The 67863-nt window shown below is 38.2% G+C and overlaps 9 protein-coding genes across 10 annotated transcripts; 6 read left to right on the top strand and 3 right to left on the bottom strand.

Moving 5' to 3' along the window:
• Positions 1–10702: 10702 nt before the first annotated feature.
• Positions 10703–14821, top strand: LOC130420729 (uncharacterized). Its single transcript, XM_056748242.1, has 9 exons — positions 10703–11036; positions 11159–11473; positions 11623–11703; positions 11789–11854; positions 12038–12133; positions 12526–12551; positions 12666–12737; positions 13613–13681; positions 14040–14821. Exons 1-9 carry the CDS (start codon positions 10703–10705, stop codon positions 14106–14108), a joined length of 1128 nt encoding a protein of 375 aa, XP_056604220.1. The 3' UTR covers positions 14109–14821.
• A 13660-nt stretch (positions 14822–28481) lies between these two features.
• On the bottom strand, positions 28482–29898 carry LOC130420788 (histone H2B-like). Its single transcript, XM_056748302.1, has one exon. It carries the CDS (start codon positions 29775–29777, stop codon positions 29403–29405), a length of 375 nt encoding a protein of 124 aa, XP_056604280.1. The 5' UTR covers positions 29778–29898; the 3' UTR covers positions 28482–29402.
• Positions 29899–30440: 542 nt separating this feature from the next.
• LOC130420816 (histone H4) lies at positions 30441–30758 on the bottom strand. Its single transcript, XM_056748329.1, has one exon. The coding sequence runs from the start codon at positions 30750–30752 to the stop codon at positions 30441–30443; it is 312 nt and encodes a 103-aa protein (XP_056604307.1). The 5' UTR covers positions 30753–30758.
• Positions 30759–31536: 778 nt separating this feature from the next.
• On the bottom strand, positions 31537–31923 carry LOC130420749 (histone H2A-like). The gene has a single exon (XM_056748261.1). It carries the CDS (start codon positions 31921–31923, stop codon positions 31537–31539), a length of 387 nt encoding a protein of 128 aa, XP_056604239.1.
• Positions 31924–34717: 2794 nt separating this feature from the next.
• On the top strand, positions 34718–35418 carry LOC130420714 (histone H1-like). Of its 2 annotated transcripts, XM_056748216.1 has the most exons (2): positions 34718–35133; positions 35194–35418. In XM_056748216.1, the coding sequence occupies exons 1-2, from the start codon at positions 34774–34776 to the stop codon at positions 35416–35418; spliced, it is 585 nt and encodes a 194-aa protein (XP_056604194.1). In that variant the 5' UTR covers positions 34718–34773. The 2 variants fall into 2 exon arrangements, with proteins under 2 accessions (XP_056604194.1, XP_056604193.1); XM_056748215.1 differs by having other exon boundaries at positions 34718–35418.
• Positions 35419–36060: 642 nt separating this feature from the next.
• LOC130420761 (histone H2A-like) lies at positions 36061–36447 on the top strand. The gene has a single exon (XM_056748275.1). It carries the CDS (start codon positions 36061–36063, stop codon positions 36445–36447), a length of 387 nt encoding a protein of 128 aa, XP_056604253.1.
• Positions 36448–37133: 686 nt separating this feature from the next.
• On the top strand, positions 37134–37544 carry LOC130420733 (histone H3-like). The gene has a single exon (XM_056748247.1). The coding sequence runs from the start codon at positions 37134–37136 to the stop codon at positions 37542–37544; it is 411 nt and encodes a 136-aa protein (XP_056604225.1).
• Positions 37545–38354: 810 nt separating this feature from the next.
• On the top strand, positions 38355–38795 carry LOC130420470 (histone H4-like). Its single transcript, XM_056747755.1, has 2 exons — positions 38355–38378; positions 38458–38795. The coding sequence occupies exons 1-2, from the start codon at positions 38355–38357 to the stop codon at positions 38785–38787; spliced, it is 354 nt and encodes a 117-aa protein (XP_056603733.1). The 3' UTR covers positions 38788–38795.
• Positions 38796–39319: 524 nt separating this feature from the next.
• Positions 39320–40053, top strand: LOC130420469 (histone H2B-like). Its single transcript, XM_056747753.1, has 2 exons — positions 39320–39382; positions 39429–40053. Exons 1-2 carry the CDS (start codon positions 39320–39322, stop codon positions 39828–39830), a joined length of 465 nt encoding a protein of 154 aa, XP_056603731.1. The 3' UTR covers positions 39831–40053.
• The last annotated feature ends 27810 nt before the right edge of the window (positions 40054–67863 follow it).

Here is a 67863-nt window from a genome sequence, read left to right as displayed (position 1 = left end):
GCGCTATTCAGTTCAGTGATTGTCTGTTCAATAAGTGCTTCAGTTTGAACAGGAGTGCTTAGGCTGTTGTGAAGTGGCTATGTTTAAAAATATGAAACATATATGTTGTAATTCTTAACGTAAGAAATATTATGCTCAATATATTTGTACACATTCAGTCCCATATCATATCACGTGTGGATCATTATATTATAAAGTATTTTATTGATTATAAAATTACATGTATTGGGACATATAGGTAAATATATTATGGTCATAATATTTTTCAATATATGAAAAGCGGCAATTCCTTATGTATTATTTAATATATCTTAATATATTTACACAATGGTCCTCACAACACAATGGTTAAATTCTCACATTTAAAAGTATGATGTCAAGAGTATGTCAAAACCACACAAGATCTTTTACTTGACCACTTCAGCTTTATACTTCACAGAGGCTATTTTTGACTGCCATGAATGGGTTTTACTGGCACACACAGCGCCACTGTTTTTTTAAACATGTCAATATTTAATTTTTATGCCAAAGAAACGAATAGCAACACTATACCAGCGTGTTTCCAACATAGTCTACTTGTTTGTGTTTATTTACTGTAAAGTCTACGGTGTAAATACTCTTCATTTTCCTGCTGTCTTGAGGGCTGTTGCGGTGTAGCGTCCCATCCCCGGAAGACAGAAGCGGCTGGCGCGCAGCTTGAAACGGAGCTCTGAATACACCGTATATAACACTTACATACAGAAACAAGATTGTATAGTGTTCCTTATAGCTGATGTCAGTAAACACACTCTTTAGGGTGCAGACCAAAGAAACAACGTCTGTTTCAGCTGAAACAACACAAGTAATACAGGAAAGTCCCTGGTGTAAAATGTACATCCGTTGGTGTATCTATAAGCCCATACCTATGGATGTTTAAATGTACACTGAAGCAGATTCTTTCTGGTGTGAAATGTTCATTTATTCATGAGGTTAATGAATCAATTGAGTTGACTTTACAGTGATGATTGATCTTTAGTGATGACATCTGCTGTTGATGAAGTGTTTAGATACACAGCTGATGTAAACCAAATACAGCAAATCTATGTGTACAACTAATGTGGTCACTTGATATCACAAAATAACAAAATGCTCCAAAGATCACTTATTCGAAGAAGTTTGAGTGTAAAAGTTGTTCATGTAGAGTTATAGTTGTTGCTGGAGTTTGAATAAGTTTGAAATATTTCAGATGTGACGTCATCATTAGGGTGATAAGGATTCTCTTTAGTGGGGTACTTGGGGTACCTGTTTCTTTTGCTGTTGCAAGATTACTTAAACAGACACACAGCCTGTGGTTTAAGATGTGTGTTGCTTGGACACTGGTGTGACGAGAGCCATGAGGCGGGGCCGGTGACAGGATTGATAGTTGGAATCAGCTGTGCGCACACCGGTTCCGCATATCTCACGGAGGAAATCGGGAGCATAATAGGACGAGCGACGGAACTGCTTACGAGACTTTGCTTGAAGTCATCAGAAAATGATAACAATGTAAGGAAATGTTTTATTCAAGCTAGAGATGTCGATGTTTGTAAACAGTGGTGTGTAAGATAAACAGATACTGCCTTTGTAAACAATTGTAAATACAGTGGGTGCGGAAAGTATTCAGATCCCCTTACATTTTTCAATATTTGTTATATTGCAGCCATTTCCTAAAATCATTTAAGATCATTTTTTTCATCATTAATGTACACACAGCACCCCATATTGACAGGAAAACACAGAATTGTTGACATTTTGCAGATGTATCAAAAAAGAAAAACTGAAATATCACATGGTCCTAAGTATTCAGACCCTTTGCTCAGTATTTAGTAGAAGCACCCTTTTGATTTAATACAGCCATGAGTCTTTTTGGGAAAGATGCAACAAGTTTTGCAGATCTGGATTTGGGGATCCATTCCTCCTTGCAGATCCTCTTCAGTTCTGTCAGGTTGGATGGTAAACGTTGGTGGACAGCCATTTTTAGGTCTCTCCTGAGTGGCTCAATTGGGTTTAAGTCAGGGCTCTGGCTGGGCCATTCAAGAACAGTCACGGAGTTGTTGTGAAGCCGCTCACTCGTTATTTTAGCCATGTTCTTAGTGTCATTGTCTTGTTGGAAGGTAAACCTTCAGCCCAGTCTAAGGTCCCGAGCACTCTGGAGAAGGTTTTCGTTCAGGATATCCCTGTATTTGGCCGCATTCATCTTTCCCTCGATTGCAACAGTAGTCTTGCCCCTGCAGCTGAAAAACACCCCCACAGCATGATGCTGCCACCACCAAGCTTGACTGTTGGGACTGTATTGACCAGGTGATGAGCAGTGCCTGGTTTTCTCCACACAAACCGCTTAGAATTAGGGCCAAAAAGTTCTATCTTGGTCTCATCAGACCAGAGAATCTTATTTGTCACCATTTTGTAGTCCTTCGGGTGTTTTTTAGCAATCTCCATTCAGGATTTCATGTGTCTTGCAATGGAGGAGAGAGTTCCGTCGGGCCACTCTGCCATAAAGCCCTGACTGGTGGAGGGCTGCAGTGATGGTTGACTTTCTACAACTTTCTCTCATCTCCCGAATGCATCTCTGGAGCTCAGCCACAGTGATCTTTGGTTTCTTCTTTACCTCTCTCACCAAGGCTCTTCTCCCCCGATAGCTCGGTTTGGCCGGATGGCCAGCTCTAGGAAGGGTTCTGGTCGTCCCAAACATCTTCCATTTAAGGATTATGGAGGCCACTGTGCTCTTAGGAACCGTAAGTGCAGCAGAACTTTTTGTAACCTTGGCCAGATCTGTCCATTGCCACAATTCTGTCTCTGAGTTCTTCAGGCAGGTCCTTTGACCTCATGAGCTGTGAGGTCTTATATAGACAGGTGTGTTGCTTTCCTAATCCAGTCCAATCAGTATATTCAAAGACAGCTGGACTCAAATGAAGGTGTAGAACCATATCAAGGATTATGAGAATGAATGGACCCACTGTAAGATGTTTTAAACTGTAACACACAGACATCAAAACTCAGAATACAAATATCAACTAGATTGTAAAGTTCGAGTACAAACTTTAAATTGGCTTGACAAAGCCTGTCCTGAAGAGTTTGAAATAGTTTGAAAGGTTTTATTGCTAGACTTTTTCTAACATGAAGGAAAAAATAATATGACCCCAGTGTGTAAAAACCGGGCTTAGTATGTTGTTGTTCGCTAGCATAATTGCCATGTTGCTAGATTAGATTAGATTAGATTAGATTAGATTAGATTCAACTTTATTGTCATAACACATATACAAGTACAGTGTAACAAAATGTAGTTTAGGTCTAACCAGAAGTGCAATTAGCAAGTGCAGGATATACAGTGTGAATAAATACAGAATACAATATTAGGAAAATACTATACAATGGGCATGTACTATGAAAATATGAAAGTCGGTATGTACTATGAACAATATAAACAGAAGGCTATATACTGTGAACATTAATGTACAGGTGGTTATGAACAGATAACAATATAGACTATACAATAGTGCAAGTGACTTGAGTGTGCATTAGTTACAGACATTAGCTATTAAAGATACACTGTAAAAAATGTTCCGTAATTTTTACGGAAAATACCGGCAGCTGTGGTTGCCTGGAAAATTCCGTAAAAAATACAGGAAAAGAATGTAAACAGCTTTGCAGTTTAAAACTTCAGGGCACAAACTTCAAACTGTGTATGAACTTAATACATTTGAGTCTTTTATATTAACAATATTTCTTTATAGAAAATGAAAACTTGGTCCAAATGCATAAAAGTGATAACATTATATTTACTTAATTTATTTCTGTGTAACTCATTATTAAAGTCACTTTTAAACAAAGCAACATGCAGCATGACATCAGAATATCTTTGCCTGACCGTGAGTTAAACACAGACTCAACTCTTCAGCTTAGTGGTGACCCACAAAACATTTAATATCAGAAAAGAAAAGAGAAAATACAAATTCCGTAGTTTTTACAGAAAAATACCGGCAGCTGTGGTTGCCAGCAAACTGGCGTAAAATTATGGTAACATCCTGTTTTTATTCATCAAATCAATTCACAGTAGAAAACATGAGCCACACCCACTATTCATCTTGTAAATACGTCAGTAAATACGTGTATTTAAAGTCACCGTTTTTGTGATCAGTGTTTGCTTTAGTTGGCCTCTTTCAGCCGTCATAAATAAGTTTACAGTTTTCTTTGTGCTGCTATGACATTGTTTGATATAAAAACATAGTCTTGTAGCAAATTAAAGTGTGATTAGGTATTTATTCTTTATCTGGGACACTGTTTAATTACTTATTGTATTTTTTGTTACAAACGCCTCAATGAATTACTTTTAAAATTCACATTTCCTGCAATTGTCAATATAAACAGTTTTTGAACCGTTAAAAAGCTTGCATTTTGTCTTTGACTCAGAGATCAAGAATCAGTGTATGAATCTCAACAGTGGTGACTAACAAATTAAAAGCTTACAGCTGCAATGCATACTGGGAGTTATTGATGAGTTTTGTGCTTTGATGATACCCAGAATGCATTGCATTTATCTTTAGAGGTTTTTTCTGTTGTCACCATTGTTGAGACAAACTGTTTTATAGATATCTGCTAGAACATTTATCATGTGTCAGATGTGCTGTTAAAGACATTCAGTTTATTAATTAATTTCATTCAATATCATAAATGAGGACAACAAGTAACTTTAAAGCACTACCTAAACTCTTGAACATGTACTTACTCACCAACACAAATAATGTAATGCGTTATCTTTATCTGAGCTTTCCACCAACCTGAGTCAGTGTGTTTCAACTCATAAATGTCAATACTGTGGAAAGCCTTCTTCAAATTGAAAGCAAAGGGTCAAGACCACAACTAAAGCAAACACTCTTCACCATAATGGTGACTCCATCGACATGTAAACTTGTGTTCATTTTCAATTAGAACTTTTGTAGACGTGCAACAGAAATAAAGTGACAGTGGTGTCTGTAAGTGAAGGTGATAAAAGTGTTTGTGGAGTTGAAAAAAGACTCCTTGTGAAAACTTTGGAATTTCACTGTTCATTTCACAGAGAATTTGGCAATATTTTCCGTTATTTTATGGACGTTTTTTGACAACAGTTTTCTCTGTGAAAACTACAGAATTTCACTGTTGACTTCACAGCATTTTTTTACAGGGTTTTTCCGTAAAAACAATGGAATTTTTGCTGTTAATTTTACAGACAATTTTACAGTGTTTCTCCGTATTTTTTACGGACACTTTCTGATAACAGGTTTTTTATTTGAAAACAATAGAATTTTACCGTTAATTTCACAGGCATTTTTTACAGTGTAGATGAGTTGATGCGGTTATTAAAGGTACGGTGCAGTACATGAGTTAGTGCAGTTATTGAAGTTACAGTAAAGTGGATGCGTTAATGCGGTTATTAAGGTTACAGTGCAGTAGATGAGTTAATGCAGTTATTGAAGTTATAGTGCAATAGATGAGTAGATGCAGTTAGTTATGCAATAGATGCAGTGATGCAATAGATGAGTTACAGTACAGTAGAGAAGTTGGTGCAGTTATTGAAGTTACAGTGCAGTAGATGAGGTAATGCAGTTATGAGAGTAGTCCATTAGTGCAAATGAGCATTCAGTGTAATATTCCTGGTGTGCAAGTGAGCAGTATAGATTGCAAATGATGCTGTGTGTGTGTAAACAGTACGGTAGAGCAGATAACATGAAGTACTGGTGTGTACAGTTCAGTCATGCATGGCAGCCCTGTAGTACAATGTAAACAATGTAATAGCAGCATTACAGTTAAAGTTATGAGGGATAGTGGAATCAGTGGGGACCAGAGTTCAATAGTGAAACAGTTCTGGGAAAAAAGCTGTTTCCTAGTCTGCTGGTTCTTGTCCGGAGGCACCTGAAGCGCCTACCGGAAGGCAGGAGAGTAAACAGTCTATGAGCGGGGTGAGAGGAGTCCTTGAGAATGCTGCGAGCTCTACGCAGACAGCGTTTCTTTTGGATGTCCTCAATGGAAGGTAGTGTAGTTCCTGTGATGCGCTGGGCTGTTTTCACCACCCGTTGCAGTGCCTTGCGCTCAGCAACAGAACAGTTCCCGTACCAGACTGTCACACAGTTGGTCAGGATGCTCTCTATCGTGCAGTGATAGAAGTTCACCAGGATAGTTGAAGACAGTTGGTTCTTCTTCAGTGTCCTCAGAAAGAAAAGACGCTGGTGAGCCTTCTTGACCAGGCATGAGGTGTTGGTGGTCCAGGACAGGTCCTCCGAAATATGGATCCCCAGGAACTTAAAACTGGAAACACGTTCAACAGCCGTCCCGTTAATGTGGATGGGGTCGTGTGGGCCTCCTTTCGCCTTCCTGAAGTCCACAATGATCTCCTTTGTCTTGGAGGTCTTAAGGAGCAGGTTGTTGTTTGAGCACCATGTGGCCAGGTGCCTGTACCCTCCTCCCTCATCGTTGTTGCTGATGAGACCAATCACTGTTGTATCGTCTGTGAACTTGATGAAGGAGTTAGGTCCATTCACAGGCCTGCAGTCGAGTATGAAAAGGGAGTAGAGAAAGGGGCTCAGTACGCAGCCCTGTGGTACACCAGTGTTGAGGGTGATGGTGGTGGAGCAGATGTGGCCTAACCTAACAAGCTGAGGCCTGTTCGTCAGGAAGTCCATAATCCAGTTGCAGGTTGAATTGTTAATCCCTAGGTTACCAAGTTTGATGATAGTTTGGAAGGGATGACAGTATTGAATGCAGAGCTGAAGTCTACAAACAGCATGTGTGCATAAGTCTCCTTATTATTCAGATGTGTGAGCATGGAGTGCAGCGCCATGGACACCGCATCATCTGTGCTCCTGTTGCTACGGTAGGCAAATTGGTATGGGTCCAGTTTGGATGGTAAAGAGTCTTTTAGTTGTGACAGGACCAGCCGCTCAAAGCACTTCATAACAATTGGTGTGAGTGCTACAGGGCGGTAGTCGTTCAGGCATGTCGGGCTAGAATGTTTTGGAATGGGCACAATAGAGGAGGATTAGAAACATGCTGGAACCACTGCTTGGGTGAGGGACAGATTGAAGATATCTGTGAAGACCCCAGCGAGCTGCTCCGCACATGCCCTGAGTAGGTGACCAGGGATGCAATCAGGACCAACAGCCTTGCGTGCGTTTATCCGGCTTAGTGCAGCGTAAACATCTGTGGAGTTTAGTGTGATGATTGGGTGGCGGGTTCCTTATTGTCTCTCTCAATGCATGCATAAAGTCATTAAGCTTGTTCAGAAAGGCAGCATCTGTGGCTATGGGGATGGAGTGGTTGGGTTTGTAGTCACTAATGGCCTGGATGCCCTGCCACATGCGTCGAGGGTCAGAATTGGTAAAATGCTCCTCTAGCTTCAGCTTGTAGCAGTGCTTGGTCTTTTTGATGCCCCTCTTCAGATTTGCCCTGGAAGTACTATAGGCCTGTGCATCACCTGATCTGAAGGCGGTGTGGCGTGCTTTCAACAGGAGCCGCACTTCCTTGTTCATCCATGGCTTCTGATTCGGGTATATGGTGATAGCTGTGACACTATCAATGGTGGTATTGATGTAGTCCAATACAGAGGAGGTATGATACTCCAAGCCATGAGTGAAACGAACCAACACCCGTGTCTCTATGATGTTCAGATGCAGAGATATAGGAATTGCTAAATGGTTACAAACTTAACCTGTTTGATTGCTATGGGCGTGGCTTAGCATCTGTTATTTGATTATACTCTAAGCTATGAGTGAAACGAACCAACCCCTGTGTCCCTATGATGCTCTGATGCAGAGATACAGGTATTGCAAAACAGTTGCTAGGCCAACCTGTTTCGTTGCTTTGGGCGTGCCTTATCATTTTACAGATTATGATAGGTCTCTAGGCTATGATTGAAACGAAACAACCCCTGTGTCTCTATGTTGTTCTGATACAGAGATATAGGCATTTCAAAATGGTTGCTAGGGTAACCTGTTTGGTTGCTATGGGCGTGGCTTAGCAGAACCCAATTGATGATGTGTCAACCCCCAAGTGAAACGAACCAACCCTCATGTCTCTACGATGTTCTGATGTAGAGTTATAGGTCTTGCAAAACGGTTGCTAGGCTAACCTGTTTGGTTGCTATGGGCGTGGCTTAGCATCTGTCAGTTGATGATACACTAAGCTATGAGTAAAATGAACCAACCCCCGTGTCTCTATGATGTTCTGATGTAGGGTTATAGGTCTTGTTAAATGGTTAAATAAGTTAACATGTTTTGTTGCTATGGGCGTGGATACTGACTGGTTGCCTTAGTCAATTGAGCCCACCCCTTGTCTCTAAGTGGTTGTCTTGTGAAGATTTTCAACACAGGACATTTATGACGCCTTATATGGGTATTGTGGCAAGGGGGGCGTGGTCTAGTGACGTCTGCACCGGACCGGAGAGAGACACGGGAAAAACGGTAAGCAAGTAGGTTGATTACAGATTGAAAACACCTACGTCTCATTACAGTGATTGATGAGGAGACTGCTTAAAAGCTCGGAGGATTCAGAAGAGAGTGAGAGAGACACTGACTGGGAGCCTGGGAGCCTGGGAGCCTGGGAGCCTGGGAGCCTGGGAGCCTGGGAGCCTGGGAGCCTGGGAGCCTGGGAGCCTGGGAGCCTGGGAGCCTGGGAGCCTGGGAGCCTGGGAGCCTGGGAGCCTGGGAGCCTGGGAGCCTGGGAGCCTGGGAGCCTGGGAGCCTGGGAGCCTGGGAGCCTGGGAGCCTGGGAGCCTGGGAGCCTGGGAGCCTGGGAGCCTGGGAGCCTGGGAGCCGATACTGCCGTGGGTTGTAACCCGGAAGTGATTTGTACGGACTGCAAGCCGAGAAATCTGAAGCAGAACTGTTATTATTATTTTGTGTTAAGAGATGTGTATTGACGCTACGTCTTGTGAGATACGAGAATAAATAATCTTGTCTCCCAGTCCACCACGACCCGCCTCCTTTCTTCTATATAATTTGAACCTTGTTACAGGTATATTTCCTCTTCCATTATAAGTATAGGGGGAATTTGGGGGGCTCTTACACCCTAGGGGTGCAACTGACACCCCATTGTGATGTTCTTAAAGAGCCTACAAAGACTCTTCAAATGTGTTAACTTGCAAGTTTGTACGACATCCTTATACGACATCCTTATCCTAATAATAATAATTATAAGCTTAGAACAAAGAACAGTGTGTTTGCTCTGTCAAGCCAACATAATAACGGTTACAATCAATAAAACGCACATGCTGCAGTGCATGTTGGGTAATAGACTAGCATCAAGCTTAACGATGACACCCAGCATGCATTTTGGTATTTTTACCACCACAGTTTGAGTGTTGAAGTCTTAAAATGTGTGAGAAATGTTTAAGGATTCTCTGATCAAATCTTTAAAATTGCATTTTATCATTCAAGCTGAATCTATTATAATAATTTACACTAATTTTCGTCACAAGAGTTTCATTTAGTTACATGTAAATATATATTTTATTAGCATATCTGATTGTGTATTTATATGACATGAATCTGTGTGGCTGGTCTTTATTTTCCTGTTCTTCTTCACTTCTTAAGTGGACTTATGATCAGCAGGTGTCATCATTAATGATCAATCATCTTTTGTAAAGTCAACTCAATTGATTCATTAACTGCATGAATAAATTAACATATCACACCGGAAAGACTCTGCTTCAGTGTAAATATGTACACTCGTAGCTAGAGACTCATATATACACCAGCGGGGTTACATTTGACACCAGGACTTTGCTGTGTGAGAACGATGTAAGTGGTCACTTTTGATCATTGTAACTGCGGCGTACTTATGTGTTTATTTTATGTGTCTGTGACATGAATAAACAAATGATGTGCTTAAAAACACAGTGAGAGGCTGTGTGTGTGTGTGCGCGCATGTGTAGGTGTGTGTGTTTGTGTGTGTGTGCGCGATTGAAACCCACCACAGCTCAAGTCAGAAAGTTTGTGTACATTTACAAACGTCCTCTACTTATACTTTCACATATAAGATCATTAATCGTCTTAATCGTGGTTTACTTCCCACCGCTGCCTTGATTTCTACATGGCTACAGCAGATAGTTTCCAGTGTATCAAATCTATAACATGCTTCCTGTTATTCATGTTGTGTGAAATATCACCGCACCTGGGCTCTTTTTAAATTGCAGGCTTATTAAAATAATGGGCAGGAAACTATAGAGATCCAATCAGATAGCCAGATGTTGAACACTTGATGTTGACATGTGTAAACATACTGTGTCCTGATTGTCTGAAGATCTTCTTGTTCGGATCACCGAGATCACATAATAATGCCAAATATAAATGCACACAATGATAGAGGAACTAGATAACATTTTTTTCTGTCAAATCTTCTGATTTATGTGATGTAAAAATAATAAAAGTCTATCCGTCATAAACGGCAGGATGTCAAATTTCTCATAGCCGTTGTTGGTGTTCAAATCACCAAAACAGACACACACCTACCCTTATCTTTCGCTTTCTTCAGCGCTCGGCTCGACTAATGTCCGTCCTGTGAACTGTGAACCTTGCTGCTGATTGGCTACAAAGGTTGTTTTGGTACTCGGACCAATTTTGGCTAAACAAGCGTAATTCGGAAATCGGACACCCCGCCTTTAAGAGATAAATATTGAACTGTTTGAATATATTGTGATGTATTAATATGAATGATGTCATCTGCTGTTTCAGGTGTGAGTGGAGCACAAGATGTGTTCATCAGTTCTGGTGAAAGTGTGTCTCTGTCCTGTAATGATGCTCTTCATCAATGCTCCTCAACTACATGGATCTACAGTAATTATACAAGATCATCTACAGTAGAAGTGTTTACTGGAGGAATAAATAAGAATAACACAGAGAGATCTGAGAGACTGAGTCTGACATCTGACTGCTCTCTCAACATCTATAAAACAACACAACATGATGGTGGACTTTACACCTGCAGACAATATGTGAATGGACATCATCATGGACCTGATTCAGATGTTTATCTACATGTTCTTCATGGTCAGTGTTTCTCTTCATTTATATGAACACATGTTTAACTTCAGATCACAGTTCTCTTTATCTCTTGTGTTTTCACTGAAACTCATGAGTACTGAGAGTGTGTTGTGTGATTTGTGTTTCAGTGTCTTCATCATCATCATCATCATCATCATCACAGACTGAGATAAGAGCAAACACACCTGTCACTCTCTCCTGTCAGCTGTTTACATATTACTGTTATTATATGTTCAGTTATGATGGATTTCAGCTGGTGTGGATGAATCAGACTGATGTTGATCTACAGACAGACTCCAGATATCAGATTAGATCAGATAAACTCTGTATCATCTCTCTGACTACAACACTCGTGAATGAAGACGACAACACAGAGTTGAGATGTGTGCTCAAACACAAGAATGACATCAAGACCTCAGTCACATATACTGTCAGATTTACAGGTAAGACATCACTCTGACAGGAGTGTCCTGAACTCAAAGTGACTTCAGTCATTAAACTCTGTACTGATGATGAAGAAATGACATAAACATGAAATATGATTGTGATGTTCTACAGTATGATGTCTCTGAACATTCATCATCTTCTACAGATTCAAACAAGATTCTAGTGACCACCACAAACCCTGAGAGATTCTCAACTCTTAACGTACCAGAAACTACACAACAACAAGGTACATCATCACTGTCTGTCTCACTTCAGTGTGTGCGTGTTGTTTCCAGGATGAGCTAATCTGAAGTTTGTTTTTATATCATCAGCTAAAACAACACAAAGCTTAGAGAAGAGTTCAAGCTCTTCACCATCACCACATTATAAAGCACATGGTATGTATGTTTATTTTTATTTATCTTCTGTCAATGTGTTGCAGTGTCTGTCACAGATTGTGATATATAATCAGTTTCTAAATCTAATTGATTATTTTTCTGGGGCTGATCCCAAACTCAAGTCATAGTTCACCTTTTTGTGACTTTCATTCATTTATTTATATTCATATTTTTCTTTGTTAGTGAACAGCTCTCATACAGTGACTATTGCTGTGATCGCTCCATTACTTCTTCTACTTACTGTTGCTGTTCTTTGTGTGATTTATAGAAAAAGAAAAGGTGAGTTTACAACATCAGTTTTATGTTATTTGAATATGATTTCAAGAGGCCCTGTTCTGCACCTGCCTGTGACTGGTCTTCAATCACTCTACTTACATCAGATACTGTTAGTCTTTGGTCATTCATAGCTGTTAGAACGGCTGAGAGCAAAGTCCATTTAGGGAAGTCGCAGCACTCAGTGGTCATGTTCGTGACATTATCGGCTGTCATAGTCTGCCACTGTTATGCTGATGACTTTCAATTTTTTTCCCTTTACCTGCAATCGTAGTCTGATGTTTGTGATGGATTTTTCCATCACTCAATATTGACTAACTGGTATGCCTTTAAAGCATAATGTATTTTGCTGACCAATTTAATGACTAAAATGCAATGAGACACGTTTATTTTTTCAGATCAAAGATTGTCTGGAGACCCTGTGGTGAGTATAGTAACAGGCTGATATGTGAGATATCACCATTGAGACTGGCGTCTTATTCATGTTGGATAAAAATAATCTGATACATTGTGATGTTGTACATTTCCTTTCCTTTAGGTCGCATCTAAGAATGACAATAATGGAACATATGACACCATCAGCATAATTCCTCCTGCTCCTATCACAAACGTTAGTAAACAGTTTCCTTCATCTGTTATAAACTCAACGGTTCATGAGATTTGTGAATATTTACAGTCACTGTGGTCATTTTTCTTTGGTCTGTATCGGTATAAGTTTAATATGTTTTATACAATCTTAAAAGTTCTCAAAACAAGGCTTTAATGTCAATCTTTGAAGACTTTTTTTCTCCGGAGTTATACATACAGTGATTTTAAAAGTCACCATCATATTGCCAAATATTTTCAATAGAAAGTAGCTAAAGCCTGCCTGAGAAGTCACAAAATGTTGCCAGATGACATCATTCGCTCATTTGCATATCAGTGACGTATCTGTCTAAGAGCTAAACTCTTCAGGTCTACTTCATACAGATATATCTACTCTCTGAGCTGTCATATACAGTGTTATATTAAAACAATACACCCAAATGCACAATATATAGGTTCTTAATTACTTATGTTTCTGTTGATAGAAAACAAAAAGGTTTTAATAGTGAGTGAACTCGACCACTTAAAACTACACACCAGAAGTCACTTTTGTTTAACAGCTAAAATGCATCTTTGTTTATGCGTCCATGCAGCCAATAAGTGATTAGTTCTTGAAAACACTGTTTGCACTTGCGGATCTCATAGTCATGTCAGTGCGGTCTGATGTGAACAGAACAGAGAGAGGCGGTGCTGCACACGGAAAACAAAACTTGCTCTCACGGGGCACTAGAAGTTAACTTTGTGAAAATATAAGTCGCTTAAGGCGCATGAAAAGTAACTAAATCTAGTGACAAATTCACCATGTTGGTAACACTGGTCACCACTACATCTCACTTTAGTCTGTCTAATGAACACTGAATGAAGAGTTTATCAGTCCTTCATATCTGTGTTGATGTTTAGGAGCAGAAAGATGATGTGGTTTATTCTGAGGTGACCATTGGCAGTAAAAAACAACAGAAGAACAACATTGTGAGTAGAAACTACTCATATCTAATATCTAATATCTTCATGATATACAGAAACCAGAGGGTTTTAAAGACACTCCTTTGTCATTTCTGATTTACCTACAGACGTGTGCTGTCAAGCTGTTGTATAAATGCATTATTGCTCTCTGAGTGGTGTATATATAGTGCTCTTGTATCAGCGAGTGTGATTGTCTCCTGTCCTTGAGCTCGTGCCTCTTGACTAATCACATCAATGCTGATATAAGAGCTCTATATACATTCCTGATCGAGAGATATTGCCGTAATATGTAGATGTAACATCTTGCTTTAATAAATTATGTGGGTTTTAAACATGTGTGATGGTTTCTGTGATGTTCATTCAGGTTCAGTCTGCTGGTGATGTGACTTATGCCGTCATCAGAGGAGTAAAAACTGAACCTCAAGACGCTTGAAGAGATGTTTAATCCTCCCTGAACAAAACCACTCACAAATAAAAAACAAACACACATAATTATACAAATCACACAACTAAACAACCTACTAAACACAAATTTAGTAGGTTTCAGTCAGTGACTTATATTTCCTTTGACAAACAAACTCAAGTGAAGATTTGATTTATTTGATGTATTTTTGGTCAGCTTTTGAATGTTTGTTTGTTTTCTGTTAGTTGTCTTTTTGTTTATTTTTTGATGTTATTGGATTCTAACATGTCTAATAAATTTCCATAGGTCGTGTTAATACTTTGCATGATCAAATTGGGGTTGCATAAGAAATTATTTCTTACTTTGACTTTTTTTTCTTTAATTTAAAAATATGAACCTGCTCCTGATTTGTATGTGCTATGCGACTGACTGTATCATACGTTTTAGTTTTCTGTATTGTGAGAATCTGGATTTCGTCCTGTCCTCTACAAATATTGAATCTGTGTTTAATACAAAGTTCATATATCATATGTATTCATTCGTATTCAATCCTATTAATATTAGCTTCTATTCACATAAGATGTGCCTTATTTTCTTGCTGTTTAACCTCGTTGAAAGTTGTATCGTATCTTATGCTGTCTTATGTTGATATAAGCATCTGTTGTTCTCCATCTCAAGGTTCCTAATGATGCCTATGGACGATTGTTCTGTTATTGTAATATTGAATATGTAATCATATCTGATTATTCAGGAGGAAAGACTAAACAGAAAGTCTGGTGAGTTTCCACTGTTTTGGTGGTTTTATATGACGCCTCCTGGTGCAAACTTATAAATATTAGTCCTTAACAATAAACTTTGGACTCTGATTGAACAAGCACTTGTGTCTGTGTCAAACTTTGTCTCCAGGCCTGAAACTCTGTGTGTTCAGTCGATTAGACTCTTCAACCGTAGAATATTGTTTAGACAAGGGGACATAAGAAGTTTACAAGACTAATCATTTTGTCTGAGGTCAGTCAGAGTTTCATAACTATACACAGTCTGGCTGTATGTGTTTATTAGTCTTTGAGCACTGACTGTGTACTTCTGACTGTGTACAGCAGGGGTCTTCAACTTCTTTTCTTTGAGGACCAGATTCCAAAAGTATAAAAAGGATGCGGGCCAGTTTCCATATCATAATTTCTTTTATTTTGTATTTCTGTTATTTATTGCATTTGTTCCTTTTATACTGTTTTTGTTGCTTTTACTTACAGGTCATATATTAAAGTATGCACACAAATATTGCATCCAGTATATACCTATTCATATTTAATCAAAGGGATAGTGTCTTTATAATTGTATTTTATATTGACTAATACACTGAATGAAATTGCTGTTTATTTACTCACCCCCAGTCCCCCGATACTTCCAAGATATGTGTGGTATTGTTTTTTTCAGGAAGATATTATGAAGATATTGAATTAATGAAAGTTAATGAAAGTAAAAAATGCTCATAAATTCAGCAGAAAAGTTATCTCTGTCCCTTGATGTTAAGCTGGCGTCTAATAAAGCGAATCAATCGATCTGTGCAGGAAACATAACACTATTATCAAATATTCAGGTGAATGCCAATCGCATTTATGTGCCCCACACATTTATAAGTGCAGATCTTTTGAAGTGTAAGTTCTGGAAGAAGACGAACAGCTGTTTTCATAAACAAAGTTGTTAAATCATACATAATGAATGCAGTAATAAAAACAATATCGTTTTTCCTTATCTGAGACAACAGTTCACGTGGTGTAGTACTCTTCCTGCGTTACTAAGTTTCTTCGATCAAATCGCTTTATGAGATGGAAATCGAGCCACGGAAATTACTTTCGTATTGATTATAGCAGCGTTTTGGATTTAAAGTCGTGGCGTCTCAGGATGTGGATTTCTTAAAGCACAACGTTCTTAAACTCTCTCCAGTTATTAGAAATGTTAAGGTGGGATTGGTAAAGATGATTGGTGGGCCTCTTGACTAGCCCTGGTGTACGGTATGAGAAGGTATGAAGCATCTTTTCCTGTATCACAGCTTATTTATTCTTTTATTAACCTCACTCAATAGAGAAACTCTTTCCTCCTCCAGACTATCTGTGGTTTCACTGCTTGGATGGTTTAACAGAAATGAATCTCTGCCTTTCTGGACTTTTTTATGTGTGCAGCTGGTTTCCCCTGATCTTTCTGTTTGTTCTTAAGTGAGTTGAAAGTGACTTCTGGGTGTCCAGCTCGGCCAAGTTTTGTGCGGAAGTTCATCATTTTAATCTTAATGTAGTGCGTCCATCCACAACACCCAGTCTGAGTTCCTTTCTCATGCAAACATGGATGTTTTGAATCAAGGCCTCAGAAACTTTGTACTTAATTATTTCTTCTGTGAGGCCTTTCGGGGTAAGAGAAAGGAGAGTTCCATTGACAAGAAATTGATCATTTCCTTTCTGGAGCTGCATTTCTGCACAATATGAAAAGCGTGTCACTATGAATACCTGAGGTCAAGTGCAAGACCAGGACTCAGGAGATGACAATATGATGGTATCAGTGCTGCTACATGAGTCAACAGATGGCAAATCATCTGCGGCCTCATTTATAAAACCTTAAAATGTGAACGTACGGCAGAATGCTGAAAATGGTGTAAGCAAACAAAAATGGAGATTTATAAAACTTGCACAAGGACATTTGAATGCAATTTTCACTTTATAAATCACAGATTACCTGCAAGTGTGCGTTCGTGAATCAGCCTCATATCCCGCCCTGTATACACAACCATTTTGTACCCATAAATAGTCAATGCAAAGCACCTCATGAATGCTTATTCGTATTTAATAAGTCCGGCATCCAGTCCTCTTGTTAAGCTTGACGTCACTCACCATTATGGGCGTGTAATGTTTCTGGTTCAACATCTATCAGATGCCATAGAAAAATAAAATAAAATAATGTAAACCCTGATCCCATTCTTCGAAATTACAAATGGCCACACATGAGATTCACTGAGATTTCCATATTAATAATTGTTATAATTATGATAATAATTATATTAAAGGCAATGAAGATCTCTGCAACATTTACATGTTTACAGCATTGAGACTGATCGTAAACAACTCATTAAAATCACTTTTAAACATTAAATATTTATATTTAATTTTTTTTGAAGATATGAGTTGGATTTTACAGGAGGTGCATGAAACAAATATCTCTCAATACAAGCACAAATACCTCTGCAGATTTAATCTTTGTGATAGTGAGGATATTTAAGCTAAAATAAAATGTGTGAGAGGCATTAATGCTTATAATCGTTTTTATCACACTTACTTTCTGCAATCTAACTTGAGCTCACCATCGGTGTCGCCAAACTGCTCTGTCTCCAAAATGTCCGTATGCAAGGGTCAGAGTTTGCATGCTTTCCACCAAGTTTCTTTTACAAATCTCATCTTTTGTGAGGGAAGTGGCGTACGCCTCTTTCAGGCCATGATTTGTGCGTACGCAACGGTTACAGATGAGGCCCCGGTTCATGCTTTGAGGGGCTGGAAGATGCATTAATTGAGGATATTAAAGAGCTGGTTGTCTCACAAGGCAAGTATACCACTTTCAAAGTACTGTGATCTTTAATGTATGAAATTGATCAGAAAATCTCTGAATTGACACCTAAATGGCTTTGTTACTCTTAAGTCTTAATTTTAATAGCCAACTGATCCACAGATGTCAGCATTCCAGGTGAAATGGTCAGATTTCTGGCATCATCTTCACATCCAAAAAGCACTCTTAAACTGACTTGTGCTGTCATCCCACTTTATTAATGAATGAATTAATGAAACATGAATAAACACAAATTTCAAATGTTAAAGTTACTCAATATTTACATTGAAAGCAAAACAAATCTAACCTTAGATGGTGATGTGTCCCTTCAGGGTAACAAAATGTCTCGAACCAACTGTGTAGGCCACAAGTGGATAGAAATCTACCAGTTCCTCAAGATGAACCAGCTGAACCAAGTCAACTCAAAGGCTCAGAAATGAGGAAGTGTTCACTTCATGGAACCCGCGGCCAAAACCAGCTGAGACCCAGAACACAGCCCACATCAAACCCATCTGGGCCCCATGTGTCTTTGCTGGGTGGGAAGGCTTTAAGCAGATATACTGACAGATATCTATGGAGATACCTTCCAGTAGAGAGACGTTTGAGACAAAGATTGTCTAAAAATCACCCCCGATGAGATTGCTTTGATTCGAATCAGTATGTGAGTAACATTGTTTTTTTTTGTTAGAACCAAGATATGTTGTTTGTGACGAAGCAGTTTTGAGCGTCATTGTTTATCTGAAACCGCTTTAATATTGTTCTCGCCCAGATACCAGAGAGAGAGAGCGAGAGCGAGAGCGAGAGCGTAAAGTAAAGTAAACGCACTTTTAATATGCAGGTCACATGCGTTCCAAACCGTAGAGTTTGAATCCGTACGGATCATCTGCGATCTGTTTCAACACTATACCACAGCGGAGAGGAAGAGGAAACGCATGTTAAGACATTAACACACAGCTGACATTTACTCTGTATTAGTTTTTGTAAATGATTGTAAATGATTTATTGTTTCTTACAACAAATGGCACTGATTTAAATGATTAAAAAAAGATTCAAATTTTTATTTTGTTGTTGGCACAATTATATTGTGAACAAACATAAATTCAAACATTTATCATTCAGATACAAATGTTTACACATTGTGTAAAGTCTCACACTGACCTGAGAACAGCAGCACATTAATGTTTTTTTTTCCATTGCTGATGGCTTTACAGAAGCTGAAACGATGAAAATATCAGAGTGAATCATAACAAACACATTAAAATGAACAAAGTGACTCAAAGTGAAGAAACTCTTTTGAATTATATGATGAAAACACATGTTTACCTGTGTGACAGGGCCAGAGGGGAGGTTATTAGTTCAATCCTTCATAGAACCTCACGCTGCCACAATTTCCCCCCTGGAGGTCCTCCAAATAAATAGAGGACAATAAACAGAGGTGTGTGTTTTACACTTTTATTTTCTTAAACTGTGGTTTACACTAAAGCTTTTCACCTTTTAGGGTCCACAATATTTCTCACAATAATATAACATACAAATAATCATTTAAACAGTCACCACTTCACACATACCACACATTGACCCACTACACAAACATGTCACGGCCGTCAACCTCAAGGTGTCACAAAGATTTTAAATATTGGATGAGGACAAAAAGAACTCAAGCATGAAAACCCCAGAAAAATTATAATAAAAAAAAAACGAAATAATCTCAATCGAGTTTCAGTAACTTCAAACCAACAGTGAAACACAAAAGAAAAAAATTATTCATAAATGAAAACCTTCCCAACAAGTAATATCTACGAACAAGGAAGATGGACCACCAGAGGAAATTGAGTCTGTAGGAGTCATGTGCGGTATAATAACCGCAAATAATATATAAATAAAAAACGACCAAACTATATCCATCCATCCATTTTCTACCGCTTATCCGAACTACCTCGGGTCACGGGGAGCCCGTGCCTATCTCAGGAGTCATCGGGCATCAAGGCAGGATACACCCTGGATGGAGTGCCAACCCATCGCAGAGCACACACACTCACTCACTCACTCACTCACACCCTACGGACAATTTTTCCAGAGATGACAATCGACCTACCATGCATGTCTTTGGACCAGGGGAGGAAACCGGAGTACCAAACTATATATTCAAAATAAAAAAATACAATTTTAAAAACAACAAAATATAATCCACATTCACGCAAAACAACAAATTAATACCCGTAACTACACAAGTAACCGTCCACACTCACAAAGAAAGAAACACATTTGTGTTAAACCTCCTCAGAGGACTCTTACGTTGAAATCGTTGCTATGGTAACAGTTCGGCTGTATCCGGTAGTCAGTGTTGCTGTAGCGGTTCTATTCTACTGCGGCAGTCGGCTGGGGAAGAAGTTTATAGTTCATATTTAAGTTTATATTTTGATTATCTGATGGTTTTGCACAAGTGATTATTCTGAAGGTATTAATCATTGAAGAAGAAGTAAGTCAATTTATTATTATGTCTTCTTGGTGATGTTATATTATCTACTTTCGTTTCGCATGGACATGTGCTGATCGGTTTATATATATTTTCTCGGTCTGGAATATAATTGAAACTGTTGTTAATTCAGTTCATTATACAGATGTTTACAGTGAATAATATTGATATTACAGATAAATACTGTAATGGTTGCGTTCTGTTATATATTCTGTTCATTATGTATAACTCGCATGTTATTTATGATAAATGTGAAACTATAGCTTCAGTGCATTAAACTGTAAGATATTGTTACTCAGATAATCTTTTGATAACTCCTGATAATAGAACTGTGCACATAACATTATCATTGATTACAACTGCACTGATTTAAATGTGGACACATTATTAAGACCCAGTTAGTTTATTCATTATTTATTGTACTTTTATTCATGGACTAAATGGAGACCTCTGCCTGTGAGGATACAGTTTGATTGTCGATATCTCTGACATTCATCTGACTTCAATACACCACATAACACCCACAAACCTGTGTCTTCATTATTTGTGCTCTGACCGGCACCCAGGGGGGTTTATTCAATTTCATGACATCAAAACCTAAACCTCTATTGCAACATTTCTACACACACACACACACACACACACACAATACTGACAAATGCCTATCCATAGTTACAATAATACCATTTAAACATCTCTGCTTGTATTTTTGTCACCATGTTATAACTTTTTAACCTAACGTTAATAGGCTGCTAATGTTAGCGCGCTCTCAGCCCTGTCGGCAAAAATACTGCTTTTCCCCATTGAATGCGGCATATAGTCAATTGCTTATTATGCATCATGTTTACTGCAACTGGCTCTACTTTGTCATTGTGAAACTTTTATACCCCTATCTGATTTATTCCGCTCCCCCAAACCAAACAGGCTGTCTGTTTAATTTCAAAAGGTAATACTAATCTCATGTGAATAGTGCTCAGGGCACATCAGGAGTTCTCTAACAAAGCAATAATGACGCATAGTACAAAAATGTTTTACTCACAGAAGATTGCTGCGCCATTCCTATTGGATCCAATATTGAAGGCACATCACTGCTTTTTAATTTAGTCTCTCCACAAATTCAGTGTTGATCTCTGCCTTGTTCACGAAGGAATCCTCGGTGAAAAGAAACAAACAAATGCTTCATGTTTTCCTAGCGTGAGCTGGAACCTCTTTAAAAATAAACTTTTACCCCGTATTCCTAATATCAGAATCCAAAGGAAGGTTATGCAGCCAGGGCTCTAGAGTGCAACCAATTTGGTGGCAAAAGCGACCTTATTTCTCAATGGTGCAACTAAAAATAATCAGAGGTAGCACTGGTGCGACCAGCAGTTAGAGGGAGAAAAAAAGCCTCTGCAACTCTGAAAGTCTCCCTGTGATTAAAACAACTCCTGTGATTAAACAACAGACACACATTAGGCCCATATCGTGGTCTATACCAATCAGAGATAGTGAGGGGCTGACCCCCCTGATTGCCCGTGATACAGATATTCCTGTACGTGTGTGTACCAGAGGTCTCGTTAACCGAAAATTCTTTGTCATTGACAGATTTTTTTACCAGTGACAGAAATGTCTGAAGACCGACCATCATTTTGGTGGATTACAATGAGGGTAATTTGTAAATCCCTGTTTCCCATCATTAGAGCGTGATATGCTCGCGAAGCGACCTGCGTGTTTTCTCCTGTCATTGTTACTGACTAGACATATGTGATGCGATCTGGGAAACCCGTCGGATGTCGCACTGGGAAGTAAACCCCATAACATGAAGAATGAAGGAGTATCAATGCACATTTCCCGCCAGTCCTGTGTAACTGAGTTGACAAAGCTCCCAGTCTGCAGCACCAGGAGTTATCACCGCTCCGCTGCTCATGCGAGCCGGAACGCTATCGCAAAACATACAAGTGATGATCAAAAGTCTAGACACTATGCACATGATAAACAACATGAAACTTGCTTCACTGCTTATTAGTTGTTGTCCGTAATGTTTGTTAGTTTCCTTGTGTAGTGATAGTGGCAGAGTTCTTGTTCTTTAGGTGTGCGCTGCACCATTTTCCTTACTTTAGTTTTAAAAAATTTGTTTATTTTGTAGAGTATTTTTATAGACTAATTTTATATTAAATTGTTATAAAAGTACGTCTCTTACCACTGTAAAGTGACTTTTACTTGTGATACTGGACTGTTGTGCTTTTATTTTCATCACTTAACTTTAAACACGTTTTTCTCCAAATTCTGTTCCTGAAGATCATAGCGCTTCAGCCGACCTCAGCCATAACTTTTTTTACATACTCAAGATATGAGCAAAATAAATACTGATATGGAAAGGGCTTGAATATGGTATCAAAAACTGTTATTTGTGAACATAACATTAAAATATATATAAAAACCAATGGCTTAATTGGTCATTATTAAAATACAAGTTCCGCGTGATGATGTCACGAACATACTCATTACCACCTTGCACCGTAGTGACGGGTAATAATAGATTATGACATATTTTCCAAGATGTCAGTCAAAATGACGGACAATAGAAAAGTCCAGAACAACCTCAGGTGTGTACGTTTGAAAATGCGTGTGCTCCAGTCAGACAGAGAGGTGAATAGTCTAGGGCCGTCAGTTAAACAGAGTGGATGTAGCCACAGATGATGAGAGAAGATGCACAGAACGATTGAGAACATTTTTGTGAATATTGTTAAGTTAAGGCCTGATCCGTCTGAAAATCATAAACAATGCTCTTACACGAAGCCATCCACCTCCCAGGTTATGTCAAGCCCTGGTCCATTTATCTGGAGATCTTTTAAGTTTAAATTTCAGTTCAGTGAAGCACTTTAAGCACCAACAATTTTTCAGTAAGTTACCTTTCTTGTAGATTTGTGCTTCAAATAAATCATTTTCTGTTGACCAGATTGTTAGTTTATCATTTATAAATCAATTTTGCCTATATGGACATCTAAAAAAAAGTGAAGTGGTAAAACCAGTTAAATGCATTAAATGTGATGCAGTGGAAAATTTGGGTCCACCAAACTTCTTTTCTCCATAGACTGATGTCAATAACAGATGTAATCTCAGTAACAAGGGCGTTGTGAGTTCTTATACTTAAATGATGTTCGTGTGAATACGATTCCCTCTTATATAACAAGAGCTTGGGTTAAAATTGTGATTTTTATTCATGCCTCCTTTTATACCATTCTTCCAAATATGGTGCTGAGCTCATTTTAGTGAGTGGTCAAATGTCTCTCTGCATCATCTCAGTGAGCGGCAGAAGTAGCACATTCATGACCAAACCGCAGCCACCAATCAAGATTGTTTGTATCCTTTACTGTGAGCTACATCCTGCTTTTCACGGACAACAAAACAAGATAGTGGCCTTTAGGAAGGGAACGGGATGTTTTACAGAGTGTCTCTGTTAAATGTTTGTGTTGTTTGTCTTTGTCTGTATAGTGTTTGCCCAACATCACTGTCATTTCTCTCCGCTCTTCTGATGATGTGCTCAAATCTGAGAGACAGACTGGAGCATTTCTAAATACAAGAGATGGAAAATACCCCTGATAGACGTGAAGTTTTTATTCATCATCTCTTTTCAGTGTGTTGAATTGTAGAAATACAAATGGTTTCAATGTACATTATTCTCACTTACATGTTTGTTTCTCAAATTAAATGCACAGAGATTATTTCCAGTCCTGAACCCAAGACCAGAGATCAGTTCATCCAGTGTAAATTACTGTAACTGCATGAATGCATCCATTTTATCTCTTATAGATCATAAAACAGACTGAATTCTACTGACTTTATGGACAAATGCTTGTTGTTGACCCTTTACACTAAATGTTAAATGCTCCATCATTTGTAAATTTCTTTGGATAGAAGCATCTGCTAAAAGAATAAATGTCTCTTAGCTTTCCTGTAGCCCAGTGGTTAGAGCATGGTGCTGCCAAGGTCGTGGGTTATATCCCAGGGATTGCACATACTTCAAAACAATTGTTTAGTATAATGCAATGTAAGTCACTTTGGATAAAAGTGTTGGCCAAATCCATGAATGTAAATGAATCCTGAAACTTCTAAACGGTCAATAGCAGCCTTTGTTAGAATCAATTCTAAACTAAATTTGATACATTTTTTCAACAAAATACAACAAATATTTGTAGACTTTTCTAGTGGACCTTCTGGACATAAACATGTTTGGTGTAAGCCCACCGTTGGACTACATTGAACTTCATCCAGAGCTGTGATAAAATGTACACCTCATGCACAATCTAAAACTACGACAGGGCACAGCTACGCTCTGCTTAGACGACACACGATTCAACCGCATTAAGAGTGATTTTCTTACTGCATCCAATGCTTTAAAATTTTAAAAGTAAATAATATAAGAGTAGAAAATTTGAATTTCATGAATCAGTAATGTGTTCCCTGTGTGTTTTATGTTCCACAGACTCTCGTCAGCTGAAACTGGATCCAAACACACTGTATAAACACCTCCGTCTGTCTGAGAGGAACCGAGTGATCCAATTCTCTCGCACAGACCAGCGGTACCCTGATCATCCAGACAGATTCGACTGTTGTCAGGTGTTGTGTAAGGAAAGTGTGTCTGAACGCTCTTACTGGGAGATCAAGTGGACTGGTGGTGTAGATATATCAGTGGCATATAAGAGCATCGGGAGGAAAGAATTGGGCCATGTGTGTCATTTTGGACGTAATGATAAATCCTGGAGATTGTACTGCTCTGAATCCAGATTCTCTTTCAGTCATAATGACAAATGGATTAATCTCCCTGTAGTGTCCAGCTCTGATAGAATCGGAGTGTATGTGGATGAGAGAGCAGGAACTTAGTCCTTCTACAGCGTCTCGGACACAAATATGACCCTCATCCTCAGCATCAACACCATATTCAATCAACCACTCTATCCTGGATTTGCAATCGTTTCAATTCATTCCAAAGTGACACTCTGTGATCTAAGAATGTAGATGATTCAGAAATTAAACAAATTATATAATTATCTTAAAGTGCTTGAAAAAACATAACAACTAAAGTGACCTTTATGTTCTATTTTAAATGCAGGTTTAAATGCATCCACGGTCAAATAACGCTAGAATTTTATCCACACTTTTCTCAAAGATCTCTAAACAGTTCCCTTCAAGCAGTTCATGATTCAGTTTCTCTAAACCCCACCGTTCCACAAGTCCACTGTGCTCTGATTGGTCAGCCACCCCAGTCTGTTACGATTTGTCTTTCCACATAGACACACAACTACATTTCAGCTCTTGGAGGCTTATAGTTACCTACACAGAGATTATTAGTACACGGAGATACTACACTAACTATTTGTGTTATAAGAATAATGACAATTCTGTATGTGAAATAACCCACAGCTAACACAGTACACTGTAAAATCTAATAATTGTCCTCACTTAGAAATTATTTGTTAACTTTAGTCAGTTGTCAAAATGTATATATCTTACTAGTTTTTATTAAGTTACGATTACTTGCAGGGGAAATCAAACTACTTACTTTTCGCATTTAGTATATTTTACTTAAATCAAGCAAGTAGCGGCAAGCGAAGCCATTACTTTACTACACCAGCGAGAGGCAGTGGAGAGCAGATCTTGCCTGTACGCAGAAAAGATTCCCAACATGCTTTGCGCCAGACTGCATTAGGAGAGTAGTTTTTAAAAAATATGATTATTTTATATGTTTTAAGTTAAATTAAAGACTTGATAGTGTTTAATGTTCACTTCTCTTAGATATTTAGAAGAGTTTGACATATTTTTCAGTTTTGTGGTTACCACTGTTTAGAAGATAGGTGCATGTGATTATGGTCTGCGAACCTTATGTGTTTGATACCAATGAGCATAGTCTGTGCATACAGTTCTGAGATCAGTGTCCTCTTGCTCGTTTTGTGTTGCACAAGTCAAGGTTTTTGATTTATGCATTTTTAGAATTACATTTATGTGAAATAAAAAAAAGGAATTAGTGAACTTAAAACTCTAATGATGAATGCAATAAATCCAATGGAAATTATTAAATTGGCAATAATAGTTAATTCTGAGTACTACACACTAAGTCAAAGTACATCTGAACTAATTTTTTAAGTTACTTGAACTCAACAATACCATTTCACTTTACTTAGTATTTTTAAGGCAATCGGTTTGCATGCTTTTTTTAAGTAAGATCAACTAATTAGATTTTACAGTGTATATTAAAGCCATGTTAATGCATAGGCCGCAATTCTAACGTGACTGACAACAAAATCTATCCATATCCTTTCTCATAAATCAAGAATAATATAAACAACAGACACTCTACATTAAACGACACATTTTTAGACAGTATTGGGCTCACACCTGATTATCAGAACTATTTCAGAAGAACAATAATAGCTGCTGTAAGTGTGCATAAAAAAACACATCGTTCCCGCTACAGGATGTAAACACAGATCAGAGTGTATGTGTTTCGCTGGCATTATGCAGATGTGTTTATTTTTTGAGTGTAAAGATTACACTCCAAAGACCAGAAAGCGACTTGTTCAGGGTCTTCTCCTTATTTTGGGAGACAATATCTTTATTTATCATGGACTGTTTTGATAAACAACTTTGCAGAGCTTTAACATTGAAGGAAATCTGAGTTACACAGTGAAATACAGTGTTGAATACTAGTTGTTACTTGTATCCGTAGTTCTGAATATGTAGGACTCGATGGGGTGTTCCATCAAAAACACTGGAAAACCAATTCCTTTTCTCTTCTTTATCAAATAGCCATCAATTTGATATGCAAGATCAAGTGAATAGCAGGTGCACAAATAATCCTCAAACATGTAGGCACGACAATTGAGGAGATCAGCAGGTACTGGAATACATGGACATAGGTTGGACAGGATGGTTTGATGTCACTACAAATCAATACAATTCCAACAGAAACATACTCAACCAAACAAATCATATGGAAAACACACAAGCAACAACAGTTCAAAGACAAGCATAAACATTGTTAACATAGTAATATATACACATATAAGGATAATAATCTAAACATACATTACACATCCTTCTAGGAGGATTTGATGACGAGTGGCTTCAGCTGTAGGACTCCCACATCACATTTTCAGAGAACAATGGCAGGAAGTGAGACCTATTTATAGCCATGGCGCAAAGCATTATGGGTAATGTAGACAGCAGAGTATCTAATAGGAAGCTGAATGAATTAAATGTAGAAGTGTAGGTGGAATAATGTTGACAAACATAAAGAAGGAGGTTCAATTCACAACAACAGTCAATTTAATCTTTAAAACTGTTAAATGTACACTAAAAAAATCGTATCTGTAAAATAACTGTAAATTACAGACAGCACAGACACCAATTATCTACTATAACACTCCAACCAAATAGTGCCGCAAACACAAACAAGTTTGTTTCAGGCGCTGCTCACCTCAGTCACTGGTCCAGTTTAAAGGAGGCATGAATTAAAAAATCACAATTTTAACTCAAGCTTTTGTTATGTAAGAGGGAATCGTATTCACCGAACATCATGTAAGTGTTAGAACTGACAACGCCCTTGTTACTGAGATACATTGGTGGAGCACCACCTCCATAGAAAAATATCAACGACTATTGCGGGATCCCGTTTCCTCGTGTGTAGATTCGTTGTTCTCTCGCGGAAGTTATTTGCGTTTCTTTTTGGCATTGTAATGCCGTCATACGACTACTTCTCTAGCCCCGCCCACGGTTCGCGCATTACAGAACTGAAATGCCACAAGTAGCCTGGTTCCAGATACGAGCGAGGGCAATAAACAAACATGCCCTTAAAGATATCTAAATATTGAGACATCCCTGATTGTGGAAGAATACAGTCGCTGCATAACCTTCCTTTGGATTCCGATATTAGGAATGCGTGGTTAAAGTTTAATTTTAAAGACATTCCAGCTCAAGTGGGTAAACATGGAACATGGTGATCTTTTGTCCGGTTCCGGATCACGGGTCTCAAATGTAGACAGGTACGGTCATATATCATTAAACACCACACAACTATAGGCTAGACAAACTGTAAGCAAAGCCTTGCCATCACATCTAGGAAATTAGTCAATAAATTTGAGTAAAATCATCCTGTGCAAATGCTTCACATGAAATACTGGTGTGGGGAGGTCATTTATAAATCACAGGAGGTCTTCAGATAATACTCTGAATGGTGCTTATGTGTAACATAACATTATGTCTCAAACCAAATTCACCGAAGGCTCCAACTACGCAAACTGTTATCCAATCAAAGCAGTGGGCGTTTACTTCAAAGTGCCTTCAATGCGGCACACCAATAAAAACCGAGCGTTTGTAGAGCGGGCCTCAAAACCTGGGTAGAAAATAGCCTATTACTTATTGATTTGGATGTTTTTGGATGTAAAACCACACAAACTCCATATGTAGACCTCATATAACAGTATAAACGATAAACAAGCACAGTTCATGAGACCTTTAAAACAACACACTCATTACTGCAGTCAGATTCAAATATCTAATCTCCTCTAAAATTTGTTTTCTTGAGTGCCATTTTGTTTCTTCAAAAACAAAGGCCACAATGCATTGCTTAAATCTGTGGCACATGATTGCAGTGATATGATTCTTTATTTCTACTCATTTTATGTGTTATTAAATCAACAACATTTTCCTTAAACATTAATTTAAACAATGCAATGTTAGGTTTTTCTTATAATTTTGACGTCAACAAAATAGCTTTTACATTAGACACAGTTCATCAAAAGTGAGAATTAGATAAAGAAAAATATGTACAATCAAATTGTTTTGTTGCAAGGAAAATTGTATATTCATCGTTTTCAAACAGAACATGCCAAAGTTTGGCTCCTAGAACTTTCAGTTTGAAGTTGTACAAATGAATTGAAACGAAATTATTAACTGGACCTTTATGTTGAGATTAAAGACAACGAGATTAGTTGACATTTATTGACCCCCTACACAGACACATGAACATTCAATTGTTCTGCACCTATATTTCCAAGGCAAGTGACGATCTATAGTCAGGATTTAAACAAACTCGTGTTCCTCATTTGAGATACAACACGAGACGGAATATTAACTTATTCGTATAATAAAATAATATAAATGTTCATTAATGAGACGTGCAAAGATCCAACAAGACTCCTACAAACCCAATATTAGAAGCTCTTTAGTGACGTCATGGGTGGCTCTTAAAAGAGCCTTTGTGTGCGGCGGATGAAAGCGACGCTTTACTTGGAGCTGGTGTACTTGGTGACGGCTTTGGTGCCCTCGGACACGGCGTGTTTGGCGAGTTCACCGGGCAACAGCAGACGCACGGCGGTCTGGATCTCTCTCGACGTGATGGTGGAGCGCTTGTTGTAGTGCGCGAGACGAGACGACTCACTGGCGATGCGCTCGAAAATGTCGTTGACGAAAGAGTTCATGATGCCCATCGCCTTGGAAGAGATGCCGGTGTCGGGGTGGACCTGCTTGAGCACTTTGTACACGTAGATGGCGTAACTCTCCTTCCTGGACTTTCTGCGCTTCTTTCCTCCCTTAACGGCGGTCTTGGTGACGGCCTTCTTAGAGCCCTTCTTGGGCGCGGGTTTGGCTGGTTCAGGCATGATGCTTCTTCACAGATGAGAAAATGCTGAATGTTGAAGAGTCTCGTCGCTGTGGTATTTATTCACTCTCACATGCAAATGTTTATTGTCACGGAGCCTGTTGTCTGATTGCGTGTCTTAGTCGGCCGAACCCATAAAATGTGTTTATTGGTCAGCTCATAGTTTGACGGGTCGGATAGAGAGCCAATGAAAGTGTTTCCCGCCCACAGTCTCGTGTTTGAAGGTGACCCTCCCACAAGCGATTCAGTTTCCTTTGTTTGCACTTCCCGCTCTTTATCGAATTTGAATTAAAATAACACGTTTATTTCTGTATTAACTCTACACTAGAAAAGAATTACGTCATCGTGTCATCAAAGTCACTTAAAGAGTTCGATCAGAAAATCATTTCACCCTTTTATGCTTTATTCAGCAGCTTTGGGCGTGTTTACGTTTATATAGTTGATATGATTGAGTTTCTTCTTCGAGCGAGAGAAGCGTTTAACACAACAGATTAATCTCATCAGTTAATAAAGAACGAGATCACAGAAACAAAACCAGGATAATAAAACTTTCACAGCATTTCGTTTGATGATATAACTTCTGAAATTCATCTCTTCGAGTGAGACAGTGTGTGGCTCTTAAAAGAGCCGTTGTGTTCAATGTTTAACTTCAGAATAAACGCTTTTAACCTCCGAAGCCGTACAGAGTGCGTCCCTGTCGTTTCAGCGCGTACACGACGTCCATGGCGGTGACGGTCTTTCTCTTGGCGTGCTCGGTGTAGGTGACGGCATCACGGATAACGTTCTCCAGAAACACCTTCAACACACCGCGAGTCTCCTCGTAGATGAGACCGGAGATACGTTTCACTCCGCCGCGACGAGCAAGACGACGGATGGCAGGTTTGGTGATGCCCTGGATGTTATCACGCAAAACTTTGCGATGACGCTTCGCGCCTCCTTTTCCGAGTCCCTTTCCGCCTTTACCTCTTCCAGACATGATGTTCGAGAGTACAGATACAAACGTTATGCTTTCAAAAAGGACAGCGGATACGTTTTGTATTTACCTACAGGACCTATTTGAAACAGACGCGTGCGAGGGCGGTGCTAGTGACATGTCACTTTTTTATTTTCCTCACCGCTCCTTCAGTAAATCATTAAATATACATTTATGCATTTAGCAGATGATTTTATCCATAGTGACGTACATCACATTATCTTATACATTTGTTTCTGAGTGTTTAATCCCCTGAGATCGAACCCATGACCTCGGCGTTGTTCTATTCTACCCGAGTACAACATAATCTAATGTACAAAGAAGCGTGACTTTTAAGATTTTATAAGAAACAGAATAAAATTGAACTATAAATATTTCTCCTGACTTCTTTATTTTATACTCGTGTCATTTTATCTGAACAGAAATTTGCAACTTTTGCAGATCAACAAACGTGACGTCACGATAAAAAGATTATCTTTCTCCACATCTCATCACAAGTGCAGCATGAACACATTTACTGACACAAGCGCTCAACTTCTATATATGAGAGCCGGTTATACATGACTCGGGAGACTAAAAACATTCTTCAGCTGTTTGACTGAACATTAGACTCGGTTTGTCGTCTCAGACCAGTAATAATCCAATACAGGTTTATGAATTGAAAGCAGAATGTGCAGTTTTAATCTGTAATTAACCGGCAGGGAGACACAGGAATCGCATCGCTCTCTTATCGGTGAAGTGGGTGGCTCTTAAAAGAGCCTTTGGTTTGAAACGAACAGTCGCCCGTTTACTTGGTCTTGGCGGGCTTCTCGGTCTTCTTAGGCAGCAGCACGGCCTGGATGTTGGGCAGAACGCCGCCCTGAGCGATGGTCACTCTGCCCAGAAGTTTGTTCAGCTCCTCGTCGTTGCGCACCGCCAGCTGCAGGTGACGGGGGATGATGCGAGTCTTCTTGTTGTCACGAGCGGCGTTTCCGGCCAACTCAAGGATCTCAGCGGTCAGATACTCGAGCACGGCGGCCAGATACACTGGGGCACCAGCACCCACACGATGCGCATAGTTGCCTTTACGGAGGAGTCTGTGGACGCGGCCCACGGGGAACTGAAGTCCAGCTCTAGAGGAGCGAGTCTTGGCCTTAGCTCTCGCTTTACCGCCGGTTTTGCCTCTGCCGCTCATTTTCTTCAGCTGTGGTGGTTTACTTACTATGTAAGAAAGAAAGATGAAGCTTAAGCGCTGCAGTTCTCACTATTTGAAACCCTCGGCTTGTCGACTATTGGTCGGAGACGGTAAAACATTAAGACCAATCAGCCAACTTCCCTCCAAACTCAAAGCCCAACCCCCTCTTTCTCCTCTCCTCACAGATGCTGTGTGACGCACAACAGTTTTGATATAATGAGTGATAGTTCATCCAAAAATAAAAATATTGTCATCATTTACTTACCATCAGATTGTTCCAAAACTGACACTAGGCTAAACACAAAGGATGCTTTTTGGAAAGCAAAAAACATTCTTCCAAATATCTTCCATCATGTTCATCAGAACAAAGAAATATAAACTGGAGGAACAACCTGTGGTTGAGTAAATGATGACAGACTATACATTTTTGGGGTTATTTACGTTAATTATAACGTTATGTTACATCTCTACTTCTCATACAGGAAAGTGTTTCCTGATTATCATTTAAAGTTTAATTAACTCTGTCACATGTTTAAACTACTTCAATCTCAAGGCAGATAAAGAGATGAAGGAGGTGAAGTTTATTGAATAGGGTGATATAAGTTGTGTTCTTTAAAAATTATAATATACAATATTTGTCATGACAATAAAGACATTGCACTACATTCTTTTCTTATCAACACACACTAAAGGAGAAATTTAATCCAATGTCACACATCACTCATCTCTTCATTCAGTTACATTGACTCCTGTAGTCGCTCTCATCAAACTCAAAGCTCTGCTCTCGGCCTACAAGACCACAACTGGTTCTGCAGCTCCATATCTTCACTCGCTCATACAGACTTATGTACCAGTCAGATCCCTGTTCTCTGCTCATGAACCACGTCTTGTGCTGTGATCACAAAAAGGTCAAAAATCTCTCACTCATCTTCTCTGGATCTGTTCCACATGTGTGTAATGATCTGCCCGCTGCTACAAGATCATCAGATCCTGTGTCCATCTTTAAGAATCATCTGAAAACACATCTCATCTGTCAACAGCTGATCCATCAGTTCTGACTTCTGTCTCTTTTCTAATCTTTCAATCAAAAAAACAATCTTATCTTTGTATACTGAGGTAGACTATGAGACCTGATTTACTGCAATGATGCTTTGTGTTGTCGTGATGTTACAATTGCTTCTATTGTTTACCTCATTATAAAAGTGTCTGCTAAATGATTAAATTTAAATGTCAGTACATATTTATAAAAAGCAATGTACACTACTGGTCAAAGGTTTTCAAACACTTAATTCCTCATTTATTTGTATTTTTTCCACATTTAGAAAAAGGCAACTGTGGACTATGTTGTGACTGAAAAAATCTAAACAATAAAATAAAAATGTAATATTTGTTTGCCTGAAATTTGCAGAAATGTATTTTATCATCCAACTGCTTGAGGTTTCACCTAGAAGATGCTTTTTAAACAACACTAAACAAGGTCCCATCTGAGCTCTTATTGGTTGCTCTTTTTCATTATTTAGTCAAAGTCATCCATTTCAAAAACGTTTTATATATATGTATATATATATATATATACACAAACATATTAGTTGATAATGAAGAAATTTAATTTAGCACATTTCCTGCACATAAAAAAATGGGGTGTCAAATTAACACTTAAAGCGTTAACACTACTTTGGAGCACATATGGTCCAAATCTATCAAGAGTAAAAATGTCACCGTTTGTAGTGTAGACTTGACAGTGTTGATACAGCACCATTAAGTGTTAAAGTACACTTTGAGTGTATAGTCTTACACTTGTTATAGTTGTGCAAGTTTAACACTATGGGGTATATAACACCGCCGGTGTACTTTCTAATCCTTAAAATTACTCACAGCGTTTTAAGGAGTACACTATTTGACCTAAAATAATGATTATTTAGACAGATGTTAACATTCAGGTGTTTATTTAACAAATGGGCAATGTGGCTACATTAAAATATGCCATGTGTACAGGTCAACTTGTCACATATTGCACAGATATGAAGTCATTAATAAAAGACATGAAATCATCCATTTTTCAATGAAACAATGACAATCACATTTTGACCAGATTGCAGTAATTACAACAAACCAAAATAAATAATCAGACCCATAGGACATCTGAAGATCAAAAGGTTTATAATACATGAGTTCAGTGGCATTGAACACTTTCAAAGAATCTGTACATTATGGATCAATTCTGTAGGCATATAGATGAACATCAAAACAAACTGTTTAGAGGTGCAATGCAACCAATACCACAAATACATTTCTAACAACAAAATCTTGGATTTTTTAAACCACTGGCAAATCATTGTCTACTTCACACAAATACCTCGAGAGTGATCGTGTGTTTCAATCTGATCAAAACAACTACTGTATGAAACACTTTACAAGTCCCTGAATGACATCAACTTAACTCAAGTCATTTATTACATGTATGTTAAATAAACAGAAAACATGTTTAATGTTTCATCAATGTTTACACAAACAAATCCCATGAAATTAATGCGCAGCTTTTCTCCAGAGATCGATGCTGGTCGTGTTTTTAATGTAACAGTGAAATAATAAACCCTTTACTGTCGTGTAGTTTAGTCTGTGAATAAAGCTCTGGATCTCTGCTCTGTGTTCACGCTGTTTTCACTCCGTCAAATGATTTTAAAACTCTGATATTTAATCGAAATGTCTCAGGAGAAAACACAAGAGTTTGCGGCTCACAGAGGCACTGACAGGTCGAGCTGAGTCTATATGGTTCTCATGTAGTGTTTAAGAGCGCAGCGCCGCATTATTGATCAACTGTAGTGTGACAGTACAGATCTGAACAGAGAAATGGCAGAAACCGCTCCAGCTCCAGCAGCCCCGCCGGCGAAAGCGCCCAAGAAGAAATCTGCAGCCAAACCCAAGACAGCGGGTCCAGGCGCGAGTGATCTCATCGTTAAAGCCGTGACGGCCTCCAAGGAGAGAAACGGTGTGTCTCTGGCCGCCCTGAAGAAAGCTCTCACCGCCGGCGGATACGATGTGGAGAAGAACAACTCCCGCGTCAAGCTCGCCATCAAGAGCCTCGTGACTAAAGGCACACTGTTCCAGACTAAAGGAACCGGTGCTTCAGGATCTTTCAAACTCAACAAAAAACAAGTCGAGACTAAGAAGCCAGCGAAGAAAGCCGCTCCTAAAGCAAAGAAGCCCGCAGTGAAGAAGCCCGCTGCCGCTGCTGCTGCCAAGAAGCCGAAGACCGCAGCGGCAAAGAAGACCGCCGCAAAGAAATCTCCCAAGAAGGTCAAGAAACCTGCCGCCACCGCCGCTAAAAAGGCAACGAAGAGCCCCAAGAAGGCGAAGAAGCCAGCGGCCCCCAAGAAGGCAGCCAAGAGTCCGAAGAAAGCAGCTAAAAGCCCCAAGAAGGTCAAGGCGGCAAAACCCAAGACGACAAAGCCCAAAGCAGCGAAGCCTAAAAGGGCCGCCCCGAAAAAGAGGTAGATTAATCTATTAAGGTGTCAGACTCAACAAACGGCTCTTTTAAGAGCCACCACCAGCCCACTAAAGAGTTGTGTTTCAGTGATGTGTTGATATTATGATCGTGTTCTTAAATTTAAATCTATTCATTTGGCAGACGCTTTTATCCAAAGCTACTTACTTTGCATTATCCTTTACATTTATACATAGATATCTGGGCTCGAACCCACAACCTTGCTCTTCTAAGCTACAGGAAAACTCTTTATATATGAATATGCTGAGAAATCTGGTTCAAATTAAGAACACAAGATATGATCGTCAGAGCATTTAATTCATAATCGGCGCAACATCTGAAGTTATGTTGTCAGTATAAATGTTTTCTTTTGTTCATACTGTTGTTTCCTATAGACGTGTCTGAAAAGACCGCAGATATAAGATTTAATGTAGTGAAAGATCACGTGATCAAAAACTGAAACAAAACAGGCAGATGGGAAGAAATGGGCGGGCTTTGGTTTTTGGAGGGAAGTTCAGTGATTGGTTTGAACTTTTCACAGACTCCAACCAATAAGCGAACGATAGGCACGTATAACTTCTGAAAACCACATACTCCATCTCATATATCCTTCGTGTTTTTATAATAGTGAGGATTTTATATCTTAAGTAACAATGAGTGGAAGAGGTAAAACCGGCGGTAAATCAAGAGCGAAAGCTAAGACTCGGTCATCCAGAGCGGGTCTTCAGTTTCCCGTCGGCCGTGTTCACAGGCTACTTCGCAAAGGTAACTACGCACAACGCGTCGGTGCCGGAGCTCCAGTTTATCTCGCCGCTGTCCTCGAGTATCTCACCGCTGAGATCTTGGAGTTGGCCGGAAACGCCGCTCGGGACAACAAGAAGAGTCGGATCATTCCCCGCCATCTACAGCTGGCCGTGCGTAACGACGAGGAGTTAAACAGACTTCTGGGCGGCGTGACCATCGCTCAGGGTGGTGTGTTGCCCAACATCCAGGCGGTGTTACTGCCCAAGAAGACAGACAAACCCGCTAAGACCAAGTAAACGGGGGACAGTTCGTTTCAAACCAAAGGCTCTTTTAAGAGCCACCCACATTATCACTGAGAGAGCGACAAGGATTCTGTTTTAATCCATCGAGTTTGTATGTTAATTCATTATCATAGACCTGCTATAAATTAACTCTCATTCTCCAAATCATTATTAGAGACCTCTGCGCCAAATACTGTACAAGTTATATCTATGTTTACTCGTACAGTAACTAACAAGATTCATTTCACGTTTTACCAGAGTAAAATAATAATTGTTAAGTAAAGAAATTGCGCGGGAAAGCTGAACGTTTCTGTCGTAAAAACGGTGTTTCTGCGCATGTGATTTAACGTGGAGAATTATTTAAATTTTGTTTGTAGTTGAAGACCATTCTATCTGAACTTTGTTAAATATCAACGTGCATATGTCTTTATTGAATAATACACGAGTATTAAATAAAGAGATAAAGAGCAATTATATGATGATCTTGTTTTGTGTACGTCTGAACAAAGGAAACACAATGTCCCGCCAGATTTATTTGAACGCATATCGCGCGGCCATTGGCTCACTATCTCTAGATGAAGTCACACATCAGCCAATCGAGTGTCTCCGTGCCCTTGACGTGCTGCGCGTTCTAGCCTTTAAAAGCAGGCACACCGACACTACAGACATATTCTGAACTGAACGCAGAAGATTCAGCAGCGATGGCACGAACCAAGCAGACCGCTCGTAAGTCCACCGGTGGCAAAGCCCCGAGGAAGCAGCTCGCTACCAAAGCCGCCCGTAAGAGCGCTCCCGCCACCGGCGGCGTGAAGAAGCCTCATCGTTACAGGCCCGGCACCGTGGCTCTGAGAGAGATCCGCCGCTACCAGAAGTCCACCGAGTTGCTCATCCGCAAACTGCCTTTCCAGCGCCTGGTGAGAGAGATCGCTCAGGACTTCAAGACGGATCTGCGCTTCCAGAGCTCCGCCGTCATGGCTCTGCAGGAGTCCAGCGAGGCTTATCTGGTCGGTCTGTTCGAGGACACAAACCTGTGCGCCATCCACGCTAAGAGGGTCACCATCATGCCCAAAGACATTCAGCTGGCCCGCCGCATCCGCGGAGAGCGCGCTTAAGTCCCGCTTTAATAACAACTCAACGGCTCTTTTAAGAGCCACCACATCAACTGAACGACACGATTTCCATCTTTTTTTTGCCAATGATTAACATTATTGTGTTAAGCGTGATGGCTCAATATTAAGGATCATTATCTTATCAGAGTCTCTTTAATCAGCAGAGATATCTCGTGTTCGCTCGCTAAATCATTCTTCTTAAGGCCGTCTGATCACATGTAATTTACTTCCCTTCCCTCAAACACACTTTAATATTCATTTTGCTAGTAGATTAAAAACGAAGCAAAATTTGGCTAGTGGTCGTCTATCATTTCTATATAATATATAATTACAATTTAAAGGGCTAGTTCACCCACAAATAAAAATTGTATTTACTTTATATATATATTAATTTCTTTGTTCTGTTGGGAAGTTTCAGTTCTGTTACATCATCCACTCCCTTAGTATTACAAATATTTCTGTTGAATAAATTGACATTTTTTGAACTATTTATGAAACCATCCGTTCAGTGCACCTTTGACTACCATTTAATTGTTCCTGTTGTGGCAGTCAATGATGTCAAAGGATTGAAAATTGCTAACATTCTTACAAATATCTTAATCTTTGATTGTGAGAACACAGTTAGTCATTTAAAGGGATATGAAATATCATGAGGCAGAATAAATGATGACATCATTTTGTTGGGTGAACTATCATTTAAAGTTTATTGTTTAGTTTCTTAGAAAATCTTAAACTTGTTGTTTTTTTGTTTTACACAACGTTTGTTTTACTGAAAGCATTGGGATGGCAGAGGCGTGAAGAAAAAACATGTAAATGACGTGGGCTGTTCCCGCCCTCGTGTGCATGTTTCTATTAGGTCCTATAAGCACATGTTTAAACACTCTGCCGACGGTTTTCTCCAATTGATAGACTTTAGTCTAAATTATCAGCAATCATGTCTGGAAGAGGTAAAGGCGGAAAGGGACTCGGAAAAGGAGGCGCGAAGCGTCATCGTAAAGTTCTGCGTGATAACATCCAGGGCATCACCAAGCCTGCCATCCGTCGTCTTGCTCGACGCGGCGGAGTGAAACGTATCTCCGGTCTCATCTACGAGGAGACTCGCGGTGTCTTGAAGGTGTTTCTGGAGAACGTTATCCGTGACGCCGTCACCTACACCGAGCACGCCAAGAGAAAGACCGTCACCGCCATGGACGTCGTGTACGCGCTGAAACGACAGGGACGCACTCTGTACGGCTTCGGAGGTTAAACGCGTTTATTCTGAAGTAAACATTCAACACAACGGCTCTTTTAAGAGCCACACACTCTCTCACTCGAAGAGATGAATTTCAGAAGTTATATCATCAAACGAAATGCTGTGAAAGTCACGTTTTATTATCCCGGTTTTGTTTCTGAGATCTCGTTCTTTATTAACTGATGAGATTAATCTGTTGTGTTAAACGCTTCTCTCGCTCGAAGAAGAAACTCAATCATATCAACTATATAAACGTAAACACGCCCAAAGCTGCTGAATAAAGAATAAAAGGGTGAAATGATTTAATGCTCGAAATCTTTAAGTGACTTTGATGACACGATGACGTAATTCTGTTCTACTGTAGAGTTAATACAGAAATAAACGTTTTATTTTAATTCAAATTTGATAAAGAGCGGGAAGAGCAAACAAAGGAAACTGAATCGCTTGTGGGAGGGTCACCTTCAAACACGAGACTGTGGGCGGGAAGCACTTTCATTGGCTCTCTATCCGACCCGTCAAACTATGAGCTGACCAATAGACACATTTTATGGGTTCGGCCGACGAAGACACGCAATCAGACAACAGGCTCCGTGACGCTAAACATTTGCATGTGAGAGTGAATAAATACCACAGCGACGAGACTCTTCAACATTCAGCATTTACTCATCTGTGAAGAAGCATCATGCCTGAACCAGCCAAACCCTGCGCCCAAGAAGGGCTCTAAGAAGGCCGTCACCAAGACCGCCGTTAAGGGAGGAAAGAAGCGCAGAAAGTCCAGGAAGGAGAGTTACGCCATCTACGTGTACAAAGTGCTCAAGCAGGTCCACCCCGACACCGGCATCTCTTCCAAGGCGATGGGCATCATGAACTCTTTCGTCAACGACATCTTCGAGCGCATCGCCGGTGAGTCGTCTCGTCTCGCGCACTACAACAAGCGCTCCACCATCACGTCGAGAGAGATCCAGACCGCCGTGCGTCTGCTGCTGCCGGGTGAACTCGCCAAACACGCCGTGTCCGAGGGCACCAAAGCCGTCACCAAGTACACCAGCTCCAAGTAAAGCGCCGCTTTCATCCGCCGCACACAAAGGCTCTTTTAAGAGCCACACACTTAATCCTTTAAAAGAGATTCTCATATTTGTAAAGTTTTGAGCTGTATTTTTTTCATCATTGTTGTGATTTAAATTACGACGCGACATACGGCAAATAAAATTGCAAAAAATCGTTTTATCTTAAAGAAATCATGTTTTAATGTAAATATAAATGTAAAGGTTTGAATTTAGTTATTAGCACAACACACACCACCACTGACCTCTTCTGAGGTATAACAACATAACACAACAAATGAATGACTTATGTGATGACAAAAGATGATGCATGTTTTTGAGAGACAACATTGTTGTATTTCTGTGAAACCAGAAGCAATAATATTTGAAAAATGGAGAAGTGATGTCTCTTCATAGACCACAACATAGTTCATTTGAATTATCTTCTGTTTTTTTTGTGCTGATTTATGAGAAATATACGTCAAACCAAAAGGTATTCAGACACCTTCAACATGTTTCACACGATCACAGTTTATTCACTATAGTTTAGAAAACAGTAATAAAATATGTCAAGAACTCAGAGTTAAACTGTGTCAGAACTAAACCATGTTGATAATGTCAGGTGACTTTGACAGAAAGGTTTGTGTTAGGTTAGACTCATGTCTCTCACAGTAGTGAGTGGTTGTGCTTCTGTGTTTCACTCCTCTAGCTTTGAGGAGGTAGATGAGATGTGGTGAGAATGGATTCAGGGGATGTAGACCAGTCACACACATCTTGTGTTCCGCCTATGAGGAGCTTGTGGAGGCAGTCGCTCAGTTAAATGTTTATCTCAGTTTAATGTTTATCTCAGTTAAATGTTTATCTTAGTTTAATGTTTATCTCAGTTTAATGTTATCTCAGTTTAATGTTTATCTTAGTTTAATGTTTATCTCAGTTTAATGTTTATCTCAGTTTAATGTTTATCTCAGTTTAATGTTTATCTCAGTTTAATGTTTATCTCAGTTTAATGTTTATCTCAGTTTAATGTTGCACTAGACTGATCCTTCATGACTTCGCTGCTAGATCTGTTATTTGCTCTTTCAGATGTGTGTGGAGGACTTACGGCCACTTTACCCTCATTGGCTAGTGAGTTTTTGATTGACAGCTCCCTGACCAGGAAGCTGATACTGAAGACAGTGCAGCAGATAAGAGACAGATCTGCATGCAGTTTTCTGTTTTGTTTTTTTATGTAGTGCTTGTACTTAAATCACTTTCTTATTTAGTTAGTATTAGCAGGGTTGCTAATGTAACGGAGACAAGCTAGTGAAGAGCTGTGCAGTATGTAAACCTCACTCCCCGGCCTCAAGGACGCTCTAGCGACAGATGCTAGAGACTGCGGTCTTTAACCTTCTCGCTAGAGCGCCCGACTCCTATGCAGGACCAACCCGGTTCGAGGCCCGCTGAGAGCGGTGCGGAGCGTTCCGGTTACACTAACTCTAACGCAGGGTGGGACACACGCTGTCAGGCTCTTCTCTGGATCAGAAAACTCAGGATTCTCTGCCAATGGGGTAAGAAAAATAATCTTGAATTGAGTGACTTACTAAAATATAAACCTTAATTCAAGATTACTTTTCTTACCCCATTGGCATTTTTTTTTTTGCTTGTTTTAAACAAACATTCACTGAAATTTCATATGTTTTTACTAAAAACAAGACTTATTTTCATCGGTAATTTTGCTCATCAAGAAAATGCATCTTGATTTAAGTTGATTTGTTGACATTTTCACTGAAAAACAAGAACAAAGACTAAGTGAGAAAGTTATTTTTTGCAGTACACAGTGTCTCTCATTAACAACTTCACAGGCAATTTTCTCAATATTTAGGTTTTTGCACTCTCAGATATTTGCTTGTTTTAAGCAAAAATTCACTGAAATTAAAAAAAAAAAATATTAAAAAAAAACTTGTTTTCTTAGGTTAATTCACTTATCAAGAAAATGCATCTTGATTTTTAGAATGTTTAGACATTTTTACTGGAAAACAAGAAAAATATACATTTATACATTTAAGGTAGGAAATGTACAAAATATCTGCATGGAACGTGATCTTTACTGTCGATAATTTTGACCCGTAAGATGTATTTTTGTCTTTTACTAAAAATGTTCCCGTGCTACTTAACATTTTGTCAATCAGGGTCACAAACGAACAAACAAATACCTTATAAAGAAAAAGATGGGCCCATTCTAAACAAGAGGGGACAACCAAACATACATTACATTTACCACATATCACTAAACACATCAAAATATACAAATGAACAAATACAGCTGAAATCAAAACTAAAGGAAAGGTAACTTAACAGAATAATATAAACCTCAGTGAAGGAATCAAATCAGCAAAGATTCTGGTTTCTACTAAAAAAATCACGCAAATATGTATAAAATCTGATCAAATAAAGCTTGTCTGTAATTTACTGTGTTAGTCATAAAGAGAATTTTTTTCCTAAACTGCTGACATCACTGTGTCTTCTGGATGAGCGTTCTGAGTCCTTCTTCTGTTTTCTGAGAAGATAAAAGTCAATAAAAGTGATGAAGTTCTGCTGTTTGTTTTCTGGATTGTTTCAGGTGAATGTGAATGATGATGATGCTGAAAACTCACGCGCTCTTCCTGCACAGATGATCTGAAGAAGAATGACAGTAGGAGCAGCAAACACTGACACCTCAACAATCACTAGAATCACTAGAAGACACAAGAACACCATTAAATCCATCAAACTCTCAAACACTACACATGAGAAACAAACACAAGATGAGTTCAGTGAGAGTTTCACTCATGTACTTATGTAACAGGACACATGGATCACAATCAACACTTCATACCTCTTATTATTATTGATGTTGTAGATGATGCTGTAAAAAACACAGTTTAGTTTAGATGAGTCATAATGTGGAAACACACACACAAACACACAGACGGTGATGATGTACCTTGTTGTTGTGTAGTTTCTGGTGTGTTAAGAGTTGAGAATCTCTCAGGGTTTGTGGTGGTCACTAGAATCTTGTTTGAATCTGTAGAAGATGATGAATGTTCAGAGACATCATACTGTAGAACATCACAATCATATCTCATGTTTATGTCATTTCTTCATCATCAGTACAGAGTTTAATGACTGAAGTCACTTTGAGTTCAGGACACTCCTGTCAGAGTGATGTCTTACCTGTAAATCTGACAGTATATGTGACTGAGGTCTTGATGTCATTCTTGTGTTTGAGCACACATCTCAACTCTGTGTTGTCGTCTTCATTCACGAGTGTTGTAGTCAGAGAGATGAGACAGAGTTTATCTGATCTAATCTGATATCTGGAGTCTGTCTGTAGATCAACATCAGTCTGATTCATCCACACCAGCTGAAATCCATCATCACTGAACATATAATAACAGTCAAATGAAAACATCTGACAGGAGAGAGTGACAGATGTGTTTGCTCTTATCTCAGTCTGTGATGATGATGATGATGATGATGATGAAGACACTGAAACACAAATCACACAACACACTCTCAGTACTCATGAGTTTCAGTGAAAACACAAGAGATAAAGAGAACTGTGATCTGAAGTTAAACATGTGTTCATATAAATGAAGAGACACACTGACCATGAAGAACATGTAGAAAAACATATGAATAAGGTCCATGTAGACGTCTATTCACATATTGTCTGCAGATGTAAACTCCACCATCATGTTGTGTTGTTTTATAGATGTTGAGAGAGCAGTTAGATGTCAGACTCAGTCTCTCAGATCTCTCTGTGTTATTCTTATTTATTCCTCCAGTAAACACTTCTACTCTAGATGATCTTGTATAATTATTGTAGATCCATGTAGTTGAGGAGCATTGATGAAGATCATCATTACAGGACAGAGACACACTTTCACCAGAACTGATGAACACATCATTCTCTTCTGCTCCACTCACACCTGAAACATCAGATGACATCATTCACATTAATACATCACAATATATTCAAACTGTTTAATATGTATATCTCAATGACAGATACATTTTTCTTATTTTAATATCACATAAATCAGAAGATTTGACAGTAAATCATGTGATCTAGTTCCTTTATCCCTTTTCACTCAGAAATGCTGGTAAATTAGTTGGTAAAGTCATTCAGGTAATGTCCTGTTCACACAAGCAATGGCATTCTGTTAAATTAAGAGTAAGACAGCGTTCACACAGCCAGTAATATGATGTCATCAGGCGGTCGTTTAACCGTAGCTATGTTTGAAAATATGGTGACGGTATGATTTTATATCTGAAAAATGGAAGTACGATTTACCCTAAAGGTCCTGTTCACACATGATCTGTTAACTGCAATTTTCTTGCAATTAACCAGTAAAGGCTGCATGTGTGAAAGAGACTATTGACTCTTGACATCAGACTGCTGAATGTGAGAATAAGACACATGAACTCTATGATAAATGTGACATGAGATGAAACTGAATATGTTTCTCAGAATGTCAGTGAGAGTAATGAAATGAAATGTGATGAAATAAATGTGTTGTATAGTTTACCTGTGAATAGTGAAGAGAGAAGGATCAGTCCCAGCAGACATATATCACTCTTCTCAGTCATGTTGTGTTTCTCTTACTGAGTCTCTTCTCATCATCTACTTATATTTCTTCATGACAACATTTGTAACTCTTCCTGTGTTTCTCATTTCCTCTTTTCTCATGACACAATAACAGACTACAACACATTCTGTAGTTTAGTCCTGTTACTTATAAATTACTTCTGTTGTCTTAAAATAATTGGACACAGAGCTCAGTTATGACTTTTATTGTCAGAGACTTTAACAGGACTAACATGATGAAGGTTTTCTCCAAATTCATTCAACACAAGACTTTCCTGCCCGAGCAGAGCAGACGCACAGCCTTCATTAAAGCTGATCACACCTCCGTTCTTCTTCTGTCTCCACACACACACAAAAGCAGGACATGAGTGAGGTCATCTTCACACTTCTTCCAAACCACAGATCAACAGATTACCCATGATGCAGCAGACACACACATTAATAAACACACTTACTCCACAGCAGTGGTGTAGTCCTACCAAAAAAGGTTGTGTACTACACTACTACCGCCGAACCCAAATGACCAAATAATGAGTTTTTATCCTTTCCAGTAACATGACAATTATTACAGTTAAATATGCCTCTTATTCATAATCATGCAAAATTATTCACGTATGCTTTAATTATGAAGTTATAACACTGGAAAATAACAAGTAGTTTGAATATTTTTGACACATTCACATGTTCGCTTGCACTGTTCCAGGAGAATTGAGTATCCCTTACAAATAACATTAACACATAACTGTTAATATATCTGAGCCAAGGTATGTTTATTTCTTGGGCAGTGGATTAGCCAATGAGAATGTGTTATGTGGTTGTAGCTGACCAATGATGTTTCAGAGTATTGTCTGGCGCTTTGTGCACTTCTGGGTTTTCTTTTGCACACAAGGGTGCTTTTCAATTCTTATTTGTGTATCGCAGTTCCCTATCAAAAGCTACACTTGATGCTGCGTTTCAAACGCTATGGGAGAACAGTCTTTGTTCGACCGGTTGTGAAGCACATGTGTCAAACACGCCAAAAATTATTTTGGCTTTAAATAACCTCGGCAGGTGACGTGACTAATTACACCCACACCTGCCGGTTATAAATACGCGTGAATGCGGACGCGTCATCAGGTTATTTTGTCTTCAAGGACCTCTTTGTGTGTGCGTGTGTTGTGATGGAGAAGTCTCCCTCTCTGTTATTATTACAAACAAATATAGAAAAAAAAAAAGAAGATATTACCTAGATTCTTACACTAGTGACCAAGCACGCTCTGAGTTACTTAGCCTAGTGTAAGAATAAGGAAAACTAAACCAAACCATGACTGACTCAGATCGGAGATGTGATCCTCCCTGTGAGAGGATGCTCTCCGATTTCGACAAGCATGAGTTCTGCTTTGAATGCTTGGGGGCTGACCATCCCACCCAGGGACTTGAGGGAGAGTGTGAACTCTGTGATGTTTTTGATTTCAGAGTTCTGCGTGCTCGGCTCGGCTTTTTTTTAAATCGAGACCGAGCCACCTCTTCCTCATCCTGGGGCTCGCGGTTTGAGCTTGCTGAGGCACGGCAGGCGGATCCGTCCGCTTCTCCCGTGCATTCGCCGAACCGCGACGTCCTAGCGTCTGCTTCTGGAGCGTGCCACGGCACATCTTCTGAGCCGGCGGAGGACGAGGCTTCTCTTGTTTCTGCGGGGTTAGATAGCACCGCCTCCGAGCATTCCTCTCGCGATACTAAGGCGTTTGAGGATCTAATCGGGGCGGTAACCAAGGCAGTCGACAGGCTCCACCTCGACTGGCCGCAGGAACAAGAGGCCCCCAAGCGTTCAAAGCTTGACGACAGATATCTGGGGGCGAAGCTTACCAGTATCGGGTTCTTCCATTCGGCCTAGCCTTGTCACCCCGCACATACACAAAATGCATGGATGCAGCTCTGGCTCCTTTGCAACTCCAGGGCATCCGCATTTTGAATTACATAGACGACTGGCTGATTTTACCTCAGTCTCGAGAGCTAGCGCTTCGACATCGGGATGTGTCCTAGCTCATCTCAAAGCTCTAGGGTTGAGACTCAACGTCAAAAAGAGCGTTCTTTCTCCTACGCAAAATACAACGTATCTCGGGGTCATATGGGACTCGATCGAAATGCAGGCACATTTGTCTCCGGCACGTGTCGAGTCCGTACAAAACACCTTGAGGAGCATCAGGTTAGGCCAGAAAGTGACAAATCATTACTTTCAGAGAGTTCTAGGTCTCATGGCGGCGGCTTCCACAGTGATACCTCTTGGCCTCCTGCATATGAGACCGTTTCAGTGGCTCAGAGCCAGGGGGTTTCATCCAAGGGCCAACCCCCAGAGGCATATAAGGGTGACGCGCCAGGGGCTTCGCACTCTTTCTTTGTGGTTCAGACCTCGGTTTCTGACTTTAGGTCCCACTCTCGTTCCGTGTTGTCGTCGAAGATGCTAACGACAGACGCATCCCTCACGGGTTGGAGTGCGGTCTTAAATGGCCGTCCAGCCCAAGGGATCTGGAGAGGTCATCTTCTCGATTGGCACATCAATTGCCTCGAAATGATGGCTGTATTTCGGGCCCTGAAATACTTCCTCCGGCAGTTGCGAGGCTACCACGTCCTAGTGCGGGTGGACAACACTTCAGTAGTCTCGTACATAAATCTCCAGGGCGGACTGCGGTCAGGCCACTTGAACAAATTGGTCCAGCAGATTCTGCCCTGGGCGAGGGCATATTTACATTTACATTTAGTCATTTGGCAGACGCTTTTATCCAATGCGACTTACAGTCCACTTATTACAGGGACAATCCCCCTGGAGCAACATGGAGTAAAGTGTCTTGCTCAAGGACACTCTGGTGGTCGCTGCTGGGATCAAACCAGCAACCTTTGATTTACCAGTTCAGTGTTTTAATCCACTAGACCACCATCACCATCTCAAATTTCTGTCCCTCAGAGCAATTCACATCCCGGGGCATATGAATGTGGGAGCAGACTTGCTGTCCAGATAAGCTCTGACAAACGTTGAAAATGGGGAATTGTTGTATTTTAATGATTATCTCATTTAATGAATTGCTGTGTTAGTTCTAGAGTTTATATGATGAGGTTACAATGACCCTGTGTTGTGTGTACGGAGCGTGGAGCAAGACAACTTATATCACTGTGTGAATCAAAAATTGTGTGCTCATAACTCATGTGGGGAAATATTGGGGTTCTTTGAGTCACCACTAGAGTGTAGTGTTGTGCAGTGAATCATAACTGTATTTGTCATTTGTCTTAGTGAAGTCATACAAAGCTGTTGGTGGTTGAACTTGATGCATATATCTTACAGTTTGCTTATCATCTAAACAATGTTTCAATGAATGTGATTTATTTTTGTAAAGATTCTGCTTGACTTTGTAACTGTTGTTCTCTTTAATTCTCTTTAAATGCATAAGAGGTCTGCTGCAATATTTTAAAGTTTCTCTCAAATGATGAAAATGACGTCTTTAAACACAACGACTGTGACGTGATCGGTCAGAAAACTGAACACACTTTCTGTTTCTCTTCATCTTCATGTTTTGGTGTGACTGCACTCTCCAGGTCACTGTTGTGTCACTGTGTACACCACACAGCAACAAATGACTTTAGTCTTTTAACTGAAATATGAAATCTCAGTCAATTTGTGCTTAAAACCAGCAAACAAATCTTGAATTGAGGGACTAAGAATAAATTAAACCTTAAATACCAGATTATTTTCCTTATACCATTGACACATTGTTTTGCTTGTTTGGCACAAATTCACTGAAATTGTATATTTTTTTCTTAAAAAAAGACTTATTTTCTTAAGTCAGTTGAAAGACTAAGTAAGAAAGTCATTTTTGCAGTGTGGCGTACACTGACATTTTGCTCATTAGGAAGATGCATCTTTATTCAAGAATTTCTCAACATTTTTACTGGAAAACAAGAAAAAGTCGCAGTGCAAAATCTGTCAGTTTCTGTTGAATCTACTATGAATCTAATGAATCTGTAATACTTCTACATCATTTAATCAGTATTTACTACATCAAACATTGTACCTGTTAACATTAGTTAATGCACCATGAACTGCATAAATAATTGTTGTACTGGAACAAGTTTGATGTTTCAGATTCTACATTTTGTGTCTAATTTGATAATACACTTAATTGTTTGTCTGTAATTTCTTAATGCTTTCTATTGCACTAATTCTCCCGTTTACTTTATTTAGGGTTTAGAGATCCATCTAGTGGTGAGTTTGATGTTGCTTTAGTTCTGTGGTTTTTAAGGTGTTCAGGAAGTAGTGAGTGATCCATGCAGCCAGTGAAGACGTATGGGGTCCAGATGGGTTTGATGTGGTCTGTCTTCTGGGCCTCAGCTGGTTTTGTCGGCGGGTTCCATGTAGACCCCACATGGGTTAGTCCAGATGAAATGAACACTGCTTAGTGTGCATACTACAGGCTGATAAATGTGACACTGAATGTTTAGTTTAGATAATGAAGTTATAACACGCAGAATCACTGATGAACACAGAAACAACAAGAATAGAAAGAAATAAAACACTAAAACTACAACTGACTTCAGCCACAATCCCACAAACACCATCAACATCTTTACTTATTTATATTATGTTAATGTTTTACTGAAAATAACAGGTTTGATGTCTCCATTATGGTGATCAGTGTTTGTTTTAGTCGGGTGGTTTGACTCTGAATTTAAATGTTTCTGTCTAATGCCATAACAATATGAGCTACAGACATCAAAGTCATGAGAGAAATTGATCTGATGCTTTCTGCTGTTTTTCGCCAAGTTCACAATTATTATGATGTGGTGAGTTTACTTCACTTATGGAAGGCTTTTATTTGAGAGTTAATCTTTACTATTATATTTATTATCTTGGTTAGAGCCAGCGCACCTTTAATCAGAATATTTCAGTTATAAAAATTTTACCACTTTCAACTTCTGCTAGTTGAAGATCACACAGAAATATAAAGATTCATGAAATGAATTTCAACAATGGTAACATGGTTCATATTCTGAAGCATCATACAAACCTCATTCATGACTCCCAGAATTCATTGCAGCTTGAAGCATTTCATCATTGTTGAGGTTCATATGGTGATTGTTGATGTCTGTGTGTGGGTTTTATGCAATTGTTCTACTTTAACTTATGTTTTTCAGTCAAATCTCTTCAGGTAAAAGGGCTCAAACTTGTATATATATTGTGTTCACGTTAATAAGAAAAGTGTGTATTTGATACAATGGATATTTTAGTCACATGAGTTGGTGTTGTATTTCAGCTCATATTGATGTTAAATTGTTGAATAGGTTAATAGTTATTTTTTTTTACATTTATGCTCAAACAGAAAACAAGATTGGCTGACTAAAGAAACCTTTTAATGTTTAGCTCCATATGAGTTCCACAGACGGAACCGTAACACAAACTCGTTGTCTTAACAATGATTGTGTTTGTTAACAGCAGGTGTTCATCATTAATCATCAATCATCACTTGTAATGTGAACTCAATTGATTATTTAACTGAATGAATAAATAAACATTTCACACCAGAAAGACTCTGCTTCAGTGTAAGTTTAACACTAATAGGTATGAACTCATTTTTACACCAGAGACTTTACTGTGCAGTGATCGTCCAGTGATGGGGATTGTTCTGAGCCCACTTTACAGGCTTCTGTTTATGTCCAGTTTACATAACCACTTTATTAATGAGTAAAACATCAGTAAAATCAAACACACACAATTACTATATAAAGGACTATAATCAACAATAATTATTTATGTTTTAATCTTTTAGTCTTCAGTACTGAATGTGTGTTTTCTGTATTTTTAACATCCTAAATCATTTAAATCCTGCATGTATTGCAGTCGTATATTTCAGTGTTTGTTGAATTCTAACAAAAGCAAACCTTAAGAAAGTCTGAGATCATGATAATAATTAATAATTGAATAAAAAATATCCAGGTTGTTTCATAACACATTATTTTCATACTTTTTCTAAAATTTGCAAACATTAGTTTTGTGTTGCTTAAACTAAATATGAAGTAGTTTTATCTCCAGTTCATTTTCTCCAGTTCAAAAATAAAACATCTTTATATTGAATTTAGGAGAAAAGTTGTCAGAATTGTAGAGAAATAAACAAAGATTATTATTTACCAAAACACATTCTTATCAGATTTTATTTCGTCTATGTACTTTGTGAAAGCCCACCCTTTAACACCTGGCAGGAACCGGACCTGTGCCCTAATTTCGACATATAGTTAGTAATTTACTTTCATTACCATGTGATGTGACACGTGACTTCTTCTTATGGGATTGTCTCGCAACGTCTGGTGTTAAAAATATTATAAATACAATGAGTGTTTTAATTTCTTCTATTGACGCTTGTCGCATAGCGCCACGCCACATCCGGAGTGGACACGGTGTCAACAGTTGTTCCAATTGCTTCCATTGTTTCCCTCATCTGTAAGTGACTTTGGATAAAAGCGTCTGATAAATGACTAAATGTAAATGATAATACAACATGTGTTTTATGATGCAAGTGATAAGATTGACACTATTATTTATGATATCATACATGTTTGGTTTTAGATTGTTTAAAATAAGAGATTTTAGGATGTTTGTTTCTTAAAAGCAACCTGTGTGTGTGTGGAATTCTGTCTCGAGAGATTAGTGTTGAATTTAATTTCTTATTTTTCTCATTGTTAATATTATTCTCTAAAAATGTTACATATTTAATTGATTAATTGAGTTATAAATGACTTCATTATTTTGTTTACTTTTCTTAAAGCAATTCTCAAAAATTAATATTCTGTCGTTCGTAAACTCCAGGTCCTCCGTTTATCTTCAGAACACAAAAGAAGAGTTTTGTTGAGGTCTGTGAGCTTCTGACACTTGAAGCGCTTTGAAGTTTGGTTGTGTTGCAGTCTATGGAAGAGTCAGAAAGCTCATGGACCTCAACAAAACTATCTTCACTTGTGTTCTGAAGATAAATGAAGGTCCTATGGTTGATGAACGTCTTGAGGATAGTTATTCATGGCAGATTGTTTAGCAGAGTTTTCTTTCAATGTTGTTTAATATTATATTGAGTTCTGTATTTCTAAAGCAGTCATTTTCCACTGTCATTGTTGGTTTACAGTAATAAGATTTTGAATCTGTTTCTACTCAGATGAAGATTATTCAATAAACTCTTTTATTCCATCATCACTTCGTCTCCTGTTCTCCTCCTTCATCTCTATATCTATGGTTGATCTGAAGTGGATATTTTCAGTACATACTGACTAGTGTTCCTCAGAGTAAAATAAACTCTTCTCAGAGAACATTTAGTCCCACTGTAAAGAGTGTTAAAGTAACTCTGAATCAGAGTTAAAGTGAATGAGATAATAGTGTGATTAATGAAGTGATGATTGAACATTCGTGATGAACACCTGATGATAATGAGCAGAATCACTGAAGGACAGAGAAACACAAGAACTACAACTGACTTCAGCCACAGCCTTACATGAGATCAACTGAAGATAAAAAAGCACATTAAATATCTCTAGATCTCAGCAGAAGAAGATTAAATGACTCCACAAACAACATTACCAGCTTCTCATAATACTAATCAGATTGACTCGATTCTGTCAGACCTCTACACAAGCTCTTATTGAGAACGAACAGAGCTTTAAATGTTTGGTCTCCATTGCGGTGATCAGTGTTTCCTTTAGTTGTGTAGTTTGACTTTTACCAAGAGTGTTAAAGTAACACTGAATCAGAGTGGGACCAAATGTTCTCTGAGAAGAGTACCTCTGGGGATTTTCTGTGCAGCATCAATCATCAGCACAATTGCAATTGAGTGATTCATGTCATTGTCATATTGATGATTGTTTTTGAGCTATACAATACTTCTTAACAAAACGTTTTTCTGAACAACACACAGTGGTATTTTGTGAACGAGTAAATGATTCAGCGAGTCATTCCAAGGGTGCTTCTCAATATCCCTTCTCGTTTCCTCGTTCCTCCATCCTTTGACCCGAAAACTGATGGAGCTCGTCCATCTGTAAGAACATCTCTAATTGCACCGGGAGGAGGCGAGGAGTGAGGATTCCTTCTGAGTCATCAGTGAGGATAAACAATATACTTTGTGGAAGTGTTTTATACTATTGAAGTGTACTTGGGTCAGGTTTTTTATTTTATATTAAACCTGATTCATGTATAATTCTCCTTCCCTACATCTTCAATTTATACTCAATCGCGCTTAAGCGTTATATTATTGTGAATATAGACCTGTTTCAGAAGGTATAGTTAACATTTATAGTTAATATATTCATATAGTTTATATTTATGTATAACATATATAGGAACAGTCTGTTTTGTCTATTAGTTTTTACGCCCTTTTAGATAGATTCATAGAAAAATAGATAGATTGAATAATTTATTGTCATTGTCTTTTTATTTTTATGTCATATTTTCATTCATTTATTGTCTTTATTGCCTCAATCGACAGTGCAGCTACATAAAGTGCAAATAAAGAGAATGTAAACATCATCAACAAAAGCCCTGTATGTAAATATGACATTACGACTGTTACGACCCTCCTATGACTCGTACCCGTCTAGGGTTTTAGGAGGGGAACATATGTAACCAGCTCCGACACACATCAACGTGTAACACTGAGTGACCACTGAATAAAGTAAATATGAGTTTAATAAATATAATGAAAATTATATACAAGACCAAAAACCCAACCACAAAAGGAAAGAAAAGGGGTAAAACGGATTGTGCCAAACAAACAAAAATAATATAAGCAAAAATTGATCTAACACATTTAACCTCTAATACTAAACTAAAAAGAAAAGATCAAAGGAAAAGACTTCAACGTCCGTGACGTCGTAACTAAACTACACTAACTAATAAACATAAATACAGCGGGTGGCACAAATCCCTAACTAGTGTTCTAATACAATAAATAACTACATGTGTACAATGTACGTCACGTGACCTCTGACCTATCCCCTTCTCCTCTCTCTCTCTCTCTCTCTCTAAACAAGCAATGGTTCTACCAAAAATTCTCTCCCAAACTGGAAGCAGCACGGTCTTTAAATATCCGCTTCACCAGGTGTCACTCATCATGCTAAAACCACTCCCGCCTCCCAAAGCACGGCCGCTCATCTCAGTCTTAACTGACAAGCAAGATAGCCAATCAGCAACAACCTAAGAAAGTGAAAGTAAGAGAAACAGACAGGACGGAAAAACAATACAACACACACACAATACTATAAACGTCCTGACGGACGTAACAACGACATAGACGAGAAATAAAGTGTATGAGGTAGAGGTAGAGAAACAGTAATAACCAGTAATGATATCTTTGTGTTGTGCTGCAAAAATGCAAAGTCCAGTTCACAGTTAATTTTTTGTTGTTGTTGAAGAATTGGTGCTAAAAGTTAAGAACTAAAACTGACTTCCAATCACAACATTATACGAAATCATCTGAAGATAAAAATACATTAAATCTCTCAAGATCTGATTAAACAACTCTACAAACAGCATTAACAGGTGGATTTACTACTAACCAGATTATTCCTGTCAGACGTCCACAGAAGTTATTATTGAGAGTTAATATTGATGTTTCATTGGTCAAAAATGCTGACACCATTAAGGTGGTCACTGTTTGCTTTAGTTGAGCTCTTAGCACATGTTTATATTAAATGTAGTAGTGATTGATGATAAACATATGTGCATAGTTAAATAAATGCATTCATATATCAAATCAGATCTTTCTGCTTTTAAGACTTAAGAATGAATTTAGTATTGTGGATTTTCCATTTTCTTTTGATTAATAGTTAAGATACAGGCATTACAAATTTTTACTAATTTTCTACTGCTGAGGAGAAAGACATCAACACTTCTCCTACATTCCTCAAAAGTGGTTATAATTTATGATGCAGTTCATGCTGGGATTTTTCTTACTATGATATTACCCCAGCATGCATTGCAGCATGAAACTTTCTGTTTATTGTCAATGTTTTTGAGATTCATACATTGATTCTTGATGTCTGTGTGCATCCAAAGGAAAAAAAAGGATCAGTTTTAAATTTACATATAATAAATTATGTTCTCATGCTTAGTTTTGTGTGATTTGTGAAGTTTTTGCGATTTGGTTGAATAATCTGTGGCTCTATGCTTCCCAGTGCTGGGGTGTATTCCAGAAAGCAGGTTAATTTACCGTCAGCTAAACTCTAAACTCTCATTTATTAAACCCAAACTTGTTTACTCGGGGTCTGTCTGTTCAAAACACCTGAGAAGAGTTTATTTAATCTCCCTAAAGATACTCAGAGTTAACACGCTCACAGAAACAACATGAAGACACTGTCAATGGATCACAGATCTCACCAGTCACCATGGAAACGGACGAGAAGCTTAAAGTTTTTGACTGTAAAAGAACTTTATAAATCTGAGTTTTTTTCACAGAAGACGTTAATCTGCTTCATTGTATAAAGTGTCGGATGAAATTCATAAAATGTAATTATTTATAGGTTATATGTTTATAAAACTTTAAACACTATACATATTTATTTAATTAAATATATAAATATTTTAAATATGTGCCCTTTTTTAATACTATAATATTTAAAATATATACTCATTATGGCTATATTTTTTACATTAACTGTAGATTTGTTGGGATGTTTGTCTGTTATTTTAATGTGTCTGTCTGTATTTGACCACATTGGTCATTTTGAAGGCAGTATTAAATCTTTATTTAGTTTTATGAAAACTGACTTTGTATTACTGATGTCATATTAATGGAGACTCTTTTAATTCTAGAAACTACTACATTGACCATAATCACAATGTATGATGAAGGATGAGGTTTAAAATGTAAGACCTAGTCATATATACATAATAATCATGTGGCCTTTAAATATCCCTTTTAAATATAAAATATATATTTTTTTGTTTATTTTCTTTGACTTTGTTTGCTTAAAGGTCATGGCTTTCCAAATGTTAAAAGAGGTGGAAAACAGCCGATCCTGAAAGACTCATTGTAATCTGGAGAAAGTTCTTTCAATACTAAACTGTTTTTTATGTAAATTAATTTAAAATTATATTAAGAATTTAAATATGTGAACAATATGCCATGCTGATCCCATTGGGGGGTGTAATAAAACCTTGAAACCTGCCAGCCTGGGAATCAAACTTACAAACTTTGAGTTTTAAATCTGGCTCTCTAACCATTAGACACAACTATCTTTGACCAAATGCATCAAATATTATTGTAAAGCTTAGAAACATTTCCTTTAAATGAAGTAACCCTGGAACATAAGATGCTCTGGAGCAGGTATGTTGCTATGGTAACTTATATACCCTGAAAGTTGTCTTTGTTTTGGGAACTGAAAGTTGAGGTTATCAGATAACTAACCCTTAAACTAACTCGGGTATGTCACATAACCAGCTTTCTGGAATACAACCCAGGCCAACAGAAGTATTTAGACATCAGTCAAGTTAATCTCGCAAGAAGTGTCACCACTAGAGGAATTAACTTTATCCCTTTAGACTTTTTTTTAAGTTGCCAGCCAGTTGCCTCACACTAAATCCTCACATGTGGAAACACACATTGCTTTACTTAACACCAACCAATCATGACTTTAGAAGAGACTACAAATAGGCCAAAGGTCAAGTAATAGGTTTTGAATATGGATGTAAACAATGGAGACAGGGTGAGTGGAGTTGGAGGAAGAACCAGAAGACGAGGCAGAGTTAGAATTAGAGGAGGAGGAGTTGGAAGGGGAGGAAGAGGACGAGGATCAAGAAGAGTGGTCTCGAATGTCTCCACAGTCATTGATCTTGTGATAAACATGGTTTACAGTAACAACGAGTGAGAATGTACAGAGAGTCTATACTAATTCGAGTCAATTTACAGTGAGGGGTATAATTCAAACCTTTAGAAATGAGAACTGGTATGTAACAATCTTCTGTTATGTACACATGTTCTACAAATAGGCCAAAGGTCAAGTACTAGGTTTTGAATATGGATGTAAACAATGCAGACAGGGTGAGTGGACATACTGTACTCATACTGTAGTAGCTATTTCACCATAGCACACATTAGGCTATAATACATATATTTACAGTAGTACCCTTGTGTTCATGTGCAGTGCACTGCAGTGGTCACAGTCTGGTGAGGAATCACACTGTAGTGAAAAGGTGAAGGTTTCATGGTGGGCGAGGTCACATGTTCACTGAACAGCAAGAGACGGCTATCGTGAATTTGGTTTTTGCCAATAATGCTATTAGAATTTGTCAAATATGCAACAATATCCTTAATGATGCCACAATTTTTGTGAACATAAATGCTGTGAGCAGAGTTTGGAAACTAATTTATGAATCTCTCATCAATTTCAGACATTCAAGATCACAGTACTTTGAAAGTGGACAACCAGCTCTTTAATATCCTCATTTAATGCATCTACCAGCTCCTCAAAGCAAGAACCAGGGCCTCATATGTAACTGTTGCGTACGGACTAAACATGCCCTGAAAGAGGTGTACGCCATTTCCCAACGCAAAAGGTGAGATTTGTAAAAAATTTGGCGCACCTGCACGCAAACTCTGACCCTTGCCTACGGACATTTTGGAGACAGAGCAGTTTGGCGACACCGATGGTGAGTTAGTGAACTCAAGTTAGATTGCAGAAAGTAAGTGTGATAAAAACGATTATAAGCATTAATGCCTCTCACACATTTTATTTTAGCTTAAATATCCTCGCTATCACAAAGATTAAATCTGCAGAGGTATTTGCGCTTGTATTGAGTGATATTTATATCATGCACCTCCTGTAAAATCCAACTCAAATCTTCAATTAAAACTAAATCTAAATATTTAATATTTAAAAGTGATTTTAATGAGGTGTTCACGATCAGTCTAAATGCTGTAAACATGTAAATGTTGCACAGATCGTCTTTGCCTTTAATATAATTATTATCATAAATATAACAATTATTAATATGGAAATCTCAGTGAATCTCATGTGTGGCCATTTGTGATTTTATTACGGAGATAAAGGATGGGATCAGGGTTTACATTATTTTATTTTTCTATGGCATCTGATAGATGTTGAACCAGAAACATTACACGTCCATAATGGTGCGTGACATCAAGCTTAACAAGAGGACTGGATGCCAGACTTATTAAATACGAATAAGCATTCATGAGGTGCTTTGCATTGACTATTTATGGGTACAAAATGGGTGTATACAGGGCGGGATATGAGGCTGATTCACGAACGCACACTTGCAGGTAATCTGTGATTTATAAAGTGAAGATTGCATTCAAATGTCCTTGCGCAAGTTTTATAAATCTCCATTTTTGTTTGCATACGCCCTTTTCAGCATTCTGCCGTACATTCACTTTTTAAGGTTTTATCAGAGGTGGGTAGTAACGAGTTACATTTACTCCGTTACATTTACTTGAGTAAGTTTTTGAAAAAATTCTACTTCTAGGAGTAGTTTTAAATCACTATACTTTTTACTTTTACTTGAGTAGATTTGTGAAGAAGAAACTGTACTCTTACTCCGCTACATTAGGCTACAATAAGCTCGTTACTTTTCTTTTGACCTCTTTGATATTCTACGCGTCATTGTTTTATTTTGACAGAGAGTGAGACTTCTGCCAATGGCTCTACCATGTGACTGTGTTTCACCAATCAAACGTAGTTGCGCAGTCTCGTCACGTGACCATACTCAATCTCAGCGGCGTTCGGCGGGACGGGTTAGTTTACAGTCGTAGCAAAACAAAAATATCACAATCAACCATCGGCAATGCAGACACAGGCGAGGAGGAACACCCCTGGCCTCATATTGAAAGCATGTTTACCTTAGTAAAAGTGCGAAACAGCAGCTACATTATGCGGTGTCTTCTGTGTCTCCCAAAACAAACGGACATTTCAGCATTCAACAACTCAACATCTAACTTGAGGAAACATGTAGCGCTAAGTGTTCTAAAATCGTTTTTTTTTTGCTGTGGATAGACGAATGTTTGTCTTTAAAGTTACATATGTTTTAAACATTTCCTATATATATTATGTGTGGAACGGTACGTGTATTTGTATTGAACCGAAATGGTATGGGCGTCACGGTTCGGTGCATATATTTAACTTACACAGAGAATAACTTACACGGTATAAAAATAACGTGGGTTCTTTAGGGACATTTAATCTGTAGTCCCGCCTTAGCTCTGAAGCAGGCTGCGTTTGCATTGCAATGCTTTAGTATGTTGTGTGAGAGAGAAAGAATGGCGAGGGCTCGATCGAAAAGTCACAAAGTGTTTACTTTACTTATTTTCCATCATTTTGTTTATGCAGGACATCATTCAAACTGCAAAGTGTTGAAGTCACACATACTCTATCTCTCTCTCACACACACACATTTTATGAGAGTTTATGGGCTGCCTTGTTCTAGTTCTGTCTGCAAGCCTGGTAAAAAAGTATTAAGGTTTGGAAATTTGTGTTTACTTGTGTTTATTTTTTTTTTATTATTTTATTTTTTTTTATTTTTTAAGTACTTGAATTTACCTGGATAATTTTAATTTAAGCTATTTTGTAATTAATTCATAAATTTATTTTAATGTATTTTATTGATTTGATGAACTATAATTTGCTTAAACATTATTATTATTTTGTATTTTTGTCTGTCTGATTGAATGCTTGTTAAAAAAAAAATCAGACGTTACTCGACAGTTACTCAGTACTTGAGTAGTTTTTTAACCAAGCACTTTTTTACTCTTACTCAAGTAATTATTTGGATGACTACTTTTTACTTTTACTTGAGTCATATTATTCTGAAGTAACAGTACTTTTACTTGAGTACAATTTTTGGCTACTCTACCCACCTCTGGGTTTTATATTATTTGCCATCTGTTGACTCATGCAGCAGCAATGATATCATCATATTGTCATCTCCTGAGTCCTGGTCTTGCACTTGGCCTCAGGTATTCATAGTGACACGCTTTTCATATTGTGCAGAAATGCAGCTCCAGAAAGGAAATGATAAATTTCTTGTGAATGGAACTCTATTTTCTCTTACCCCGAAAGGCCTCGCAGAAGAAATAATTAAGTACAAAGTTGCTGAGGCCTTGATTCAAACCATCCTTGTTTAACATGAGAAATGAACTCAGACTGGGTGTTGTGGATGGAAGCACTACATTAAGATTAAAATGATGAACTTCCGCACAAAACTTGGCCGAGCTGGACACCCAGAAGTCACTGACAACTCACTTAAGAACAAACAGAAAGGTCAGGGGAAACCAGCTGCACACATAAAAAAGTCCAGAAAGGCAGACGTTCATTTCTGTTCAAACCATCCAAGCAGTGAAACCACAGAGAGTCTGGAGGAGGAAAGAGTTTCTCTATTGAGTGAAGTTAATAAAAGAATAACTGAGCTGTGATCAAGGAAAAGATTCTTCATACCTTCTCATACCGTACACCAGGGCTAGTCAACAGGCCCACCAATCATCTTTACCAATCCCACCTTAACATTTCAAATAACTGGAGATAGTTTAAGAACGTTGTGCTTTAAGAAATCCACGTCCTGAGACGCCATGACTTTAAATCCAAAACACTGCTAATTTCCGTGGCTCGATTTCCATCTCATAAAGCGATTTGATCCAAGAAACTTTGAAAAGTAACTGCAGGAAGAGAACTACACCACGTGAACTGTTGTCTCAGATAAGGAAAAAACTATGTTGTTTTTATTACTGGATTCATTATGTATGAATTAAACAGTTTTGTTTATGAAAACAGCTGTTCGTCTTCATCTGGAACTTCAAAAGATCTGCACTTATAAATGTGTGGGGCACATAAATGCGATTGTCATTCACCTGAAGATTTGATAATAGTGTTAAAGTTTCTTGCACAGATCGATTGATTCGCTTTATTAGACGCCAGTTTAACATCAAGGGGCGGAGATAACTTTTGTGCTGAATTTATGAGGATTTTTATTTTCATTAACTTTCATTAATTCAATATCTTCATAAATATCTTCCTGAAAAAAACAATACCACACATATCTTGGAAGTATCGGGGGACTGGGGTGAGTAAATAAACAGCAATTTCATTCAGTGTATTAGTCAATATAAAATACAATTATAAAGACACTATCTCTTTGATTAAATATCATGAATAGTTATATACTGGATGCAATATTTGTGTGCATACTTTAATATATGACCTGTAAGTAAAAGCAACAAAAACAGTATAAAAGGAACAAATGCAATAAATAACAGAAATACAAAATAAAAGAAATTATGATATGGAAACTGGCCCGCATCCTTTTTATACTTTTGGAATCTGGTCCTCAAAGAAAAGAAGTTGAAGACCCCTGATGTACACAGTCAGAAGTACACAGTCAGTGCTCAAAGACTAATAAACACATACAGCCAGACTGTGTATAGTTATGAAACTCTGACTGACCTCAGTCAAAATGATAAGTCTCCAAACATTCATCAGACCAACGGTTGCCCATTATGAAATGTTGGTTTTCTGTTCTGTTAATCTGTTATTGTTACTATTTTCCAGTAATAATTTGGTGCAAAGTTCATGATTGCAAATTCTATTACAAGAATAAATTAATAAATAAATATATTTATTTGGTTTAAATTATGTCCCGTGTTTTAACATCTACATGATTACAGCCTATAGCCACATTAAGAGCACAAATCACAAAATATTTTAGCGGTCATGAAAATTTATTGAAATTGAGCAAATTAATGATGAATTCATCTGATAAATGATGACATTATATCCACAGGAAATTATATGTAAATTCAAGTGAATTCTTCTAAAAGTACTGATATCAATATCAGCAATACTGGTCCTGTATTTACTTTAATTGTACAGTATTGCAAACCACTGTTTAAAATCACACAGACATGTAGAATCGGTGAATGAATCTCAACAATGGTGACAATCAAACTAAAGAAAACTTCATAATGCAATGCATGCTGGGTAACATCATGGTAGAAAACTCATCCATGAATACCAGCCTGTGTTGCAGTTGATCTGTTAATCTGAATTAGTCTGTTGATTGTCCCCACTGTTGAGATTCAGACACATATTCTTGATGTCTGTGTGTGTCTGATCACTGTAGATTACAGTTTTATTTGCTTTAAGGTTTCACACGTCTCCTCAAACTGTGGTTCTCATACAACTAGTGATACATGATGTGAAACAACAGAAAATGCAAAAACTACAATATAACTTCAAATGTTTAATATGCCTCCATGATTGATAAATATGGTATACATCTCATCCTATGTGTAATTATAAATAGTTGTATGTATTATTGTTGTTTATTTATCATTGGTGGATGTGACGGGCAGCTCAAACACTGAGCGGGAGCAGACAGACGCTTGTGAGTCTCTGACTCTCTCTCTTCAGATGAGCTGCATGTAAATGAAGTTTCTTATGTATTTCTGCACTTGAAGCGTTGTTTAAAGCTGTTGTTATTGCTGTAAAGTGCTCATTCAACATGTGTCTGCATCTACTCGAGGTTAAATCAATGAAGCGTGCGTTGAGATGTATTTTGGAAACACAACATTGACAAAAGCCGCTGCAGTAAAGTGTAATTCTGTTGTTTATATACATCAGTTCTCTTAAAGTATTTGTGTATTTATTTATCTTCTGTTAAATATTCTTTCCACATTGTTTGTCTTTAATATAAGTTTGTAGGCTTTCTGGAAGTCCCCACAAAGTTAATAAATCCCCCATAAGAGTTTACAGAGCCGTGTTTACTGTGCACTACTGAAAAGTATTTGTGTCACTATTACTGCTGGAGAACTTGAAAATATGGAAAAACTTGATTTAGTTTGAGAACAGCTGGTAATTAAAGTGTTTGTATTATTAATAATAATTCATCTCTTCATGAGATTTTCTATGGCGGTCATGAGGTGATCCTTAGAACTAATTTTATTAAAGGTGGTACAAGATCTGAAAAGTTTGATAACCACTGCAATAGAGGGTATAAAAGTGATGTCACTTCCCATGTGACCATGCCAGAACACGTCCCCTTGAGTGGCAAAACACTCTGCAATAGCTGCTTACAATATAAGGTCACAGCCTGAGAATTGGGACACAGCTACTGAGTCCTGACAATGAGTGAATGAGGAACAGTTTGTGTGTCATCATAGTATGTTGAAGTGTGCGGTGAGGTCTGGTGCTGGGGGCGTGGCTAACAGAGCATCTGAGTCCGTGACAGAGATCATTATCAGACATTTTATTCAGCTATTATGCAAAATCAAAACATGTTTAAGCCAGAATTAACAGATATAAATCAACACACAATTTAACTACGCTACACATATGCAGTAACACACATGCAGTTACACAAACCGTCAGACTCTGTTGACATATTTAAAGTAATAGTTCACGAAAAAATGAACATTCTGTCATCATTTACTCGCCCTCAAGATGTTTCAAATCTGTGTAAAATACTTTGTTCTGCTGAACACAAAGGAAGAATGTGTGTAACCAAACAAAAGATTACTATAGTCAATGGTGACCTAGAACTGTTTACTTCCCCACATTCTTCAAAAAATCTTCTTTTGTGTACAAAGGAACAAATACAGGTTTAGAGCTTTTTGAAGGTGAGTAAATGATGAAAGATGTTTCATTTGGGGATGAACTATCACATTAATAGTGAAAGGAAGATATTATAGACAGTTGTGGTTTAATGTTTAGAGAGTCTGACTTGTGACCAGAAGGTTGCAGGTTCAATTCTTAGGGCCGGCGGATAACGAATGAGGTGCCCTTGAGATTTTATTCCTAAACTGCTGACCTCACTGTGTCTTCTGGATGAGCGTTCTGAGTCCTTCTTCTGTTTTCTGAGAAGATAAAAGTCAATAAAAGTGATGAAGTTCTGCTGTTTGTTTTCTGGATTGTTTCAGGTGAATGTGAATGATGATGATGATGATGATGATGAAAACTCACGCGCTCTTCCTCCACAGATGATCTGAAGAAGAATGACAGTAGGAGCAGCAAACACTGACACCTCAACAATCACTAGAATCACTAGAAGACACAAGAACACCATTAAATCCATCAAACTCTCAAACACTACACATGAGAAACAAACACAAGATGAGTTCAGTGAGAGTTTCACTCATGTACTTATGTAACAGGACACATGAATCACAATCAACACTTCATACCTCTTATTATTATTGATGTTGTAGTTGATACTGTAAAAAACACAGTTTAGTTTAGATGAGTAATAATGTGCACACACACAAACACACACAGACGGCGATAATGTACCTTGTTGTTGTGTAGTTTCTGTTGTGTTAAGAGTTGAGGATCTCTCAGGGTTTGTGGTGGTCACTAGAATCTTGTTTGAATCTGTAGAAGATGATGAATGTTCAGAGACATCATACTGTAGAACATCACAATCATATTTCATGTTTATGTCATTTCTTCATCATCAGTACAGAGTTTAATGACTGAAGTCACTTTGAGTTCAGGACACTCCTGTCAGAGTGATGTCTTACCTGTAAATCTGACAGTATATGTGACTGAGGTCTTGATGTCATTCTTGTGTTTGAGCACACATCTCAACTCTGTGTTGTCGTCTTCATTCACGAGTGTTGTAGTCAGAGAGATGAGACAGAGTTCATCTGATCTAATCTGATATCTGGAGTCTGTCTGTAGATCAACATCAGTCTGATTCATCCACACCAGCTGAAATCCATCATCACTGAACACATAACCACAGTAATATGTAAACAGCCGACAGGAGAGAGTGACAGGTGTGTTTGCTCTTATCTCAGTCTGTGATGATGATGATGATGAAGACACTGAAACACAAATCACAAAACACACTCGCAGTACTCATGAGTTTGAGTGAAAACACAAGAGATAAAGAGAACTGTGATCTGAAGTTAAACATGTGTTCATATAAATGAAGAGAAACACTGACCATGAAGAACATGTAGATAAACAGATGAATCATTTCCATGTTGACGTCCATTCACATATTGTCTGCATGTGTAAAGTCCACCATCATGTTGTGTTGTGTTATAGATGTTGAGAGAGCAGTCAGATGTCAGACTCAGTCTCTCAGATCTCTCTGTGTTATTCTTATTTATTCCTCCAGTAAACACTTCTTCAGATGATGATCTTGTATAATTGTTGTAGATCCATGTAGTTGAGGAGCATTGATGAAGAGAAGCATTAGAGGACAGAGACACACTTTCACCAGAACTGATGAACACATGAGAGTCTTCTGCTCCACCCACACCTGAAACATCAGATGACATCATTCATATTAATACATCACAATATATTCAAACTGTTTAATATTTATCTCTCAATGACAGATACATTTTTCTTATTTTAATATCACATAAATCAGAAGATTTGACAGTAAATCATGTGATCTAGTTCCTTTATCCCTTTTCACTCAGAAATGCTGGTAAATTACTGGTAAAGTCATTCAGGTAATGTCCTGTTCACACAAGCAATGGCATTCTGTTCATTTAACGGTAAGACAGAGTTCACACAGCTGTCTCAAAATATCAGTAATATGATGTCATCAAGCGGACGTTCAACTGGAGTTATATTTGAAAATATGTGACGGTTTGATTATATATCTGAACACAATAAATCTTATATAAACACTGTGAGAGTTAACTTGATCATTTTTTAACACTGGTGATTTTTCTCTGAACGAATGTGTTGTTGATGTTTGGGTCAAACACTTGCTCTTAACTCAACACTGCGCTGTGCTGCTCTTGTGTGGGGTGGACGGTGTACAGTCACTTTATGTATTTATGGTAATAAAGATCTGCTCATGTGAGACGGCATGTCAAAGACGAAGGGGGCGAACTAACATGAGATGAGAGAACTGCTCCGCCATCTTCTGTTTCTGTGACTGAAGCTGGATAACTTTTATGTTTTATCTCTTGAAACTGCATGAATGCTGATGACTGTGACGATGCTAAAGCAGCCTTATTAAACTTAAAGGAACAATTACAGCTTTTGCTTGTGTCAGTTCTTTTCTCTGGCAAATATGTTGGCTTGACAGAGCCAACATACTGTTTGTGTGTTCTAAGCTTATTATTCTTATTCTTATTCTTATTCTTATTATCACTATTATTATTATTATTGTCGACCCCAAAATTTCTGACTGGTACTCCTTCTAAAGCTTTCAAGCTACATCTACCAAACTTTCAACGAACTGATCCAAAAACCAGACTCTCAAAACAACCAAATTTCCCATAGACTTAACATTGGGACAAACTTTGTCGGCTCATAACTTAAAGTAAGGATGTAGTAACTTGTGAGTTACCACGTTTGAAGAGTCTGGCAGGCTCTATGAGAACATACATCACAATGGGGTGTCAGTTGCACCCCTGGGGTGAAGGAGCCCTCCAAAAACCCCCCTATAATTTTAATGGAAGGGCGTTATAACTGTCCCATGTTGAATATCTTCGCAGTACAACCACTTAGAGACAAGGGGATGGGCTCATTTTACTCAGGCAACAAACCAGTATCCCAGAAACTTCATTAAGCTATGAAGCAACGTCCATAGCAACAAAACATGTAAACTTAGCAACCATATAACCAGACCTATAACTCTACATCAGAACATTGTAGAGACATGGGGATTGGTTTGTTTCATTTGAGGCTTGACAAATCATCAGTTGACTTCTGCTAAGCCACGCACATAGCAACCAAACAGGTAAGCCTTGCGACCGTTTTGCAATACCCATATCTCTTTATCAAAACATCGTAGAGCCATAGGGGTTAGTTCATTTCACTAATGGCTAGGAGTATCATACTAGCAGCATGCTAATTTTGCTAGAGAAAAGGTTAATCAAGCTAACAACATACTAAGCCCGGTTTTTACACACTGGGGTCACATAATTTTTTCCATCATGTTAGAAGATGTTTAACAATAAAATCTTTCAAATTATTTCAAACTCTTCAGGACAGGCTTTGTCAAGCCAACATAAAGTTTGGTCTCGAATTTTACAATCTAGTTTTACTTCTTTCTCTACAAATCCTGACATTGCGGGACAACAGGGAGATGGAAAACTTTAAAACTGACCTGAACTATATGAGGACAAATGCAGAGACGCAAGAAACTGCAAGCAGAAACAGAAATGTTCATACATACAGATACACTGAAAGTGCACGAGTGACGTGGGCAGTTTGGCAAATACATGAGAAAGTGTTTCCCACTGTTTTAAACCACTTCAGTGCATAAATGTTAAAGTGTTATGACTGTGCCAAAGCAGTCAGTGTCATGCGTTGTATGTCCTCTTAACGGTAATCTTCATTCTTCATTCCCATATCCCCACTTACTGGAATTTGCCGGTAATGTTACTATTTCTATTACTGAAAAATTGGAAGTACCGATTTAAAGTAAAGGTCCTGTTCACACAAAAAAAGGACTATTGACTTTTTGCATCACACTTTTGAATGTGACAATAAGACACATGAACTCTATGAGAAATGTGACATGAGAGGAAACTGAACATGTTTGTCAGAATGTCAGTGAGAGTAATGAAATGAAATCGGATGAAATAAATGTGTTGTATAGTTTACCTGTGAATAGTGAAGAGAGAAGGATCAGTCCCAGCAGACATTTATCACTCTTCTCAGTCATGTTGTGTTTCTCTTACTGAGTCTCTTCTCATCATCTACTTATATTTCTTCATGAGAACATTTGTAACTCTTCCTGTGTTTCTCATTTCCTCTTTTCTCATCGACTGAGTCATGACACTATTATAGACTAGAACACATTCTGTAGTTTAATGGTGATATTTATAAAATACTTCTGTTGTCTTAAAATAATTGGACACAGTGCTCAGTTATGACTTTTGTTGTCAGAGACTTTAACAGGACTAACATGATGAAGGTTTTCTCCAAATTCATTCAACACAAGACTTTCCTGCCCGAGCAGAGCAGACACACAGCCTTCATTAAAGCTGATCACACCTCCATTCTTCTTCTGTCTCCACACACACACAAAAGAAAACTTGAATGAGGTCATCTTCACACTTCTTACAAACCAGAGATCAGCAGATTACCCATGAAGCAGCAGACACAGAATTAATAAACACAATAACGTTGTCAAGGATTACATCATTATGTCCACTGCATTGGTAAAGACAGAGTGTTTGTTTTTCCATTAATATGACAATGAATACAGTTAAATATGTCATTTATTCATAATCATGCAAAATTCTTCAGTTATGCTTTAAATATGAAGTTATAACACTGGAAAATAATAAGTAGTAGTAATTTTTTAACACGTTCACATACACGAGATTAAGTAAAAACATGCAAGATTTTACTTTGTACAGATAAGGTTACAGATGAAGCCTAACTGCCAACACTGCCATCTCTGTGGGAATAATCGACAAAAGATACTTGATATAAAATTTACTTTATTTTAAATGTAGA

The sequence above is a fragment of the Triplophysa dalaica genome, chromosome 5 (genome assembly GCF_015846415.1).
Source record: "Triplophysa dalaica isolate WHDGS20190420 chromosome 5, ASM1584641v1, whole genome shotgun sequence".
NCBI lineage: Eukaryota > Metazoa > Chordata > Actinopteri > Cypriniformes > Nemacheilidae > Triplophysa > Triplophysa dalaica.
This window is presented reverse-complemented; position numbering and strand designations above follow the sequence as displayed.

What these genes read in the sequence shown, in the direction of transcription:
- LOC130420816 (XM_056748329.1), bottom strand. Translation starts at nt 30,752, where the DNA reads ATGTCTGGAAGAGGTAAAGGCGGAAAGGGACTCGGAAAAGGAGGCGCG.
- LOC130420470 (XM_056747755.1), top strand. Translation starts at nt 38,355, where the DNA reads ATGACGTGGGCTGTTCCCGCCCTC. An exon ending in CGTGGGCTGTTCCCGCCCTC is followed by an intron (nt 38,379 to 38,457) that starts GTGTGCATGTTT and finishes GATAGACTTTAG; the next exon opens with TCTAAATTATCAGCAATCAT.
- LOC130420733 (XM_056748247.1), top strand. Translation starts at nt 37,134, where the DNA reads ATGGCACGAACCAAGCAGACCGCTCGTAAGTCCACCGGTGGCAAAGCC.
- LOC130420714 (XM_056748215.1), top strand. Translation starts at nt 34,774, where the DNA reads ATGGCAGAAACCGCTCCAGCTCCAGCAGCCCCGCCGGCGAAAGCGCCC.
- LOC130420749 (XM_056748261.1), bottom strand. Translation starts at nt 31,923, where the DNA reads ATGAGCGGCAGAGGCAAAACCGGCGGTAAAGCGAGAGCTAAGGCCAAG.
- LOC130420788 (XM_056748302.1), bottom strand. Translation starts at nt 29,777, where the DNA reads ATGCCTGAACCAGCCAAACCCGCGCCCAAGAAGGGCTCTAAGAAGGCC.
- LOC130420761 (XM_056748275.1), top strand. Translation starts at nt 36,061, where the DNA reads ATGAGTGGAAGAGGTAAAACCGGCGGTAAATCAAGAGCGAAAGCTAAG.
- LOC130420469 (XM_056747753.1), top strand. Translation starts at nt 39,320, where the DNA reads ATGGGTTCGGCCGACGAAGACACGCAATCAGACAACAGGCTCCGTGAC. An exon ending in GTGACGCTAAACATTTGCAT is followed by an intron (nt 39,383 to 39,428) that starts GTGAGAGTGAAT and finishes TTCAACATTCAG; the next exon opens with CATTTACTCATCTGTGAAGA.
- LOC130420729 (XM_056748242.1), top strand. Translation starts at nt 10,703, where the DNA reads ATGTCATCTGCTGTTTCAGGTGTGAGTGGAGCACAAGATGTGTTCATC. An exon ending in GATTTATAGAAAAAGAAAAG is followed by an intron (nt 12,134 to 12,525) that starts GTGAGTTTACAA and finishes TTATTTTTTCAG; the next exon opens with ATCAAAGATTGTCTGGAGAC. An exon ending in GATTGTCTGGAGACCCTGTG is followed by an intron (nt 12,552 to 12,665) that starts GTGAGTATAGTA and finishes CCTTTCCTTTAG; the next exon opens with GTCGCATCTAAGAATGACAA.